This window comes from Octopus sinensis, linkage group LG1 (genome assembly GCF_006345805.1).
Source record: "Octopus sinensis linkage group LG1, ASM634580v1, whole genome shotgun sequence".
In the NCBI taxonomy this organism is placed as follows: domain Eukaryota; kingdom Metazoa; phylum Mollusca; class Cephalopoda; order Octopoda; family Octopodidae; genus Octopus; species Octopus sinensis.
The window spans coordinates 203605914-203678002 of record NC_042997.1 but is presented as its reverse complement, the minus strand read 5'-3'; the positions used below and the strand labels follow the sequence as shown (position 1 = coordinate 203678002).

At 38.2% G+C, this 72089-nt stretch overlaps 4 protein-coding genes, 1 long non-coding RNA gene and 1 other non-coding gene across 6 annotated transcripts; 5 read left to right on the top strand and 1 right to left on the bottom strand.

Annotated features, from left to right (window-relative positions):
- The first annotated feature begins 1258 nt into the window (after positions 1–1258).
- Positions 1259–2008, top strand: LOC115232350. Its single transcript, XM_029802190.1, has one exon. The coding sequence runs from the start codon at positions 1259–1261 to the stop codon at positions 2006–2008; it is 750 nt and encodes a 249-aa protein (XP_029658050.1).
- Positions 2009–18737: 16729 nt separating this feature from the next.
- LOC115209077 (serine/arginine-rich splicing factor 2) lies at positions 18738–20013 on the bottom strand. The gene has a single exon (XM_029777179.2). The coding sequence runs from the start codon at positions 19832–19834 to the stop codon at positions 18944–18946; it is 891 nt and encodes a 296-aa protein (XP_029633039.1). The 5' UTR covers positions 19835–20013; the 3' UTR covers positions 18738–18943.
- Positions 20014–31487: 11474 nt separating this feature from the next.
- Positions 31488–40337, top strand: LOC115214661 (bolA-like protein 3). Its single transcript, XM_036508440.1, has 4 exons — positions 31488–31857; positions 33917–34046; positions 38416–38504; positions 39821–40337. The coding sequence occupies exons 1-4, from the start codon at positions 31777–31779 to the stop codon at positions 39893–39895; spliced, it is 375 nt and encodes a 124-aa protein (XP_036364333.1). The 5' UTR covers positions 31488–31776; the 3' UTR covers positions 39896–40337.
- A 1013-nt stretch (positions 40338–41350) lies between these two features.
- LOC118765839 lies at positions 41351–48280 on the top strand. Its single transcript, XR_005001735.1, has 2 exons — positions 41351–41403; positions 48171–48280. It is a non-coding gene; the product is annotated as an uncharacterized LOC118765839 (long non-coding RNA).
- A 3643-nt stretch (positions 48281–51923) lies between these two features.
- On the top strand, positions 51924–51996 carry Trnar-ucg. Its single transcript has one exon. It is a non-coding gene; the product is annotated as a tRNA-Arg (tRNA).
- A 1424-nt stretch (positions 51997–53420) lies between these two features.
- On the top strand, positions 53421–60876 carry LOC115218472 (DNA-directed RNA polymerase II subunit RPB7). The gene is made up of 2 exons (XM_029788310.2): positions 53421–53729; positions 60404–60876. Exons 1-2 carry the CDS (start codon positions 53486–53488, stop codon positions 60676–60678), a joined length of 519 nt encoding a protein of 172 aa, XP_029644170.1. The 5' UTR covers positions 53421–53485; the 3' UTR covers positions 60679–60876.
- The last annotated feature ends 11213 nt before the right edge of the window (positions 60877–72089 follow it).

Below are 72089 nucleotides of genomic sequence, written 5' to 3'. Positions count from 1 at the left end.
ACCTGAAACTTCTCCAGTTCTGATAGTGACTCAGCTATTAGAGCAAGGTCATCAGCATAGAGGAGCTCCCAGGGGCATCCTGTCTTGAATTCCTCTGTTATTGCCTGGAGGACTATGATGAATAAAAGGGGGATGAGGACTGGTCATTGGTTGACCCCCTACCCCTATCCAGAATTCTTCACTATACTCGTTGCCAACCCTCACCTTATTGACAGCATCCCTGTACATGACTTGTACAGCTCTCACTAACCACTCATCTATCCATAATTTCCTCATTGACCACCAGGTAAGGGATTGGAGAACTCTATCAAAAGCTTTCTCCACGTCAATGAAGGCCAGGTACAGAGGTTTATCTTTGGCTAGGAATTTCTCCTGCATCTGTCTTACCAGAAATCTAGCATCAGTGGTGCTTTTCCCTGGCACTAACCCAAACTGCATATATATATATATGTAGTGATGCTGCTGTGTAAGGTTCAGCGCACATGCGCAGAATGGGACTACTTCCGGGTGGCCACCGGAAGTCTTCCCCATGCGCATGTGCGGGAAACTGACCCCTAAAACCACAGTCCACTCACTCACTCTCTCTGGCCCTTTCAGCCCTCGTGAACAGATGTGCATTTGGTAGTCTCTGAGAACTACGCACCGACTTAGCAGCGGACCACATCGAATCACTTCAACCAACCAACAAGAAGCAGTACAACAGATTCGGCTGTCGCTTCCCCTCAGAAATACGTACACCATCACGAGTAATAAACAACATTTGCTGTCTTTTCCCAGATAACCTGACTTCGTCTGTTATATTTAACTAAATTGAATGTGACGGGATCGGATCGGACACCCCTCCAGTGATACTGATTCCAGATCCTGTTACAATTGGTGACCCCGAGAAAAAAAAAAAAAGAACAGAAGACGCAGTGAACAGGTTTTGCCAGTGAGCACACTGAACACTCAGTTTCATTATCGTTTTCTTTTCCTTTCAGGACGGCGAAGGTGCGTACAAACAAAAGTTTTATTCATCGCACTCAGTACACTGAAAAAAAAACAAAAAAAACACACACAAAATTTTTTTCTTTTCTGTAGCTTTTGTTTTTCCTTTGTGCACACGCACACCTATTTCTTTACTACCCACGAGATGCACACACACACACACCAGTACACAAAACACATTTTTTTTTTATTTGCTTTGTCGGTTCCACGTGTTCTCCACTTCTCATTCTTACCTTCTGCCCCTTTCTGACAGGCGATTTTTTGGACAAACATGGCTGCATCAGGTTTGCCTTCATTCACAGGGGATGCGGGTCTGTGGCTTGCCCAGGTGGAGTCGCATTTTGCCGCACATGCCGTTCCCCCACAGCAGCAGTTGCATCTGCTATATTCGAGTTTGCCCTCCCGACTCGCCACATTGGTCAGGGATCTCATAATGAGTCCCCACCCTGACGCCACATACGCATCAGTCAAGGCCAAAATCCTCCGCCGCAACACGCGGTCGGAGGAGAGTCAATTTAATGAACTAATGGCCGACAAACAGTTGGGGGACAGGACTCCATCCCAGTTCCTGCGCCACCTAAGGGAGCTAAACAGGAACGCAGCAGACGCGCCACTCTTGCGGAAGATATTTTTCTCCAGGTTGCCTGCCCACGTGCAGACAATGTTGGCCACGGCACTGGAGTCTGTGTCAGTAGACCAGATTGCCACGATGGCCGATAAAATATTAGAATTTTTGGGACCATCTCCATCGCGAGGCCTGTACGCATGTACAGAGCCCCCTCCGACAGTTTCTCCGACGCAAAATTCATTAGCCGAGAAGATCGATGCGCTTACGCAGCGAATCGATGATCTGTGCCGAGCGATCGGGCGCCGACCTCGCAGTCGTAGTCGCAGTGGCTCTGTTTCCCGTAGTCGGAGTGACTCTGTTTCTCCTTCCGGCTGGTGCTGGTACCATTCAAAGTATGCCGAAAAGGCAGAACGGTGTACCCAGCCGTGCACTTTCCAGCCCTCAGGAAACTAAATCCGGAGGAGGTGAGCACGTCACCTTCTTCCTTCTTGTTTCCCAAAAATCGTGCGTTCTTTGTAAAAGATCTGGTGTCGAAGAAATTCTTCATGGTGGACACCGGCTCTTGTTGCAGAATCTGGCCCCTTCGTCTGACTGCAGACAAGCCCAAGCGCTCTTCAATTGTCTTGCATGCCATTGACTCGTCTCCCATAACCACCTTCGGTCAGATTTCGCTGCGCCTCGACAACCTTCGTCGAGATTTTCAATGGGTTTTCATCATCGCTGACATCCCGCATCCTATTCTCGGCGCTGATTTCTTGGATAGGTTTAATCTATTGGTGGACGTCAGGCGTCAGAGGCTTCTTGACAGCACGACGTCGCTCTCTATGCTGACTGGGAGTTCCACCAATGCGGTCCTTAGCCCGACATTCTTTGTTGCCACCTCTGGAGACGCTTTTCACTCTCTTTTGGCTTCATTTCCGGAGCTAGTGGACATTGCCTTTCAACCAGAAAAGCCTACCCACTTCATTTTATCACCACCACTGGGCCGCCTGTATTTTCGCGCCCACGGCGCCTTGCGCCTGACCGTCTAGGGCCGAGTTTGAGCACATGCTTCAACTTGGCCTTATACGCCCCTCCACCAGCCCATGGGTGTCTCCCCTTCATTTGGTGCGAAAGGGCGAGTCTGATTTTCGCCCGGTAGGAGACTATCGACGCCTCAATGCCATAACAATAGCCGACAGGTATCCAATCAGGACTTTACAGCAAATCTCCATGGTTGTACCATTTTTTCGAAGGTCGACCTTATACGCGCGTACCATCAAATACCGGTCAACCCAGCCGACGTTCCGAAAACTGCGATCACTACCCACTTTGGGTGTTTTGAGTTTTTGTATATGAGTTTCGGTTTGCGGAATGCTACCAGCACTTTCCAGCGTTTCATTGATGAGGTTGTCCGCAGTCTTGATTTTGTGTTTGCCTATGTCGATGATATACTCATTGCGAGCGACACACGTGAAAATCATCTCCAGCACCTTTCTCAGCTTTTTCAGGTCTTCGCGCTTATAGTATACGTATAAATCCCAACAAGTGTGTTTTCGGACACTCTTCCCTAGATTTTCTAGGCCATCATATTGATTTGAGTGGAATCAGCCCTCTGTCGTCAAAGGTCGATGCCATTCAATGCATCACACCTCCCACTTCCTTGCGCCAGCTCAGGCATTATCTAGGGATGATCAATTTCTACAGACGTTTTATCCCCGGTTGTGCAGATAAGCTACTTCCTCTCACCAGGCTATTAAAGGACACTCCTAGAAAGAACGGTCAAGTCACCCTCTCTGTTGAGGCACTCACAGCCTTTGAGTCCATTAAGAAGGAGCTGGCTTCTGTTTCTTTGCTTGCACATCCAGTTCCTGGTGCTTCTCTCTCTTTGACTGTTGATGCATCGGACACTGCAATTGGCGCTGCGTTACAACACACAGTGGATGATCTCACGCGACCTCTGGCTTTCTTTTCCCGCCAACTGCAACCAGCTGAACGACGATACAGCACCTTTGATCGTGAGCTCCTAGCGATCTATCTATCAGTTCGTCACTTCTAGCATCAACTTGAAGGGCAAGATTTTGTGATCTATACAGATCACAAGCCCCTTACGTTTGCCCTGTGTTCAAAAACGGACAAACTCTCGCCTCGTGCTTTCCGGCACCTGGATTTTATCTCTCAATTCACTAGTAACATTCGACACATACCTGGAAAAGAGAACGTTCCTGCTGACGCTCTCTCTCGCCTTCCAGTCTGCGCCCTTTCGTCTCCTGCTGCTATCGACTTAAGTGCCATCTCGCTGGAGCAGCCACCTTTGGCGTCGTTAGACTTAACTTCGCCCAAGTTCTGTTGCCAGTTTTCCTACCTACCGCTTCCGTCAGCCGAAGGCACCATTCTCTGTGGTACTTCCACTGGTTCTCCCAGGCCACTCATGCCTGAGAATCATCAACGCTCAGTGTTTGAAGCACTGCACTCCTTATCACATCCTGACATCGCTGCCACCCTTAAGCTGATCACTGCTCGGTTTTTCTGGCCGAATATGCGTCGCACTATCACTTCTTGGACACGCACCTGCTCCAAGTGTCAATGGTCCAAGATTCAACGGCACGTTCGTGCCCCGCTTGGACATTTTCCCCCTACGGAGGCCTGTTTTCGCCATGTCCACATCGATCTAGTTGGACCATGGCCTGAGTCGCGGGTTTTCTTATCTGTTAACTTGTGTCGATCGTTTCTCCCGCTGGCCGGAAGCCATTCCGATAGCAGACATTTCTGCTGAGACTGTTGCACGAGCCTTCGTTTCAAACTGGATTTCCTGTTTCGGAGTTCCGTCCAGATTGACTACTGATCGTGGACGTCAGTTTGAAGCTTCGCTATTTCGCGAATTGTCGCGCATATTAGGTGTGCATCATATTCACACGACCAGCTATCATCCAGCGTCTAATGGATTAGTTGAATGGTTCCATAGACAGCTCAAGGCCGCTCTTCGTGCCTCTTCAGATCCACAGTCCTGGATTGAATTTCTGCCAATTGTACTGCTGTCAAGGCAGACCTGGGGTTTTCTTCTGCAGAGCTACTGTATGGTACCACACTGGCATTGCCTGGTATGATGTTGGTGCCAGACACTTCCCAGCCCCATGATCCGGCGACCTATGTCGCCAGACTGCGTTCCTATTTTTCGAATCTTCCACCCATGGTTCCCAGGTAACAATCTCCACCATCCCATCTCCCACCGGATATGGACACTTGGTCGCATGTTTTTGTTCGGGACGACTCGGTCAAGGGACCACTTGTTTCTCCTTATAAAGGACCTTTCCGTGTGCTTTCTGGCACACCTAAGATTTTTACCATTGAAATAAATGGTCATTTGGAGACCGTTTCCGTGGACCGACTGAAGAAAGCATACTTTGAGACGTCTTCATCTTTTGATGACAACGTTGCCACACCCACCTATGCACCTTTACCAACACCTTCACCTGCAGACACCTTTGCCTTCACCGGGTCCTACAACACCACCTTCACCGTCAACGTTGCCCCGAGTACACCGTATGTTACAAAATCGGGCAGAACAGTGCATTGGCCCAAGAAACTCTCAAAGACAATTTATATTTGACTTTCTTTCTTTCAAATTTCTTGTTTTTTGTATCATATTATGCACCAAATCTTCTGGGGGATCGGCAAGCCATCTGTTTTTCTGCAGCACCACTACAAATTTTCTTGTTGTCATACTTCTGCACTCGAGGGGGAGCCAAGTAGTGATGCTGCTGTGTAAGGTTCAGCGCGCATGCACAGAATGGGACTACTTCCGGGTGGCCACCGGAAGTCTTCCCCATGCACATGTGCGGGAAACTGACCCCTAAAACCACAGTCCACTCACTCACTCTCTCTGGCCCTTTCAGCCCTCGTGAACAGACGTGCATTTGGTAGTCTCTGAGAACTACGCACCGACTTAGCAGCGGACCACATCAAATCACTTCAACCAACCAACAAGAAGCAGTACAACAGATTCGGCTGTCGTTTCATCTCAGAAATACGTACACCATCACGAGTAATAAACAACATTTGCTGTCTTTTCCCAGATAACCTGACTTCGTCTGTTACATTTAACTAAATTGAATGTGACAGGATCGGATCGGACACCCCGCCAGTGATACTGATTCCAGATCCTGTTACATATATAAGAAAACTGGCACTCTGTCAGTTGCAATGATGAGGATTCTAGTTGATCTAATCAGTAGAACAACCTGCTCATGAAATTAACTTGCAAGTAGTTGGGCAATCCACAAGCACATGTACCTTTAACATAGTTTCCAGGGAGATTAGGCTTGACACATTGTGACAAGGCTGGCCCTATGAAACAGAAAAACTATTCATTTTTGCCAACTGAGTTGACTGGTGCAATGTGAAATAAAGTATCTTGCTGAATGGTGTGTGCCACCAGGAATCAAACTCACAACCTTATGATTGTGAGCTGAACACTGTAACTACTAAGCCACATGGCTTACCTATAGAAGGGGCTGTAATGCAGATGTGTTTCATGAGGTCAAAGCTTGGATTATAACTCTTTCTATGCACTATTCTGCTAGATTATATATTTCACTCCTAAGCACCTACCTCATGAATGGTAAAAACTGAATATATAACTACACAGGATGAGTTTCTTTATAATGCATGTGTTGGAAAGCATTTCTTTTTTCAAAATACAGAATGGATGCTAATACAGAATCTACAAATTACTTCAAATATAGTTTTAAATCCCATAAGAACTCTCCACAAAACCAACACCTAATTGCATTTAAAGATTTAATATCATCAGGAAAATCTAAATTCAAATGCCATCCACTTTGTTATAATGAACATTTAAAACAATTAAATAACTTAATTAAACAAGCTTCTGGAATTTTAGTCCTCTCTGGTAAGACAGGAAACATAACATTAGTATTCATCATCATCATTTAGCATCCGTTTTCCATGCTGGCACAAGTTACACACTTTGGCTGTAATTGGTAAGCCAGAGAGCTGTATCAGGCTCCCGTCTGATTTTGGCTTGGTTTCTACAGCTGGGTGCCCTTCCTACTGCCAACTACTACAAGAGTATAGTGGGTGCCTTTTATCTGTCACCATCACTGGTGCTGTTTACATATCACCTTCACATGTGACTTTTACATGTCACCAGCATTGTCCATAACTACGATTTCACTTGGCCTAAAATATAATTAATTAAAAAGAAACTATATAGCAACTTCAAACTTGCTTGTCTACATTAAATATTATCAACTCAGCTAGATTTAAAATTATAAAGGACCACAAAACGATCATGTTGAAACCTTACAAACCCAAGGTAACATGTATAAATTTAAAAGTCCACAAAGAAAAACCTACAGTTAGACTAATTTGCCCATCCAAATCAGATATTAATAAAGTAAAAGATTTTAGATTGGTGCAGGCATGGTTGTGCATTTAGAAGTTTGCTTCAGAAGCACGTGGTTCCAAGTTCAGTCCCTCTGCATAGCACCTTAGGTAAGTGTCATCTACTATAGTCTTGGGCTGTCTTACAAGTGGAGTTGGTAGATGAAAGAAGCCTATTGTGTGTATATATATATACTAGCAGTATCGCCCGGCGTTGCTCAGGTTTGTAAGGGAAATAACTATAAAGCATTTTTAGAGAGTTATAGCAAAAAAATGGAAAAAAATGATGGTAAATTTTTTTTTGAGATTTAAAAAAGGTGGAGTTGCGTTTGTGGTTCGTGTTTCTGATTCTCGACCCCATGTCGAATTTATCGATTTTTTCAGAACTGGGGGAACTTTTCAAAATTCTCGCTGCGTTAGTTTTGAATTATGACATTGGGCTATGTGTGTGTCAAGTTTCATCAGAATCGGTTGAAAGCCGTGGTCAGGGTGAGGGTACAAGCAAACAGACACACAGAAACACGCACAGACAAACTGCCGTTTATATAGAGAGATATGTATATGTATATATATATATATGTATATGTATATATATATATATATGTGTGTGTGTGTGTTTATCCCCCATAGGTTAGCAGTTTGGTAAAAGAGACCAATAGAATAAGTACCAGACTTTAGAAAAAGAAATCCTTGTTTAACTAAAATTCTTCAAGGCATGCCCCAGCATGGCCACAGTCTAATGACTGAAACAGGTAAAAGATGAAAGATTATTCCTACTTTAAAATCTTTTATGCATCTTAATCTTTGGTCTGATACATCATCATTAACAGCTGTTTTCCATGCTGGCATGGGTTGGGCAGTTCAACAGGAGCTGCTGGGCTCCATGTCGGTTTTGGCATGGTTTCTATGGCTGGATGCCCTTCCTCATGGTAACCACCTTACAGAGTATACTGAGTGCTTTATATGTAGGACCAGCACCCACAAGCCTGCAAGAGACATGCCTATATGCTAGGATGATTACATCTTCATTCATACACATCAGTCTACTCTCTTGCATACTACATCTGATGCCTTGTATACCCAGTTTTTCTCTCAAATCACTTAGACTTTGTTGTATATCCACACTGACATTACCCATCCAGCGAAGCATAGTGGCTTCATTTCTTTCAAACCTTCACATGTCCTCAGCAGTCACAACCCATGTAGCATAACAGTCCATACACAGGCATCATACAATCTACCTTTCACTCTGGAGGAGAGGCCTTTTGTTACTAACAGAAGAAGCTCTCTGAACTTTGCTCAGCCTATTTTTATTGTAGCAGCTGTACTTTTAGATCAACTGCTACCACTGCAAACTTGGTCACCTAGGTAACGGAAACTGTCTGCTACTTCTAAGTACCACCCTGCTGACATTTGAGGAAGTCTATTTTTCATACATCCTGAATTGATTCTCTACCACGGGATGCTCTTCCTGTTTCCAAGCAGGGTAATATTTCCCCATAACTGAAAATGACTGGAAACAAAGAGTCTTCCTTGTATGACGATGATGCTCATCTACAACCACCATGTGATGTCTAGACACGAGTATACACAAACACAGGTAGATAAATGATAGAAAATGGTATTTGAAGTTGTTATAGAATGAGACAACTGGCACTGCTATTTTGGCTTGGCTGACTGCCCATTCAACCTGTTTTAGTGACAGCAACACGTGCACATGCAAGTATATATACTGATTGGGAGCAAGTGAGATGTTACATTTATGACTGATGTGGTGCTGGTGCCCTGTAAAAAGCTCACATGCTGGTGTCACACGAAAACACCCAGTACACTCTGTAAAGTGGTTGTCATTAGGAAAGACATCCAGCCATAGAAACCATGCCAAAACAGACAATTAGAGCCTGGTGCAGCTCTCTGGCTTGCCAACTCATGCCAGCAAGGAAAATGGGTGTTAAATATTGATGATTTCCCTCTCTTAAGACACATAGAAAAATGTGATTGTATGAACAGAGAGTGGGGGAAAAGAACAAGAGAAACATTAAAACATCTGATGTCAAATAAGTCAGCATTGAACCATCTATGCCAAAATGTCTTCCACCCATCTTAGGCATCTCATATACAAACAAAACACACACTATTACATCTGGGTGATTCACCTGCTGCAAACTGGACATAAACCATGAATGTTTGGTAAAAATCTCATCCTATTCATTTAGCATCCATTTTCCGTGCTGACATGGGTTAGACAGTTTGACAGGAGTCATACCAGGCTCCATTGTTTCTTCACTTCAGCTGGGTGTCCTTAATGTCAACAACTTTAGAGTGTACTGGGTACTTTTACATGCCACCAGCACCATAAAGTGAAAGCTTCTTGAACAATTTCTACTCTCCAATGCAACTCCTGTATGACCCTTATTTAAATTGAAGCTGCCTTCATCCATCACATACTCCCAAACTGCAGCTAATCCTTCTGTTTTTTTACTATGATCTCTACCAACTTTGCAGTGTCCTCCTATCCTCCATTTATCAACCACAACGGCTCCACAAGCAGTACTCTCATAGTGAAAGCATATCTAGGTTCTTCAAAGTAAAGACAGCTGTCCTGAGTTCTCTTCTTTTAGTCTCCAACAATGCAACTCCCCTCCTCCAGTTATGACTAGCACATATCTAAATTCCTCAACTTCACTACAAATGCTAGGCCTCAGAATCACTGGTGATACCATGTCCTCAACAACAAAGCAAAAGTCTTCATCCCAAACACTAGCCTTCTTCTTGATAAAAGAATACTTCAGCCTTTGTCAGTTACCAACTTTATACAAAGCTCAAAACCCACAATGGAATTTTATTTTTAAATAAATACAAACAAAATGGAACACTTCTTGATTTCCATGCAAGTTGTTCCCCATCCTCTGGCTTAGACACCTATTATTTCTACAGTAGCTAACTGCTGCATGGAGTTGGTTGATATCATGCCACCCCTCCCAGGCCCTTCTATTTACCACCCCAAACCTGGTACTAGCAACTTTATCCAAACATTCCTGCTTTGTAACTGCTCAAGAATGCAACTATATCTTAGGAGTACCAGCAAAGGTCATGAGTAAAGCTGCTTCCATTTAAGATAATTCTATAGAATCACTAATTAAAATTGTTCTGACTTAAGGATACCATTAGTTAATATGGCAAATAATAAAATTTAAGAAACTATTCCTGATTTATAAGACTATCGCATATTTTTAAGCAGTTTTATAAAAGTCAAAACACATAGTTTGTTACTCTTTTATTTATTTCAGTCATTTGACTGTGGCCATGCTGGAGTACCGCCTTTAGTTAAGCAAATCGACCCCAGGACTTATTCTTTGTAAGCCTAGTATGTCTTTTGCTGAACCGCTAAGTTACGAGGACGTAAACACACCAGCATCGGTTGTCAAGCAATGTTGGGAGGACAAACACAGACATACATATATACGACAGACTTCTTTCAGTTTCTGTCTACCAAATCCACTCACAAGGCTATAGTAGAAGACACTTGCCCAAGGTGCCATGCAGTGGGACTGAACCTGGAACCATGTGGTCAGTAAGCAAGCTACTTACCAGTCACTCCTACGCTATATCTTATATATTACAGCATAGTTTCATTTGTACAGAATCCCAAACGAAACTTCAAATAATTTACTTATTTACATCACTAATACCTTGGAAATAAGTGCTACTAATCCTAATAAAATCTGCCCATGATTTGGTTTATATACAGGGTGAGCCAAAAGTAGGTTACAGATACTGTGAATAATGGCAAATACAGTGGAAGACTGAAAATGCCAAGGTGTGTACAGCATGAAGAGAAGCATTTGGCACTTCACCACTACCAAGATAAATTTGAAAAAACAGATTCAATGATTAATGCACTGAAATTTGGATGTCAAGGAGTGAAGAAAATGAGATAAGTCACTGTAACATTTGTGAAGACCACACACCATATCCATACCAAATACCACACAGTAAAAGGAATTCATCTCAGCTTTTATTGAAATTGATGCAGATTTTAACTTAAAGTGTTCTGGAAAGATTTGAGGAATCGAGCATTAACAAAATTAAACTGTTCAATAAATGTAATTGTAATGAATTTGAAAATTTTTTAAGTGTATGCCTACTTTTGGCCCACCTGGTATATGCTACCCCCCATCCCTAAACAAGGGCATAACTTATGTTGGCATGAAGTCACTTGTCAGTTTCTAACCATAGGATCATGAAATGTCCTTCCTGTCTAATATTTTTTTGCGGCTTCAAGCTGTTCATGTCTTTCACCATGCAACCATTAATTTATAACTGACCCAAAGTATTTTTAGTTGCACCTAGAAACACCAACTAAAAGGCTGTAGTTTAGTCATGGCTCCAACACATTTCTCAATATTGCCCAACAAAGATTTCTGATTTTGAACTGTACTACTACCTGATGAGCCTGCTTGTTATACAATAACATGCAAAATCACAGATCTTTTATATTTCTGTTATCTGGTGAGTCATTTTCTTTTTGTGCCTTATAATTTAACTCACTGGTAAAAAATTTCCTAAAATCTTCATTGCATCTTGCGACCTTCTCAATAAAGCATCAAAATTGTAATATAGTGCAGTGTCAACTTGTTTCGTAATTATTTGTCAACTTTACATGAGATACAAACTCCCAATGAATAAAACATTTCACATTAGTCAGGAGATTGAACTATGTGGTCGACTTTTCCAAACTTAACCCCCTTGATCCACCAAATGGTTTTGCTTTCACACTTCATGTTCAATCAAGCTGCAAGCCCTAAGTATGGACAATTTTTCAATTGTTACAGCTATCCCCCTATAAACACCACCTTAAGTGAATACAAATGACCAGAAAACTATATGGATTGTTGTCAGTAAATAAGATTGTTTTTGCACATTAGAAAATATTAAATAACACGAACCAGTTCATCTTGAACTAAATTCTGAACAAAGATGGCCTCTCATAAGCACCTGTTATATATCAAATAACTCCCAATTTACCAGGCTTAATAAAAGGCATTTTGCATACCCGTTTTTAAGATGTGCACATTGGTCAACCACATCTAAATTTTCTGTAGTTTATGAAAGAACACAGGAACTGTGATGAAAATTTGCAAATTGTTATGGCTATTAAGTGAACAATTTTAAAATTAATCGGATCGGACACCATGCAAAATTTTAACAGCAGTCACGGCTCCAATGCACTGCCTAACAAAGATTTGATTCTGTACTTTACTACTCCCTACATCTTTCACAAATTATAAAACATTTGATGAGCCTGCTGTACTGTAGTCAATCCTTGTTATATAGTAACATGCAAAATCGTTAGATTTTTATATTTTCTTTCAGTCCTAGTAAAGCAAGGTTTGGAATTTAGCTGTAATTTCAGTTTAACTTTCTAGATATATTGCAGACAAAGAGGGTAACACTTTTGAAACTATTTCTTAAGACATGGCTTGAGTCCTAGTTACTTGTAACATGTTGACAGGTACACACCTTTTTTAGAATATGCCAGACTAACAAATATGCAAACTTTTAACATAATAGCAGAAGCAGGTGAGAATTTCAAGATTTGGTGGAAAACTTAATGCATAATTTACCTTACAATCAATTGTCACCTAAGCAGAAGTGATGACATTAAAAACACCTTGGCCAGAGATTTGCGAGTTACAATGCAAACAACTGACCATGACCTCATTACATCAGAGCTCCCTTTAGGATACGTCTGTATGAAGATGAAAGGGATTCTCTGGATAGATTCTATTGTCCAGTTCAGTGTCTCAGTAACTGAGCATTACAAGTCCTGTCTTCAACTTTTAACTGTCAAGCATGGAAATCTTTTAAAAACTATTTTCAAACCTTTCTTGTTTCTTCCTTCTGAACAGCAGAAACCAATTTTGCTTTGTATAAGTAGACTTGCTTGGTCACGATACCAGGTTGTATTCAACAGTTTCCCATGGTTGAGCATACTTTTCCAGAAGATTAGGGATGAACTTTATACCGATCACCATTTGCTTACAGCTACAGCACATCCAAGACATGGTGTGGATATAACACCTTTTGGTTTCCATCAAGCAAATTCACTCAAAAAGAAAATCTCCACCACACAGCCATTTATGAGTCTACAATTTTTGTTTTTCATGTTAAAACCTTGTCCTGCAACAAAATCTCAAAATTACTTCCTTTCCACCTTTTGTCAATTTTCAAAACCCATCCAAGTATGGGAAAACACAAAGTACAATATGACAAATTCAGATTGAGTCTATGATTACTGTAGTTGAATGTAGTCTGCTGCTCTCCTATGCCCATGAACCTTGCATTGCAAATATTTAGATTGTATTTGAGCACAACATGACACAATCTCTATTAAATACCAAAACAAAACTAAAAGCAGCTGGACAATTCACAACACTTGCGGAATTGGATCAACCAGGTGACAAATCCTCACTTCACACAAGGACATCAGCACCAACTTAATTTAACTCCATTTGTCATTTATCTGCAGTTGTTGCCTCAACAATCCAGGAATAGTTTATCTCACTGTCTCCAGGCACCATATAGACTAGACACCTAATTCTATATAAATCCATGTTAAACATGCACTACCATTCCAAACCTTAAAAGCAAAGAAAGCAAAAAAAGAAGTGCATTTTCTACTAGATCATACCACAAAATCCCAAAAAAAAAAATTTTTTTTAATTGCAATAACGGACAGAAATAAATAAAGCAACACCAGTTTGTAAAATACCAATTTATTAAGGACTCAAAAATTAACTTCCCTTCTCTTGATGAACCACACAAAAGGGTATTTACCTTGAAGTAAACCAGAATTGGCAATCATTCCTTGCAGCAGTATCTATGTGGCTTTTCTTCTGGCACAGTATACCCTCACGTGTGGCACTGTATGGTCGTCATATATAGTGAAGTCAGAGCTTCAAAAACAAAATCTGCCAATATACTCCTATTGGTTAACTTGAAACTCCATTCGTAACACAGCTCTTATACTATTTTGATACAATCTGTCTGAAACAGATTTTACTTCAAAATTATACAGCTATCCACTCTAACCAGAGCTGTAACTTTGATTCCAAGTTCTCAAAAGATCATTCTCATTATCTGCAGAAGGTGTAAAAGACAGACTGTGTGGTTGCAAAAAGCTTTCAGCATTAGGCATTACTGGACAATAGCATTTTCGTCGGTGCAGCAATCACTTAGTTAAATCAAAGTTGATGTAAACCAGCCAAACCCAAGACGTAATCCAAAAGTGATTATGGTAGTGGTGCAAGTGGAATTAAATGACTGGATAAAGTGAAAATATAATTACAGAAACCAAGGAAGATTTGATTAAAAGGTTGCTCACCTCCATATCAGCAAGGTTTACAGTAGTCCACAGCTGGTTAAACTGGAAGAAGCTGTTACATTACCTTCACCATAAATCACAGCTTCACTGGTTATATTTATAAAAAAAAAAAAAAAAACAACCAACTAATGTACTCATCCATACATCAAATTCTTCTTCCCCAGAAACCATACTTAATACACCATGTTCAATATGTCTGATTTGCGAAAACCTGTGCTCTTCATCTATAGTTAAATGATTTAACATATTGTTTACATTATCCTTTCTGTAACAGTTTCAGAAAAGGAAAACTAAAAACACTTCTGCATTTCGGATAGCTGATTTCTATTTCAAGGCTATTGAATGCTGTTTTTGTTGTAGACCTCTAAGATACAAAAGTCAACTTCAACTGTTGCAGCCTGCACAGCATCCTCTCCTTTCAGACTTACGTGGAACCTTGAATCATACTTTACCTTCACAATAATTTCTCAAGAATTATTCTTATAACAGTGCATCCTTCACGAAAACTAATTTTTCAATGTTTTGTCAGGTTACCATAAAGTTTATTTCAGATTGTAAAAAGTATCAATGTAAGATACAAAGGGAATGGTAGTAACAACAGTAAGAAAAGAAAAAAATAGAACCAACCACAAACAATAAACCAGTTTTCATACTACCATTGTCACACTGACATGGCTACTTTTTTACAACCCTGGCATAATTGCTGCAGTGATTGCACGTAACACTACCAGCCATGCCATCAAATGCAATCCACAATATAAAGCCTTCTCATTTGAAGCAGTTTAAACCTCAGCTGTTATATCTGTAACAGCATTTCATTTGCACTTAAAATATAGGCGCTTGTGGATGCATGCAGGATTTAACTGACAAAAATATGAACATTCACAAATTCAATTTGTGTAAACGGAAATTGTATTGCAAGTTATTCTGCATCACACAAACGTATTCAAGCTTCAAATCTGTTAGTGTTGTCATCATTAACTTTTTACCTTCGATATTTTTTTTTTTTAAACATTTTTCCAGTCTAAAATAGCTCCAAACGCAATATTTTCCATCAACCCATGCCCTATTCTATGTATCTGACCGTAATAATTGCTTAGCTGAAATAACGTTTCCCACTACATTATACCTAAAATTCAAATGCAATGATTTAGAACGTTAATAAATATTTAACCAAATGTTTTATGTAAAAATCTTGCTAATAAAACCATATTTCAGTGAAAAAAACTTCTTGTATTTCTGAGATTCTATAAACAAGTCATGCTATTTAGAGGTTCCCAGGAATAAAACCTAAAAATTAAAACTACCTAGTTGGAAGAAAAAAAAAAAAAAAAAAAAAAAAAGATGTTTAAAAAAAAAAAAACTAGAATTGGTTCTGGAATCCCTAAAATCGAAGCAAGAAACTCATTTTCATTCTGCCTCAGTGATTATTGAACTTCAAAAGCAGTGACAGCCCCAGCAGCAAAGGTTTTTACACATTAAAGCTCCAGCAAAATTTCGAGGTAATTTCCAGAACACCCAAACGTTTCATTTTAACACCAATCCCCTAAACTGCAATAAACAAAAGTTAAAAATGAAAAGCCGTTAATAAAAATGACCTTAATGGTGTTTAAGTGTTAGAATGGCATAAATAAAACTAAACACCAGTATGTTAAAATGTATTTTATGAAGAAATTACAGTTGATGGTAAACCAGACTCTACAGTTGTTTCTCTTCATCAGGATCAGGTAGGACAAGACTTACCTGTTAGACAGTCATTTTCCAGCTACATCACATCTTGAGAGTAATATATATTCAAACAGTTAAAATAACTGTCTTTAAGTCATCTGCCTTCTACAGATTACATTTCAGATTTTGTAGTTGCAAAAATTGTCACAATTTTATTTGACTAGAAAACCACAAGATGGCAGTAATTTGTGATGATTTCAGCAAAAATTAGTTTTACACTTTTGACAAGATCAACCAGAACAGCAACAACAGGTTAAGCACACAAACCTGTCCAGAATTCATCTCATAAGAGACAAACCCTATGCCGTGGTTTAGCAGCACCCGCAGATAAATTGCAGTGCATGAGGAATGGTTGTTAACAACATGAGAAAATAAAGCATGCTAATGAGAGGTCTGACACTCAGTAAGAGAGGTCAGTCCAGTGACCTTTTTTTTTTAAAGACCTGCATTGAAGGGAAAAAGAAATTCTGCAATACATACCTATGAAATAAGGATCAAAATGACTGAAGCACAGCAACGGGTTGTTTTGACCCAAGCAACAGCAGCAACACGGGTTTAAAATCATTCTGAGAGCGGGGTACGGCGGCACAGCAGCAGCAGCAGCACAGCTATCTCAGCCCAACAGCATTACAATAATTGGGAGCTCTGCAGCCACACAGGAGACTGGTGCAAGTGACAGCAGCCAGATTGTGTAGTTGCTGCTGTGTAAGGAACAGCAGACACCTCCTCCTCCTCTCCTCCTCCTCACCGACCTGCTACAAGACCAGCAGCATCAGCACTGCCAGTGACCAGCTACAGACCAGCTACACGGCAACCAACAACAGCACCGCAGCCAACCAGCAAATACCCCTGCAGCATAGACCACACCACCCATGATAATAATTTTAACGGTCTTCACAGTTGCATACAAATTTGGTAAAGAAACAATATTAAATTGACCCTAGTCACAGGGTTAAACAGATTTATGACTCGGAGGTCATTTACAAATTACAACATTTAATTTAAAATTTAGATTTAAAAATATGTTTTAAAAACATTTAGGAATTTAAATTAGGAAACAGGATAAGCAAAAACAATAACAGTGATATAAGTAGGCTGGGTAGGTGAATTAGGGACGGCCACACCGGCAGCAGGGTATATTGGCAGATTTATTATAATCATTATCATTCTCAGAACTGTATACTAAAGTCAAGAACTAATTTGAAGCAAGATGGGGAGGGAGAGGGGGATGGAAGCATGAGGCAGGGTTGTCAATTATGTCGTTGGATTCTTGAAAATAGCCCAAAATATGGAAAGTCCCTTTACAGTAAAACTGCTTGAGAACAGAAAGGATGGTCTGACAATAAGAGACAGGGGGTACCCTCGTCAAAGTTTGTCTAGTCGATGCTAAACTGTAATCGGTTTTTTAGTAATCAAAAACTTAAGACTTATATTAAATTGATACCACCAAATGAGGTTACACTTCCAACTGCAGATGCAATGAGGCATCAAAAAAAGCAGCAACAAAACGGCAGCAATCAACAGGAACCTGGAACATGCCCCGGGTCTGAGTTGACTCCGCCCTAAAACACAAGACAGAAATATTGTCATCTCAAGTAAATCTAGACAGAAGAGGGGTTTAAAATTTAGTAAGGAGGCGGTAGAAGGATGATGTCGGTTTTGCTCACAGTTCATGTTGTAGTCGACACTACTCCTTGTGGAATAATGACAGCAAGGAAAAAAAAAAAAAGATATAGAAACCACCATCATCATCAAATATCTTAACTACAACAGACACTGGCTGAAACTAAAAATCAATAATGTTCAATATGGTTTCCCAACACAACAAATTTACAGTTAACCAACCCAACTATTAAAAAATTTAATACATTTAGAGAAACCAACTTCTAGAATGATTATGATCGAAATAATTTTTCTTTTTCTTTATATATATATATATATATTTCAGAAGTCAAGACTACAAGGGGAATTGTTTTTATAGAGTTATTTTAAGTGTTTTTATTGCATGAGGTGAACATTTAGAAACTAAGCAAAAAAAATATTTTTTTAATGCATTCAAGTCACTTTTAACTTGAGTTTTAAAATGAAAAGATACAAAAACAGTTAAGTTTGTAAACCAGCCAAAAAGCTAGCATGACGACAATATCTAAACCACATAATTTTTATCAGAACGAAAATACAATTTATCGCCAGGCATGATGACATTTTATAAAAGAAATCAGTTGATTTTTTGTTTCATCTTAAACTGGTTTTTAAACCAACTGTAGTAGTAGTAATAGTAATAATAATGAAGAATGGGAGGGGGGCAGAAAATGAGGAAATACTTCCAGACGAACACATTTTTATAGGTAAAAAGCTATGGCCATGGAAATTAAGAAAGTGAAAAAAAAAATAAAGGAAATGTTTTAAAAAAAAAAAGTCAATACATTATCAGAAAGTAGTCTTACATTTGAACAGCTACACCATGCAGACAGCATCAACAGCAGCAACTCTCACCAATGTATACAGTGGTTTTTAAAAGGTGCCATTCACACTCAGCATCATCGCCAACATCTTTAAAAACCTCCATCAGTTTCAAATGTTTTAACATTCGCTGGAGATTTCTTTTTTTTTTTTTTCATTCTTTTCAAAAAAAAAAAAAAACCATCATTTTTTATATATATCTGTTCAGCTTGTGTCTTGTGATGAATGAAAAAATTGTTTAAGCCTTTTCTTTTCTTTTTTTTTCTTTTTTAAAATCATTTTCAGTCAACCACTACAATAAATTTTAACCCATTCATCTCACCTGCTGCCAAGATATCAGTGTTCTTCTGCTGTGGTTGTATTTTCTTTCTTTTCTGTGTTTTTTTTTTTTTTCTTGTGATTTTTGTCTCCAAATTACAAACATTTCAGTCTTCCTCCTCCACCTGCTGCTCGAGATCGTTATGGTCGTTACTGCCGCGGTCTGACAATGCTTCTGGAGAACAGCTCCGGCTGTGAGGGGTTCGACTTCTGCTTCTGGATTTGGAATTTTCTCGTGGTACACTGCCAGAACTGCCTCCGCCGCCGCCACCAGCATTGGCACCAGCACCACTTTCGCTTCCGTCGCGACCTTCACTGCATCGATCAGGACTTCGTCTTGGACTGACGGGGCTGCGGCTGCGAGAATGGCTCTTCCTCTCCCGGCTGGCGCTCCGACTCCTCGTGCTTCTTCGACTACTTGCACTGCTCCGCTTCTTTCCTTTACTTGATGGAGATGGACTACGACTGTAATGTTTGCTGCGGCTCGATCTGGAATATGACGCCGATCGAGATCTTGATCTACTTTTATAGGAACGACTTCTACTGCGACTTCGTGATCTTGAATACGATCTTCTTCGCCGGCGTGATGAACGAGACCGCGACCTCGATCGTGATCTCGTATATGATCGTCTTCTCGATCGATATGAGCTATAACCACCACCGCCAAAACGGCGAGGTGGGGGACCTCTCCGATATGGGTCAGCCGGTCTACCATATCTAGCCATTTGGACACGTAGTTCGCGTCCATCCATCATAGCACCGTCCATAGCATCCATTGCATCGTCAGCATCTCGTTTATCATGATAGCGTACAAAAGCGAATCCTCGGCTTTCCCTGGTAAAGCGGTCTCGTGGTATGTACACATCTCCTACGTCGCCATATTTTTCAAAAGCGCGACGCAAATCCTCTGGTGTTGTTCTGTAAGTAAGATTGTCCACTTTTAGTGAAACCATGCCTTCTAAGTCTAATTCAGAAGGCCCGCGTCGTACGTAGCTCATCTTCGTCCAATCCACCACTTGAATTGCAGTACCTTTCTCTTTGAAGAAAAAAGCCGGCAATATTTTATTTTCTCGGTCCCAGAAATGAGAAAAATGCTCGTCACCTTCGCTCGCTTCGCTTTCCAAAAACTGTGGCTTTCTTTCCGGTCAGCCTCACTTTCGACATAAAACCGTAAAATATCTTGCGCGCTAATAGTAAACAGCCAATAGAATCTTGCGCTTTAGATCACATGGATAATTATTGAGATCACGTGCGTAATTAATATTCATAGTTTTGCCTCATTTTCGTACCTTGCCACTTAACAATACAGGGAAATGGCGGATTAATGTTTCTTTATATAACCCAACACACACACATGTATATTAAGTTTTTTTTATATATATTTATATATATATCTATGTGTGTGTGTATCTCTATTTTACTAGTGAATATTTTTTCCCTGCTATATCAGGACATAGTATTCACCAAATAAATTATATTTTTAAAAACCAAATATTAATGTGAAATTTTCTCAAATGCTGAACAATAGACACAAAATTGCTGTTTTATAAATTTCAAATATTACTTATAAAAAATAGGCACTTGAACTCCTATATATATATATATATATAATTTCCTCTAAATATTCTATATGCATGCGTGTTCATATTGATGCTCTTATGAACAGCAATGTTTTTTCCCTCCTATCACATGTTAACCTTTAGCTCGTTATCTTGACATGTGATAAAACATGTAAGCTTTAATAAAACAGTAAGCTTTACCTTAATATTATCTATCCAGAAAGGACTAGTTTCTTTGAATTCTGATATTTTCCCTAAATTATATTAAAAGGAATTAAATTAACTGGGGATTTTTTTATATATAAAAAAAAACCCAGTTATACGTTGGTGCGCGGGCGTCGGGTGACAGACATCTTGTATTGTTCCTGCATTTAAACAAGAATATCATGTTTTAAATTATAGGAAAATATATTTCGTTACAAATTAAATAAAAATTTTAATAAATGAGATTCACACAATTTAATGCAAGCTGCAAAAGTTATATGATTTTTTTCAGGGTTTGAATTCGCATTCTTTTCACGTGTATATTTCTAAATAATCGTGGAAGAAGCTTTGAATTTAAAATATAATTATTATATTTAACCACGAGTAACATTAAATATATTAAACAGCGATTTAATAAAGTAGGCCGAAATTACATAAATTCGTTGATATAAATCGATATAATTCGAAAATATTAACAAACTAAAATGCCAATAAGCATTTTTATTTTAATTTACAGCTGAATGTTAAAACAGATACGTTCTATATATATATAAAGCATATCTTTCATTATACATTCCAACAATTATTTTACGTATTTTGATGTAGAGCTGGTCTTAAACAAGCATTAACAATACAAAACCAATTAGTCGAGTTGACTAAAACGTATGTGAGTTCTTCCAAACATAAGTGCTACATTTAATATCCAAAATAAGTTTGTATATGCAATAAACATTACAATATATAACGTTCGGGTACATTAGAATATAGTTTCTTGTTTAATTATTACATTACTAACGGAATAACAATATATTTTTTAAATCATGCGGAAAATTCAGCGGAGTTTTGGAATAACCACCTCTACCATACTTAGAAGGAAAAGGACACCGAAAGGAAGAGTGTTAAAATGAACTGAAATTTTCGTGAAAATAGCTTTCAGAATCGTAATTACTGTTGTATAAAACACAGGGGAATGCTGGACAAAAGAAAAATTAAGGGAAATGAATAAGTTTTTTAACCCTTTCCCATGGTGTATAGGACTTCGAGGGACAGCTATTCAAAAACTCTGCCGAAAACCCTTGATCAGAGAGCCTACGCGCGAACAGTATATTTTTACCATGTCCCAAAATTAAATTCTTAGTAATTAATATTCCCACCTAGATTACTACGATAATTCAGCAAAGTGTGGTGCCATGAGGAGCCCACCTTTTTTTGTTATAACCATGTATTTTTGAAGTGCAACATCTGTAATTTAGTCGGTATTTATTTATTATATTAGGATTGACCAGATACGTTAAAATAATTGTTATACAGATTCGGTAAAATTTTGTAATAAGGACTTGGTGATGTCCCATATTCCCATACCTTATGGGAAAGACTAGTTTTCCCTCGTTTTTTAGTATCCACTTGTTTCAGGAGACGGAAATTACGATCCTGAAAAAAAAATTACAAAAATTTCTATTTCCTTTTTTCTTTTTTTCCTTAGACTTTCTTCGCCCACGTCCTCTATTCATTTCCTAAGAAATAAGGATATGAAAAACATTTTACGGTATCAAATTTAATATGACCTCAACGATGACTAAAAATATTAAAAATTGTAATTACGTTTATGTATATGGTTTGTTGTCGTTATTAATCTAAGTGAGCAACATAGTCATACTCTAGTACCTTATCCTCTGAAATAGGTACTAATAATGGAAGCAATACTGATATGCTGGTAAAACAGTATAATGCCAAAATAAACAGACACGCATGTTCAAGTCACTAACATAGGTAAACATAAGTGATGACTCGTCATTTCTAACGGTCAAAATTCAAATTCTGACATTAATATCTCGACTTATCAACATCAGTTCACTCTGAAGGTGAAGGTTATAGATTTGGAATTTTACAGTATTAAGCATATAGCATATGAAAAATAGGAGAGAAAAGACACTTGGTTACAAAAAAGATATAGCTAAAACCCAGTCATGTTTTCAGTACATTTGTTTGAAAGAAAAATTCTTCCACAGGTAGATATTGTGGTTAAGAAATTTGCTCCCCAACCACAGGGTTTCGGGTTCAGTCCCACTGCATAGAACCTTTGGTAAGTGTCGTAATGCCGCATGGGCAAAATCCTTAGAGTGAGAGGTAAAGCCACCATTTCTATGCATGTATAAAAAGTTTTGCACTGGTAGGCCATGACAGTTCCTGACTGTTACACCTAGAGTACTGACGTGGTGTACATTTATCAGATTTTCATTCTGGATACATCAGAGACCACAAACCCATGTCTCATCACCAGTGATGATGAGCTCTGGGTCATGCTTTGTGCAGTCCAGCATGTCCTGACTGATTTCCATGCAGAGTTGCTGTTGAGCGTAGCAGTCTTCGACCAGTGGGAGAAGTCCGAAACGTGGTCTTTTGCTATTTGTAAGACCCACAGAAGAGAAAGCAGGTCAACCCCCCACACCGAGAGCATCAACGGATGGATGAATGCACATCCAGGCTCAGCGGTTGCGTAGGAAGTCGGGGACAAGAAGCAAGAAGAAAGAGTGAAAGAGTACAACGGGTTGCCACCACCCCATGCTGGAGGTTTAGATGTTTTCACTCAATAAACACACACAACGCTCAGTCTGGGAATCGAAACCGCAAGTCCACTGCCCTAACCATTGGGCCATTGCGCCTCCACTTACTTCTGCTGTTCTGCCAGCACCTTGAAGATGAATTTCACTGACACTCTCTACATGCACAAATCCTCTATTAAAATGGAATACACTGATCCTGTGTTTATTCCTATTGTGTGAGCAATTTCCTGGACTGTTACATGATGGTCTTCCAGGACAATTTTCTAAATCTTGTCAATTAGCTCCTCATTTTGTCTTGTGGACGACCTGCCTGAACATGCCTCACTTTAAACTGAAGTGTGGTCATGTTTGATGTGGTTGTACAACTCTTTGATCTGAGTTTTGTCCATGGCATCTTTGCCAAAGGCCTGCTTAATCTTCTGGATTGCTTGAGCTTAAGTATCACCGAGCTTTTGGCAAAACTTGATGCAGTATCTCTGCTCGAAGCATTTGGAGAAAACTAAAATCCTTTGAGCATGCACTACATGACTATACACTAGACATAACAGCTGAGAACTGACACGGCCAACCCAGTGGTGGATGCAGGGATGTTATCCTAGTTGCCTGGGCAACACCATTTCTAGCTGAGCCAAAACCAAAAAAATCAGGACCAAGGCTTAAGAAGGATTAAATTTTGAAAATACAAGCTTGAACTTAATGATGATTTTGTTGTTTCCATTAATTTGGATTATAAAGTGTCCATGTTATTAAGTTATGATACACAAGTGTAGTTCGCCACTATTTTCCATAGGTAAATCAATATTCCCTGTATTGTTGCAAATAACATATAATAACCAAAGTACTAATAAGTAGGAAGGTAGACAATCCACAAATGTCTTCAGGAAGATGGCCCTGCTCAATCTGTAGAAAAGGTGTAGGTAGAAACTCTATAAGATGTACCCAGTGTAAGCTATGGACACATAAGAGGTGCAGCAATGTCAAAGGTAGGCTAACTGGGAAGATAGTTTTTGTATGTGGCAGATGCTCGGGAGCATTAACCTCCGAAAATCTGCAGAAAACAACTTCTGTCACTTTCCAGGGGGAAAAACTAGAAGTAGTTAATAGCTTCCGTTATCTAGGTGACCAAGTCAGTAGTGGGGGTGGGTGCGCTGAAAGTGTAACTGCTAGAATAAGAATAGCCTGGGCAAAGTTTAGGAAGCTCTTACCTCTGCTGGTGACTAAAGGCCTCTCGCTCAGAGTAAAAGGCAGACTGTATGATGCATGTGTACGAACAGCCATGCTACATGGCAGTGAGACAGGGGCCGTGACTGCTGAGGACATGCGTAAGCTCGTGAGGAATGAAGCCAGTATGCTCCGTTGGATGTGTAATGTCAGTGTACATACTCGACAGAGCGTTAGTACCTTGAGAGAAATGTTGTACCTAAATAGCATCAGTTGTGGTGTGCAAGAGAGACGATTGCACTGGTATGGTCATGTGGCGAGAATGGATGAAGATAGGTGTGTGAGAAAGTGCCAATCCCCAGCAGTTGAGGGAACCCATGGAAGAGGTAGACCCAGGAAAACCTGGGACGAGGTGGTGAAGCACGACCTTTGAACTTTAGGCCTCACTGAGGAAATGACCAGCGACCGAGACCTTTGGAAATATGCTGTACGTGAGAAGACCAGGTAGGACAAGGGAGCTCAGCCCACTTATGCATGCCTTTCCTCCCTTGGACACAAAGACCTGTTGAGGCAAGCGAAGTCAATATAGAACCTCATCCGACGACAGGCACCCAGGATTATTCAGAAAGTGGAATGATGTCACATGTGGCATGTCACTGTAACTTTTTATTACATGTTGCGAAGACATGTCGGGGCAAACGAAATCGAAATCGAATTGAACCAGCCAGGACCCCTGGTCTGGTGGTACGTAAAAAGCACTATCCGACTCGTGGCCGATGCCAGTGCCCCCTCGACTGGCTTCTGTGCCGGTGGCACGTAAAATACACCAATCCGACCATGGCCGTTGCCAGCCTCGCCTGGCACCTGTGCAGGTGGCACATAAAAAGCACCCACTACACTCACGGAGTGGTTGGCATTAGGAAGGGCATCCAGCCGTAGAAACACTGCCAAATCTGACTGGGCCTGATGAAGCCTTCCGGCTTCACAGACCCCAGTTAAACCGTCCAACCCATGCTAGCATGGAAAACGGACGCTAAATGATGATGATGATGATGATGATGAAGAAAATGGAGAAACAATTTAGTTGGTTAATCAGCTTTAGGATATTAGAATGTTAACTTATTTATTTAACAAAATGAGAACCATAATAACATACATATGTACATTAAAATTCAATACATATAAGATAAGAATATATATATAGTAAATTTTAAAAAGTTAAGAACAAACACAAAAAAAACAACGTGAGGATGTGGTACATGTAAAGTATTAGCAGACGCTCAGGGAAGGAAACAAAGGTAGTTTTATGTTTCGAGCAAAGCTCTTCTTCAGAAACAGAGGAATAAAAAATCACCAATGATTCACATGTGGTTACATTTTGAAAAAAATGTTAATAAAAAATGGACAGTATTCTAACTTTGTTGTAGCAGACCATTTGCATATGAGACTGAAACTACTGGAAATGAAAAAACATGTTATTATATTTGCAATAGTACAGGGAATATTGATTTACCTATGGAAAGTAGTGGCAAACTACACTTGTGTATCATAACTTAATAACATGGTCACTTTATAATCCAAATTAATAGAATCAACAAAACCATCATTAAAAATATATATATATATATACATACACATACGTGTGTGTGTGTATATGTGCATGTGAATGTATTTATATCTCCTTGCATTGACATTGCATGACAGTTGTCATCATCATACTAGTGGTGTCTTTCTTTCCAATCTTCAATGAAAACATGTCCAGCCATGGCAAAATATTATCTTGCTTGGAAACAAGTGAGGTTGGTGACAGGAAAGACAATCCAAGTGGGGAAAATCTGCCTCATATAAGCATGGAAATTATATATATATATATATCATCATCATCATCATTGTATTAATGTCTACATTTCCATGCCTACATGAGGCAGATTTTCTACTATTGGAGGGCCCTTCCTGTCACCAACTTTCACCTGTTTCCAAGCAATACATACATATAGATACATACACACGCATACTACTACTACTACTGTGAAGGCACGTGGCTTTGTAGTTAGGGTATTCAGCTCACAACTGTAATGGCATGTGTTCAGTTCCTGGTGGTGCATTGTGCCTTTGTACAAGACACCTTATTTCATGTTGCTCCAGGCCACTCAGCTGGCAAAAATGAGTAAGTACCTGTATTTCAAAAGGACCACCCTTGTCACACTCTGTGTCATGCCGAATCTCCCTGAGAACTACATTAAGGGTACATGTGTCTATGGAGTGCTCAGCCACTTGCACATTTATTTCATGAGCAGGCTGTTCTGTTGATCGGAACAATTAGAACACTCATCATCATAACCGACAGTAGTAGTTTAGCATCAGCATCATCATCATCATCGTGTCCAAAGTATTCATAAATCAGAAAAGACAGGCACTCATATATTAGGTAATAGAGATGGTATATTGTTTATACAAAATTGTAAATTTAGCTTTATAACAGCCAATCCATGTTGCCAAATGGTTTCATGTAAAAAAGCATTCCAAGAGTGGAAAGTTAGTTTAACAATCATTAGATATGACTGAGTAGAAGCTTGGGCTCTTTTATGCTGGAGGTTTGAAAATACATCTGGTTTATGAATTTCAGTGATGTTGAAAAAAAAAACTAAATCCAAGACACCCAACCTTACCCAAGTCCCCTCCAATTCCACAATCACATATATGAAAAAGTGGAGTATCTGTTGGCACCCAAATGCTGACACACAGAACAATGACAAAAAGGACCAATCTAAATTATATAACTCTGATGAGACTAAAGACCAGCCTTGTGTTTTTTTCAGCTGCAAGACTTTTGAATATCATCCATATCGTTAGACTGAATCCATGAGAGCAATATATATTTCATCGAATATTTTTAAATTGAAAAATAAGAATAAAATCTTATTTGTTTTATGAAATTGAGCTCAGGAGCCAGACAAATTTTGTTGTGGAACAGATTCAGCCAGTGTGTTCTATATTTGACTTACCTAAGCTAAATGGATGGCATGGCAGTGTAAGCTTTCTCTCAAGTATTGGTCTTCTCAAGAACAGTATCTGTTCATTTGGACAATTTCTGTTCTCATTGTAAAGGCTTTTAATAAGATTATAAATGTATACCATGTGGGTAAGTTTTTGTAACCTATCTCTATACACAAAATTTGTTAACATCTTATAATCCTTCCTTTGTTTATTGTCAATAAATTTGTTACAATGTACATTGATCTTTTGACCAATTACTTTGACCTACATTACAAAGAGTGTTTGGGAGAATATTTATTTCTATCTGGCCAGCAAGAATCCTGATTCCACTCCCAAATTTGGTTTCTGATATACAACAGGGATTCAAGCCTCTTCTCTTTATCTCATCAAAGACATACATCATCCCGAAAGAGTCCAGAAGCTGGCTACCTGCATGGTTCTTGGTCTCAAGCATTTGTCTTATGAAGAAAGGCTGAAGATGCTTGACCTTTATTCTCTCGAAAAACAACAACGCCATGGTGATCTCATTCTTGCTCACAACATCATAAGTGGAAAGTGTAACCTCTCGAAAGAGCTGTTCTTCACTCCTGCTCCAGAGCGTGGGTTGCGAAAAGCTCCGAAAAGCTCTATCTATGACGATTTCATCTCAATCGAAGGAGAGGGGCTTTCTCCGTCCAGGTTGCGGATCCGTGGAATAAGCTGCTGGACAAGATAGTGAAGATGCCGACGACCACATGGTTCAAAGTCTCTCTTGACCAGAAATGGCCTGAACTCTTTGTATGACCACCCTTCCTGTACATAACTCCGTGTTCCCCTACATGGCCTTGCTTTTGCTTTTTGAGCCAATAAAAATTGAATTGAATTGTGTCAAATTCCAGTTGTGCTCTATGTTATGGATCTTTATCTCCTCTTCTTTAATATACCTCCTGACACTTCTGAACCAATATGTAGTAGATGGAGCTTTCAATTACCATAGTCTTACACCTTTTCATTTGTCTAGTTCTTACTCTGACAACACTAATCACTAAACAATTGAGAAGTGTTTTCTTCACTATAAAAAGACTTAATAGTCACAACCAGCAATTTATCTCATTTCCTGATGAGCACCAAGTCTTTTCTGACTTGTGTATACATCTAATTGATAAGTGGTCAGGTGACTGACTGGTTAATGCTGCAATTGGTTAAGCCGTTTGTATCACAGAACTCCAAAAGTTTTGAGTTCCCCTCATTTCTTTACTTCTCACAAGGGGCTACACACAGAGGGGACAAACAAGGACAGACAAAAGGATTAGGTCAATTATATCGAGCCCAGTGTACTTATTTAATCGATCCTGAAAGGATGAAAGGCAAAGTTGACCTCGGCGGAATTTGAACTCAGAACATAGCAGCAGACGAAATACCTATTTCTTTACTACCCACAAGGGGCTAAACACAGAGAGGACAAACAAGGACAGACAAATGGATTAAGTTGATTACATCGACCCCAGTGCGTAACTGGTACTTAATTTATCGACCCCGAAAGGATGAAAGGCAAAGTCGACCTCGGTGGAATTTGAACTCAGAACATAGTGGCAGACGAAATACTGCTAAGCATTTCGCCCGGCATGCTAACATTTCTGGCAGCTCGCCCCTCATTTCTTGTACCATACCTATAGCTTCTATCCACACAGGAGCAGATGTTATAGTATTGTCCAACATGTACATGGAAGATGCCATTGTGTATAATGAGATTTCTTTCCTTTGATATTGATGTGGTTTGCAAAAAAAAAAACTTATAGAAACACTCCTTTTGTACATCTATTAGTACTGATTTTGATGCATATATGCAGGTACTACTTTTACTGTCATGCTACCGATAACTAATCTACAACACAAATGTTTTAATGCCATTTCCCTGTTCAAGCAGAGAAAATGGCATTTTCTAAGTTATTCTAATTTATACATCTCGCACCTTCCTAACCTTTGTGATCTCATTCCTTCCTATATTGTCTTTAATTATGTTTTTACCTTCCTCTGCTTACTCCTACATTCATTTTCATCATTCCTTTTATCCAGTCATTTTAATTCTTCCTTAGCAAATAACCCAACCATGTTATCCCATTTCTCTTCCCAACATCCATCACTTTCTCTATTGGTACCATGAATCTCTGTGATTCATCGTTTGTCTTTCTTTCTCTCAGTGATATTCTACTCATCCATTGAATGATAACCATTCCCATTCTATCCAGACTCCTCTGCTGCTCCACATGTCTTCACCAATTTCTTACTCCTATAAATCGTTGTACACCATCCACCCCACATGTGGCGTACACCTTCCCTCAAGCTCCGCATTAACATACTACTCAGTTTCCAGGGCTTCTTCTGTTTACATCAAACTCCACCATTATTGATCCCAACCTTCCTTCTTTCAAAATATCATCAAGGCAACATATTTTTCACCTTCTATTATCATGCCATTTCAAAGATCCAACTTTTATTTATGTATGTATGTATGTCCAAAAAAAATGTGCACACCATATAAATTAACACAGAATTTTGATGGAAGGTTTAGATTTAGCTCACTTTAAATCATGGTATTTGTATCACAAGAACAAGAGCAGTTTCAGGTGGGTTGGTATCAAAATAGCTAAACCTACTTCATATAAGATCTACCTTTCTTCTAAACACTCATATCATGCCTTACTTCAAACCTAAAACTAAAATCTTTGCCCAATGTCTTTTCATCACTGCATCCATTGAACAATGGTTCTCAACCAGGGTCCATATAAGATTTTTTGGGATCGATGCAAGCAAAATTGTAAATTGGGGATCCACATTGATATTTTAAGGGCCCTTGAAAACTTTTGCTTTAGATATTTATTGCAAAAAACAACTAGGTTTCTGGCCGCTGATACGTGTTCTCTGAGAGAGTGCTGTGGTAAATCTATACAAGTGAATGCATGAAAATCAAAATAGGAATTCTGAAAGAACTATCTATAAAACTTCAAATGACTTTGAGGGTCCACCAGAATAAAATTGTTATCAAAGGGATCCATAGGTAGAAAAAAAGAAAAAACCGCTTGAGAACCACTGAATTAGAATATTTTTCTAGGTTATATTTCTCCAACATTAATTACATCTTAACAGTTTTGAGTAATTTTTAAATCTCTGATAAAGGATGGTCCAAAATGACTATGCACAACTTCTTATTAAACTAACAAATAACAAATGAAGTTATTACATTTAGTGAGCAGAATGATGGCAGGTTGGCTTACTATCTTTGTGTTAATATGTATAGAACTGAATTCATTTTACTAGGTGCAGTGAAGTGCAGCAGTGATACAATTCTGTATATTACGAAATGTTTCATTAATACTGCAACGATTAAAGAAGCCTGCAAAGATTCAACATAGAATTCTGAAGTAGATATCATAGAGCATCTAGCCTAACTTTGTTTATCCTTTCATAAACAATGACTTCTTTCTTTCTTCTTTTTTTTTTTTTACATTTTTTAAGAGGCTTACTGAGAAGAGGAAGGAGAGCACCTACAACTCATAATAGAGCCTCCTCGACTGTTGGGCTGGATGAAGTTATCCTCTTACTATTAGAGATCTGATATAAAGCTTACAACAGAGTACACCAACAGCCAAGCGGTGGTATTCAACAGGGCGATGGATTAAGTCTCCCAAAGAAGGAATCCAGAATCGTAAAGATCAGCTTCAGTTGTGAAAAACCCAACCGCAAAAGAATGCCAATTATGACAATCCTGTCGTTCTTCTAGAGTTGTATAGCCCGAACTACACGAATGATGAATGTCTTTTCCACCTTCAAGACAGTAAAGGGATATAACTGAATACTGCCATGATTTCTTCAAACGGTACCCGTAGTGAGCAATATACTGTGAAGTATAGAATCAATTAAATTAATCATAGTACATTACTGGTACTTATTTTGTCGTCTCTAAATAGATGAAATGAAATATCGGTGACGTTTTAAACACAGAGACGTGAGTCGACGAAAGAGTCGATACCACAAATCAAGAAGATATGTGCAGATAACGATTTCTAATGGAAGCACAAGGCCACATATATTTTGGCGAGAGGCTTCAGCGGATTACTTGACTGATACTGATTTTATCGCTACTTGAATGATTTGAACTCAAACAGAAGTAAATACCACGAAATTATTTTATCCGAGTCTGCACCGATTATGTCATGTTTCTATAATGTGACATCTTAGTTTTCTGTTGCTACTTATCCCTAATTTAGCTCTGATCGAACATATTTATGATCAAAGGTGTTCCAGGCGTGACCATTTGTCTTATTGAATATCAGAAACCACATTTTTCAATTCTTTATTTACGACTATAAATAGTAATTTTAGAGAAATTTGGCTGCTATGTCTAACAGATTAGCAACCTCTTGAGATATTTTTTCTTGGGTTAACAGGTTTTTGGTGAACACCGATTTACCGTTGATGTTATTTCGTCAGTTTCATTCTTGCAACATGTTTCCCAGAATTTCTCAAATTTCTCGATTGTTTTTCTCACCCACTCAGGTTAGAAATACTGTTTATTTATATATGTATATGGTTAATTGCAAAAGAAATAGCTAAAAATTAATTTTAAAGGATTAATTGATATTTTTAGTCACCGAAAAACTGACTTTTCAGTTATATAATTGCTTGACAAAAGCTTTTTTTTTTGCGAGGAAAAAATGTGATCATTTCAGTAGTTTATTTTCAGTTTAGCAATGAATGGAATTGGTATCTCATTAAATATATTTAGCATTTCATTTATGAATTCATGTCAGAACAAGGAACATTGATTGGGAGACATATTTCAATATTTCGAAACTATAAATGCCCCCTTATCTTATATATTTATAACATTTGATAAATATTTTATTGCGTCAGGGGAGAGTTATTCTGTTTTCAATACTCGTTGAAGAGGTTGCAAGAAGCAACGAAAATTTTAGGAAAAATAAATAAGTGGAAGTCGATCCCGTGTGTGTTTTAATTAATAAGGCATTAAATCAAAATGACTCTCCTCAAACACAATAAAATATGCTTCAATATACGAATTCACATAAAAAATCTTACAAACCAAATGCAAAAACGAAGTTTGATAAATAAATAAACAGGTTAATGTTTTTCTTATCACATTGTGTTGTACCCTTCCCCTACTTTGATATCTGGAACCTAGCCAAAGTGAAACAAGTGGAAGAAGGTCGAAATATTTTGACTTGTACATTTGAAGGTGATATTTTTGGGGAAGATTATCTTAGGGAATTTCTCTTAGTTTGTATTAATGTTTTTGTATTTCATTTCATTAATTTCGTTTAAATGTGAATTTTTAAAAACCCTTTCCGACATTTCTATTGTGGCTTTTTAAAAAAAAAATATCTGGGTCCAAATTTTTATGTTTTAAGCATTATTAGATTGAGGATCTACAATACTTTTTTTTTTAATTAAAAATATTAAATCAGCTGTAGTACTTTTATGTGGAGGTATTCCATCCTCATGGGGGAAAGAAATGGGTATAGAATCATGTTTGCACCCTCATTTTTTAAGTATTCTTGTGTTTCATACAACGGGAATTACGAGTCAGAAAGAAGTACTTCAGTTTCTTTTGTGTTATTCTGACCTTGTCCATTATATAACATCTACATCTCATTTTTTATCAAGTCAACATTTTACCTTCAAAAGGAAACTGTGGGTTCGACCAACTAGAAATAGCAGCCAAATCTTCAACTCTTACCCTGCATTCTTAAAACACATTAGACAACCTAGTTCTAGATGCCTCTAAAAATAGGCGAGATAGCCTGAACACCTTTTGTTATAGCTCAGGTTCATCATGAATACTTGGAACTAAACAACAACTGCTATCACTTGCGTAAGCCAATTAGTCTGAGTTTGGTAATATGTCAGTAATTGGAGAATGTTGGTGTTTGATCTTCACTATCTGGCAGATCATGATGTTGGTGGTAATTTAAATATGAGAGGTGCACATTTTCACAGGTGTGTAGAAGGGAAGGGAAAGAGAGAGAGAGAGCTTATTTCTACTTTTTCTCTTATCTTTCAGTCAGAACTGAAGGCAGTGTTCATGATTCATAGCTCACTACAGGGCTTCTGGGACTGGTGGGAAGGAGGATGGTATTTACACATCATGTACTGGGTCCAAATGCTGGCAGCAAAGTGGATTCTTCTAAAGGCATACCATGACCAATTAATAATGGTAAATTCACTCCACAATCCAAGCAGATCTTGGTGGAATTTGAACTCATTACAAAGAGCTGCAACAAATACCAACATCAACTGCCCTGAATTGGTACTTTATTGTTGCCCGCCAAAAGGATGAAAAGCAGAGTTGATCTCATTTAAGGCTGAAATACTTCCTGACCCCTTAGAAATCAGCTATTTCAGGGTTAATATAGACCATAGGAGGAATGTTCACCATAAAATAACACATTAATGGTAACAAGGTATAACATTTATTTTACATGTTGGTAATACTCATAAAAACAACGATATGTTGTTTAATGTCAATGGTTGTGAAACGCTTAGTAAAACTCTAGGCAGTATTTTGATAAATTCTTTGCTAAACATTCTTTTGTAGATTTTAAGAACTCCCCATTCCATAAGATATTTCTGTACCAAAACTTACACAGATGGTGAGAAAATCATAATTAATATTCTCAAACAGAAGTTTCCACTTGCTTCACAGATTGAAGTTGCTGACATATCAGGTGTGTTTCTTTCTTTTATGATAACTTAAAGTCTGTAGATATTAAAGACAACCTCATACCTAATAATCATACTTCTTTTCTAGCGCATTCTTCCCAGATGAAACCTTAATAGCTTTTAAACAAAAGGAAAGATACAAAGATGATGATGATCACGAATTCTATTTTTGTCTTGATCCTCTGTAATTACTTACCTTTGGAAATTAGTGAGGGTTGGTAACAGAAAGGATATCCATCCATTAAAAATCTGCCTCAACAAATTCCATTTGATCCATGCAAACATGGAAAAGTGGATGTTAAATAATGATGATGGAAATTAACTTATTTAAGATGCTCAAGCAGGAATAATAAAGTTTTAGTTCTTAAAAATCTGCAGTGCACCTAGATGCCACTGCAATGCTCTGTTTTAAGTACCACTGAAATAAACAACCATACAAATAGGGACAACTGTCGCAACTGTAAGTTACTGAGACCCCATAAGAAGAAACAAATGACTGTCCTGTGATTTCCTAGCCCTCATACTTTCTAAATGATGACTTTGAGTTCAGTTCCACTGTGTGGTACATTTAGGCAAGTGTCTTCTACTATAGTTCTGGGTCAACAAATACTTTGAGTAGAATTGGTTGATGGAAACTGTGTGAAGCTTATTAGATGTGTGTGTGTGTCTGTGTATTTGTCTCTCTCTACTTGGTAAGCTACATGGTTTTCTTTGTGTGTCTGTAACTTAGTAGTTTGGCAAAAAAAGATCAATACAATAAGTGCCAGGCTTAAGATAAGTATTCTGGTAAATTTGATCAACTAAAAAACTTTTCAACATGTTGGCCAAGCATGGCCACAGTCCAGTAATTGAAATAAGCAAATCATTAAAAAAGAATAATAATATCATTGGTTAAAGGTTTTATAGCATTTACAAAGGCATAAGTAAGGGAGTGTCTGTGTAACATGGGCTGAACATATGCCTATAAGATATTTCGGTTTGAAAGCACCAGTTTATCAGTTTCCTTGCTTTTAACTCCAACATTATTCGGAAGGTGTCAAGCTGGTCAAAATGCTACCATGCCGGACAAAATACATAGCAGTATTTCATCTGTCTTTATGTTCAGAGTTCAAATGTTGCTGGGGTTGATAAAATAAATATCAGTTGAACAATGGGACTGATGTAATTGACTAGCTCCCCGATCCCCTTAAATTTCAGATCTTGTACCTATAGTAAAAAGGATTATTCAGAAAGTGAAATGATGTCACATGTGGTCTGTCACTGTAACTTTTTATTACGTAACTTTGTTCTTCTGCTGTATTATGAGATTATCTCCTTCTCATCTACTCATGTCATTAATGTTTGTTGTTTGAACATAAGGTGGACAATGACAGAGCTTCTGTGTGGTCACTCCACCTGCTAGAAATAGTAGCCAGATATTCCTAAAATCACATTGGTATCTTTTATCTTTTACTTGTTTCAGTCATTGGACAGTAGCCATGCTGGGACACTGCCTTGATGGGTTTCATCAAACGAATTAACCACAGCATATGTTTTTAACTCTGGTATTATTCTTTTTTGCTGATCCATTAGGTTACAAGGACATAAACCAGCACCATTTGTTAAATGGTGAGGACTAAGACACACACACACACACACACCTTGCAAAGTACTTTGTGTCCCTGTTGGAAAGGTGCCACATAAAAAACACCCAGATACTCTGTAAAGTAGTTGGTGTTAGGTGTTAGGAAGGGCGTTCAGCTGTAGAAGCCATGTCAAAACAATGGAACCTGGTATGGCTCCCAGTCTTGCCAGTTCCTATCAAACTGTCCAATGATGATGTTACCAAACACATGGTTGTAGGTTCAGTCCCACTGCGTGGCACCTTGAGCAAGTGTCTTCTACTATAGCCTCAGGCCAACCAAAGCTTTGTGAGTGGATTTGGGAGACGGAAACTAAAAGAAGCTTGTAATATATATTTATATATGCGCGCGTGTGTGTGTGTGTGTTTGTTCCCCCCACCATCGCTTGACAACCAATGGTGGTGTGTTTACATCCCCATTACTTAGTGGTTTGGCAAAAGAGACGGATAGAAAAAGTACTAGTTTACAAAGAATAAGTCCTAGGGTTGATTTGCTTGACTAAAGGCATTGCTCCAACATGGCCACAGTCAGATAACAAACAAATAAAAGAATATATATATATATATACTGTATATGTACACAACAAGTTTTCAGATGCAGTAATATAGTGTGGAGTGTGCTATCTCTGCTGAAAAAATAGGGGTACTCATGATTTGTATGCTTTTGATCATAAATCTGGACTCAGTTGTTAGGTCTGACCTGGGGTCAAACAACAACACAAATGCCATATCCTGTAGGTTTTTCTTTGAGGGACATAATGACCATAATTTTCAATATAGGCAGAATGGTCAAAAACTTTGGAGTAGAGATTATTTGACTGAATCTACCTCAGAACTTGACTGCTATTTTTATTTATCAACTCTTGAAGGATGAAAAGTAAAGTTGAATTTAGATGGATTTGAACTGAAGACCAGTACCACAAAGCATTTCATCTGATTCTCTAACCCTTTAGCATTTAATCCAGCCATATCCAGCTGAAATATTCTACCTGCTTTATGTTCAAACTAACCAGATCTGGCTTCTTACACCTACCCTACAGTGTCATTCAAAAATAACGAGTCACATAGAAATCTCAAAGTTACAAGATGATGCCTGATTAATTTAAAACATTTGGCAGAATAATCTGAATGCTAAAGGGCTAATGATTCTACTAATCAACCCCCATTTCGTTAAACTTGATAATATTTAGTTCAGTTATATTTGAATTATGAAATTAGGTTTGTATAAAATGAATTAAATTGTGGAGACTTTGGCATATAGAAATTGCTGCTTGCATGAGTCCGGTGATATTTCTTGAGGCAGATTTTCTAAGGCTGGCTGCTCTTTCTGGTACCAACTCTCACCTTGTTTCCAATCAAAATAATATTTCCCCATGGCTGGACTTGTTTTTATTTAAGATTTAAAACAAATGACACTGTGATGGTGATACTCATTTACAGCTATCACATGGAGACACAACTTACAAACACTTATGTACACACACACACACACGCACATAAATATACACCACACAAATTTCTTTATTTCTATTTCCATCTATCAAACCTACTCACAAGGTTTTAGTCGGCCTGATGCTATTGAAGACACTTCCTCTAGGTACCATACCATGAGACTAAATAAAAAATCCTGTGGTTGGAAAACAAGCTTTTTAATGACACAGGTATAACGGCACCTCTCTCTCTCTCTCTCTCTCTCTCTATATATATATATATATATCCATGCTAGCATGGAAAACGGACGCTAAATGATGATATATATATATATATATATATATATATATGTGTGTGTGTGTGTGTGTGTATTATGTTTATATATGTGTGTGTGTGTGTGTATTATGTTTATATATGTGTGTGTGTGTGTGTATTATGTTTATATATGTGTGTGTGTGTGTGTATTATGTTTATATATATGTGTGTGCGTGTATTATGTATATATATGTGTGTGTGTATTATGTTTATATACAAATGTGTATGTGTAAATATATGTCTGTATATTTACATTTGCCCTTTATGAAAATTGGAAACAACAATGTGGCTTTTGTCATTTTTAGTCAATAAATCACCCACTCATTTTGTGCTTTTGAAGCCATGTAGAATAAGAGATATCTTATTTAAAAGCACCAGTGACTAGAATGGCATTCACCTGTAAAGCAATGCCTCAGTTAAAAGTTCATTTACCTGTGCTAGCTACCGTGGAAAATAAATGTAGAATGAAGAAACAAATTCTGAAGACATTTGCAGTTCTCCCAAACAGGTAAAATTGATATGATTAATGTTTAGCTTGAAGTTCTGTGGTTCTTGGATGTCTTTAACCCTTTCGAAACCAATTCGGCTGAAACTGGCTCTGGCTCTGTAGTACAAATGTCTTGTTTTCATAAGTTTTGAATTAAAATCTTCCACCAAACCTTAGTCGCAATTTATGTTTTTTACACTAGCTTAATGATAACTGAGTTGTTTTACTAAATTTTTGTTATATTTTTAAATGATTGAAAGAAACACAAAGCATTTCAAAATAAATATGGTAACGAAAGAGTTAATAGAATTCACTTTGTTGCAAGCATTGGGATCACATCTCAAGCCTGCAGATAATGTCTTCCCTTCTATAAGTCACAGAGGACTTGAAATATCGTTGTGAGTGTGGCTTTTCCTTCTCTGACTAAACCATAGAAAGCTAAAAAAATAAGTGAGATGTTGTTACTTGTGTGTGTTTAAATTTCCAGAAAGTTGTCATAACTAAATGATTTTTTTTTCAGGTGGTTGTGGTGCAATGTATGAAATTTTTGTTGAAAGTGAAGACTTCCAAGGGAAAAATATGCTTACACAACACCGTATGGTAAATAAGGTAAAAGACATTGGAAATATTTTCTTTTATATACATACTATAAAGGAATTTTACAAGATTATTGACACACTAGCGAGCTGGCAGAAACGTTAGAACACTGGGTGAAATGCGTAGCTGTATTTCGTTTGCCGTTATGTTCTGAGTTAAAATTCCGCCGGGGTCGACTTTGCCTTTCATCATTTCGGGGTTGATTAAATAAGTACCAGTTACGCACTGGGGTCAATATAATCGACTTAATCCGTTTGTCTGTTCTTGTTTGTCCTGTCTGTGTTTAACCCTTTGTGGGCAATAAAGAAATTAGATTATTGACAATAATCATCATCCTTCTTTCCGAGTATTTCTCTTTTTGTTTGTAGTACTTTGTTTATGTCGATGGCTGACAAGGTTACTTTTTTGCATGGAACAATTTACCCACAGAGGTCACATCTGACAGTTGGTAGAGATCTTGGTTAAAGTAGTCCTTGAAGAGGTTAAAACCAACAGCATTGCGGCCATCACTGTACATTGCCTTAGAAGGGCATGTCATGTCAACCCAAACCTTGTACATCAAACTCAGCAGTGGCAAGACATCATGTGGCTGCCCCGTGCAATGCTGCAAGACCATCTGAAAGAGACAATGAAGAGCATCAACATTGTCAATAATCTTATGCTAATTAGTGATTGATTTGACAGTGTGTGTGTGTGTGGATGTATTGCATGGATACATATATGGCAATATGAAGGGCAACCAGCTGTAGAAACCATACCAAAACTGACAATAAAGCTCAGTATAGTCCTCCAGCTCCTTGGATCCTGTTGTCGAAGATTCAAAGATGATAATTTACTAAGTTTTTTGTCTCTTTTGTTCCTCACTACTTTGTATTTCCATCACTGCATTTTCCAGCTATTCCTGAAGAGAGAGAGAGAGAGAGAGCAGGTTTTTACATTCACTAATATATTCACAATAACTCTTAATTACAATTGAAAATTATTACTAACATAAGGACAAGAAGAATGAGTGTATATTATTTGCTGTACAGGTGCAATCATGGCAGTGTGGTTGAGAAGCTTGCTTCCCAACTATGCACTCTTAGGTTCAGTTCTATTGCACAGCACCTTGGTCATGTGTCTTAGTATAGTCCCAGGTTGACCAAAGCCTTGTGAATGGATTTGGTAGATGGAAATTGGAAAAAGCCTATTATGTGTGTCTGTATGTATGTGTGTGTTCTTCATAGAAAGTTAGTAAATTAGGAATTGAGAGAAAGTTCTTAGAGTTTCCATACAGAGTAATGACTGTTTTCTACTTTTTATTTCTTTTTTCTTTTTTCTTTTTTTAGGCTTTGGCAGATGAAATAAAAGACATGCATGGTTTACGTATCAGCACACAAGTTCCTGATATCTCAGAATCGTAATATACCTAGCAAAAAGCATTAAATATTTAAAAACAAAACATTTGTTTTATCGAAAATTATATCCAGTCTGCTAGTAATGAGAAGAGAAATGGTGCTAAAAGAATTAGCACACTGAAATGGACAAAAGACAAATACAAAGAATTGCTGAAGGTTTCTCCATTGTTTAGATGTAAATAGATAATGGTGATGATTAATATGTGCGGCAAATTTTTTGATATGTTGGTGCAGTATTAAGTCCATATGCAACAGAGTCTGCAGTATTAAGTTCACATACAACTGAATCTACACTCCAGGTTTGATTCCTTGTAGGAATCTGTTTTTGGCACAAATTGCCTTGGGAAAAGTATGAATGTCACAAAATTACAATTTCTTCTGTATAAAATTGATTTGCAATGTTTATAAGTGATATTTAATATTAAAAAATATCTAGAAATTATTTTAAGAAATTTTTAATAAAATTATGTATTTATTTCTTTAATTGTTGTTGTGGAAGACAAGATCTGCTGAGATTATGTTGAATGACTATGAACAATCTACACATCCATACTTTTGTCTAGATCAGTGGTTCTCAACTATTTTTTAACCTATGCCCCACCCCCCTGGTTCCTGTTTTATTTGTGTGGACCCCCAAGCCATTGAATGTTTAAAGAATCCTATAGTACTTTTATAATTAAATATTATTGAGAATTGTATAAAGAAATTAGAATATTTGGTGTATTGTAGAAATATAACCAATGAATTTTAATAGCAAAATCTTATACCCCCCCCCCCTCCGGGCCATAAAGACCCTGGTTGAGACTCACTAGTCTAGATGTTAACCACAGTAATATGGATTTTTTGTTTTTTTAAAAGAAACAACTCTTTTGAAAGCCAATCATATATCCCTGGCTATCCAGAAATCAGGTGGGATTCATCAGTTGCTGCCATCATTTTAATGTCCACTTTTCCATGCTTGTGTGGGTCAGATATGTTTCCATGGAAGATTGCAAACAAACGGCACTGCTTGTATGATAATGATATTTGACTAATTAAATCACCTTTCTCTTGACAAGAGTACCTGACAGACTGAAATACCATGCGACGTTCAACAATAGATTTTTGGAAAAATTTAATTTTAACGCAGGATGAGTTGTTAAAGGTGGGAAGCTGGCAGAATTGTTAGCATACCAACCAAAATGCGCAGTGATATTTTGTCAATCCTTACATTCTGAGTTCAAATTCTACTGAGTCCAATATCACCTTTCATCCTTTTGAGGTTGATAAAATAAGTACCAGTTGAGCACTCAGGTCAGTGTATCATTATCATCATTGTTTAACTTTCGTCTTCCATGCTAGCATGGGAGGGACGGTACCAAAAGAACTGGCCAGGCTGAAGCCTGCACCAGACTTCTGCGACTGTTTTGGCTGGATTTTTATAGCTGGATGTCCTTCCTAACACCAACCACTCAGCAGAGTGGATTTAGTGCTTTTTACGTGGCACAAGCACAGGCGAGGTCAGTTTTGGCAAGGTTTTTACAGCTGGATATCCTTCCAAACACCAACCACTTTACAGTGTGGATTGGGTGCTTTTAAGTGGCACCTGCACTGACAGGGTCACCAACCCTCACCTGTATGCAACTAAGGTAATATTTCCCCAAGGTGAAGCATATCTTCACAGAAGATTGAAGACAAAAGACACTGCTTGTGAGATGGTGACATTTGTTTACGACTATCACACAATCACAAGACAAGGATACTGCTAGGTAAGAGTATAAAAAAAATGTAACAAAAACTGTACCCCACTGTTGAGGCAGAAAAGGCTCATCACACTAGTATGATCTCAAGCTCAAATTCATGGCCTTCACATTAGACTGATTGGTGTAGAGAACATGTTGAGGCCTTTGTCCTGCAGTGGACTGAACATAGGCAATCTAATCCTATTCAATGCATAAAAGTTGCAGGAAATCTGATTGCTAATTTTTGTAAAGTGTTAGGATGAACTAGGGAACATATTGTCCACCACTCATGGATAAAAATGATCACTCAGCCATGCTCCACACAATTTCTCTCAAAAGCTTTAATAATCTAAGGTTATGGTAGAAGACACTTGGGCTAGATGCCATGCTGTGGATTTGAACTTGAAACTCCGTAGTTGTGACACAAACTTACCACAAAGCCATGCTTGCACCCATTATACATTTTTTCAGTACCACTTGCAGTTGGAAATATGTACCAGATCATGTATATGGAAGTGTGCATGCATATATATGGATAGGTATGTTACTATCTCCTTGTCTTGCCATTGTGTGATAGTTGTAAACAAATGTCACCATCTCACAAGCAGTGTCTTTTTGTTTTCAATCTTCACCTTGGGAAAATATTTATTTCTTTATTGCCCACAGGGGGCTGAACATAGAGGGGACAAACAAAGGGATTAAATTGATGACATCGACCCCAGTGCGTAACTGGTACTTATTTAATCGACCCTGAAAGGATAAAAGGCAAAGTCGACCTCGGTGGAATTTGAACTCAAAAACGTAATGGTGGACGAAATACTGCTAAGCATTTCACCCATTATGCTAACGATTCTGCCAGCTTGCTGCCTTGGGGAAATATTAACTAACTTACATACAGGTGAGGGTTGGTGACAAGGAGATCTAACCATAGAGAAACTACCACAACAAACTCCATCTCTATCCACCCTATGCAAACATGGAAAAGTGGATGTTAAAATGATGAGGATGTTGATTATATATGTGTGTGTGTGTATATATATATATATATATATATACATAGGTGCAAGAATAGCTGTGGTAAGTAGCTGGCTTGCCAACCACATGGTTCTGGGTTCAGTCCCACTGCATGGCACCTTGGGCAAGTGTCTTCTACTATTGCCTCGGGCCAACCAAAGCCTTGTGAGTTGATTTGGTAGATGGAAACTGAAAGAAGCATATCATATATCATCGTTGTTGTTTAACATCCACATTCCATGCTGGCATGGGTTGGATGCTTTGATTGAGGACTGGCAAGCGGGAAGGCTGCACCTGGCTCCAATCCGATCTGGCAAAGTTTCTACAGCTGGATGCCCTTCCTAGCACCAACCACTCTGAAAGTGTTCTGGGTGCTTTTTACGTGCCACCAGCACGAGGACCAGTCAATCAGTATATATATATATATATATATATATATATGAATGCTGTCTATGATAGACAGGCATTCTGTCACAAGAGCTCTATATTTCTCTTCCAGTGTACACCTGAAGCTAATGTTAAATGTGGCCTTTCAAGAGGCCTTCAAAACTGAAGACATTTTCATTTCTTATAAATACAACTTGTGCCTTAATGAAAGAAATCAATATTATGGATACAAGACAGAGCATCATTAAAAATGACAAGGTTTTCTTTCATTTGTTTTTACATGTTTTTCCATGCTAGCATGTGTTAGACAAATGTGTCCATGAATTCATCATCATCATCATCATCATCGTTTAATGTGCACTTTCCATGCTTGCATGGGTTGGATGATTTGACTGAGGACTGGCAAACCAGAAGGCTGCACCTGGCTCCAATCCAATCTGGCATAGTTTCTACAGCTGCTTGTTTTATAACCAGATACCTTTCCTTTTGTTAACATGTACCTGTTTTCAAGTAAAGGAATTTTTATTTCACACATTTGAAGGCAAAAACCAGTGGATGGTTTGTTAACATAAATAAATGCAAACACCTGCACAATACACATATATATATGTACATGTATGTGTGTGTGTGTGTGTATGTATATATATATATATATATTTATTTCTCCACATGAATGACTATGAACTATCTACAGATCCGTACTTTTGTCTAGACCCCCCCGGTTTCTGTTTTATTTGTGTGGACCCCCAAGCCATTGAATGTTTAAAAAATCCAATTGTACTTTTATAATTAAATATTATTGAGAATTGTATAAAGAAATTAGAATATTTGGTGTATTGTAGAAATATAACCAATGAATTTTAATAGCAAGATCTTATATGCCCTCCCCACCACTCCGGGCCATAAAGACCCTGGTTGAGACTCACTAGTCTAGATGTTAACCACAGTAATATGGATTTTTTGTTTTTTTAAAAGAAACAACTCTTTTGAAAACCAATCATATATCCCTGCCTATCCAGAAATCAGGTGGGATTCATCAGTTGCTGCCATCATTTTAATGTCCACTTTTCCATGCTTGTGTGGGTCAGATATGTTTCCATGGAAGATTGCAAACAAATGGCACTGCTTGTATGATAATGATATTTGACTAATTAAATCACCTTTCTCTTGACAAGAGTACCTGACAGACTGAAATACCTTGAAATACCATGTGACGTTCAACAATAGATTTTTGGAAAAATTTAATTTTAACGCAGGATGAGTTGTTAAAGGTGGGAAGCTGGCAGAATTGTTAGCATACCAACCAAAATGCGCAGTGGTATTTTGTCAATCCTTACATTCTGAGTTCAAATTCTACTGAGTCCAATATCACCTTTCATCCTTTTGAGGTTGATAAAATAAGTACCAGTTGAGCACTCAGGTCAGTGTATCATTATCATCATTGTTTAACGTTCGTCTTCCATGCTAGCATGGGAGGGATGGTACCAAAAGAACTGGCCAGGCTGAAGCCTGCACCAGACTTCTGCAACTGTTTTGGCTGGATTTTTATAGCTGGATGCCCTGCCTAACACCAAGCACTCAGCAGAGTGGATTTAGTGCTTTTTACGTGGCACAAGCACAGGCGAGGTCAGTTTTGGCAAGGTTTTTACAGCTGGATATCCTTCCAAACACCAACCACTTTACAGTGTGGATTGGGTGCTTTTAAGTGGCACCTGCACTGACAGGGTCACCAACCCTCACCTGTATGCAACTAAGGTAATATTTCCCCAAGGTGAAGCATATCTTCACAGAAGATTGAAGACAAAAGACACTGCTTGTGAGATGGTGACATTTGTTTACGACTATCACACAATCACAAGACAAGGATACTGCTAGGTAAGAGTATAAAAAAAATGTAACAAAAACTGTACCCCACTGTTGAGGCAGAAAAGGCTCATCACACTAGTATGATCTCAAGCTCAAATTCATGGCCTTCACATTAGACTGATTGGTGTAGAGAACATGTTGAGGCCTTTGTCCTGCAGTGGACTGAACATAGGCAATCTAATCCTATTCAATGCATAAAAGTTGCAGGAAATCTGATTGCTAATTTTTGTAAAGTGTTAGGATGAACTAGGGAACATATTGTCCACCACTCATGGATAAAAATGATCACTCAGCCATGCTCCACACAATTTCTCTCAAAAGCTTTAATAATCTAAGGTTATGGTAGAAGACACTTGGGCTAGATGCCATGCTGTGGAGTTGAACTTGAAACTCCGTAGTTGTGACACAAACTTACCACAAAGCCATGCTTGCACCCATTATACATTTTTCAGTACCACTTGCAGTTGGAAATATGTACCAGATCATGTATATGGAAGTGTGCATGCATATATATGGATAGGTATGTTACTATCTCCTTGTCTTGCCATTGTGTGATAGTTGTAAACAAATGTCACCATCTCACAAGCAGTGTCCTTTTGTTTTCAATCTTCACCTTGGGAAAATATTTATTTCTTTATTGCCCACAGGGGGCTGAACATAGAGGGGACAAACAAAGGGATTAAATTGATGACATCGACCCCAGTGCATAACTGGTACTTATTTAATCGACCCTGAAAGGATAAAAGGCAAAGTCGACCTCGGCAGAATTTGAACTCAAAACGTAATGGTGGATGAAATACTGCTAAGCATTTCACCCATTATGCTAACGATTCTGCCAGCACGCTGCCTTGGGGCAATATTAACTACTTACATACAGGTGAAAGTTGGTGACAAGGAGATCTAACCATAGAGAAACTACCACAACAAACTCTATCTCTATCCACCCTATGCAAACATGGAAAAGTGGATGTTAAAATGATGAGGATGTTGATTATATATGTGTGTGTGTGTATATATATATATATATATATATATATATATATATATATAATATATATATACACATAGGTGCAAGAGTAGCTGTGGTAAGTAGCTGGCTTACCAACCACATGGTTCTGGGTTCAGTCCCATTGTATGGCACCTTGGGCAAGTGTCTTCTACTATAGCCTTGGGCCAACCAAAGCCTTGTGAGTGGATTTGGTAGATGGAAACTGAAAGAAGCATATCATATATCATCGTTGTTGTTTAACATCCACTTTCCATGCTGGCATGGGTTGGATGCTTTGATTGAGGGCTGGAAAGTGAGAAGGCTGCACCTGGCTCCAATCCGATCTGGCAAAGTTTCTACAGCTGGATGCCCTTCCTAACACCAACCACTCTGAAAGTGTTCTGGGTGCTTTTTACGTGCCACCAGCACGAGGACCAGTCAAGCAGTATATATATATATATATGAATGCTGTCTACGATAGACAGGCATTCTGTCACAAGAGCTCTATATTTCTCTTCCAGTGTACACCTGAAGCTAATGTTAAATGTGGCCTTTCAAGAGGCCTTCAAAACTGAAGACATTTTCATTTCTTATAAATACAACTTGTGCCTTAATGAAAGAAATCAATATTATGGATACAAGACAGAGCATCATTAAAAATGACAAGGTTTTCTTTCATTTGTTTTTACATGTTTTTCCATGCTAGCATGTGTTAGACAAATGTGTCCATGAATTCATCATCATCATCGTTTAATGTGCACTTTCCATGCTTGCATGGGTTGGATGATTTGACTGAGGACTGGCAAACCAGAAGGCTGCACCTTGCTCCAATCCAATCTGGCAGAGTTTCTACAGCTGGATGCCATGCCAACCACTCTGGGAGTGTAGTGTGTGATTTTACGTGCCACCGGCACGAGGGCCAGTCAGGCAATACTGGCAATGGCCTTGCTCAAATGGTGTTTTCTATGTGCCACCTGCACACGAGCCAGTCCAGTGGCACTGGTAATGACCTTGCTCAAATATTTTTTTATGTGCTACCAGCAAAAGTACCAGTAAGGCGATGCTGGTAACGATCACGCGTGAATGGTGCTTTTTATGTCAGCTGCTTGTTTTATAACCAGATACCTTTCCTTTTGTTAACCTGAACCTGCTTTTCAAGTAAAGGAATTTTTATTTCACACATTTGAAGGCAAAAACCAGTGGATGGTTTGTTAACATAAACAAATGCAAACACCTGCACAATACACATATATATATATCTACATGTATGTGTGTGTGTGTGTATGTATATATATATATATATTTATTTCTCCACATGAATGACTATGAACTATCTACAGATCCGTACTTTTGTCTAGATCAGTGGTTCTCAACTATTTTTTAACCTATGGGCCCCACCCCCCAGTTTCTGTTTTATTTGTGTGGACCCCCAAGCCATTGAATGTTTAAAAAATCCAATTGTACTTTTATAATTAAATATTATTGAGAATTGTATAAAGAAATTAGAATATTTGGTGTATGTAGAAATATAACCAATGAATTTTAATAGCAAGATCTATATGCCCTCCCCACCACTCCGGGCCATAAAGACCCTGGTTGAGACTCACTAGTCTAGATGTTAACCACAGTAATATGGATTTTTTGTTTTTTTAAAAGAAACAACTCTTTTGAAAAACAATCATATATCCTGCCTATCCAGAAATCAGGTGGGATTCATCAGTTGCTGCCATCATTTTAATGTCCACTTTTCCATGCTTGTGTGGGTCAGATATGTTTCCATGGAAGATTGCAAACAAATGGCACTGCTTGTATGATAATGATATTTGACTAATTAAATCACCTTTCTCTTGACAAGAGTACCTGACAGACTGAAATACCTTGAAATACCATGCGACGTTCAACAATAGATTTTTGGAAAAATTTAATTTTAACGCAGGATGAGTTGTTAAAGGTGGGAAGCTGGCAGAATTGTTAGCATGCCAGCCAAAATGCGCAGAGGTATTTCGTCAATCCTTACATTTTGAGTTCAAATTCTACTGAGTCCAATATCACCTTTCATCCTTTTGAGGTTGATAAAATAAGTACCAGTTGAGCACTCAGGTCAGTGTATCATTATCATCATTGTTTAACGTTCGTCTTCCATGCTAGCATGAGAGGGACGGTACCAAAAGAACCAGCCATCCGAAGCCTGCACCAGACTTCTGCAACTGTTTTGGCAGGATTTTTATAGCTGGATGTCCTTCCTAACACCAACCACTCAGCAGAGTGGATTTAGTGCTTTTTATGTGGCACAAGCACAGGCAAGGTTTTTACAGCTGGATGCCCTTCCAAACACCAACCACTTTACAGTGTGGATTGGGTGCTTTTAAGTGGCACCTGCTCTGTCAGGGTCACCAAGTATTGCAAGACAAAAGATAATCAACTTAAATACTGCTAGGTAAGAGTATATGGAAATGTGCATGGGGTGGATAAAGATGGAGTCTGTTGAAGTAGTTTCTCTACAATTAGATCTCCTTGTCACCAACCCTCACCTGTATGCAACTAAACATTTGTTTACAACTATCACACAATCGCAAGACAAGGATACTGCTAGGTAAGTGTATAAAAAAAATGTAACAAAAACTGTACCCAGTTGATGATTTGTTGTTGAGGAATGACAACTTCACCATTTGTAGCTATATATTTTATAGAGTGTAAGCATAAACAAATGCAAACATCTGCACAATACACATATGTATATATACATGTATGTGTGTGTGTGTATGTATATATATATATATTTATTTCTCCACATGAAAATTTTTCTACATCATCTGTGTGAATTGTTTACTTCTCATGAAATTTTTTTTTTTCCAATGTTGTCCACGTGAATTGTGTATATCCTCGTCCACTTGTATGTTGTTGTCAACACTGTAATATTCTTGTCACCATTATTATGTTGTGGTGGTATTCCGTGTCTTATTATCCTAGACTCGTCTATCATGCTATCACTTATAGCTCCACAAGACAATGACTTTGAAACGTCTACCTTGATGGTAACTCAAACTCATATATATATATCACGTAACTAACACTGACCAATTGAGGACTAACACAATGATTCTACTACTATTGACCTCCTACAACAACTGATTGTCTGACTTTGTAGTGACTGTGTCATACCACTTTGTCATGTGGGGAGGGAGAACTATTTTCACTACAACATATCCTTATAGAAAGCTCAATGAGGTAACTCTTTATATTGATAGACTCCTCACTTGAACATCTGCTGTAATTAGAAACTTAGTAACAGGCATCAAAAGATGATTCTATCAAGGAACAGAATGACCAACAGGGCAGCCCATGAGCAAGGTTCAAGCCAGTAGTGGCTTTATCAATAAATTAAGTGTATAATGAAGGATCCCTTCCATTCCATATCTGATGAGAGAAAGAGGAAAGTAATTTGACTCAACACTCCATTCAATCAAGAGGTTTCAATTTGTGTTGCTAGAAGCTTCCTGATGCTAGTTAAAAAGTATTTCCCAAGCACCCATAGATATGAGCTATTTAATTTAACTCAAGGTTAGTAACTCATGCTTTGATAATATTGCTTCCAACATTGAAGGTTTCAAGACACAAACAGCCACATGGTCTCCATCCTACACTTCAATCCATAAGTGTTGAGATCCTACTAAGTGCCCACTTGGGGCTTTTATTTGCTTTAGTCTGAAGAACACTCTCACATCATTTGATGACATCTCAAGACATTTACAGGCATGACAGCCAATGATTTTGAATGGAATATATACACAAACACATGCACTCTTTCAAGTGTAGGAACCAGGAAACCTCCACCTCCCTGTTCCACTTCATCTGGAGAATCTGGGACCATCTAAACAACTTCCCCAACATCACATGGAGCATCCTTGATAAAGTCTCTCTTTGCATACCTGGAGTTTGTGATTGCCTACTCTGACTTCACGAGAAACTACACAAACTCTTCCAGCATGTAGTATCCACCAATAGTTGCCACCAGAAATATGCTCTGTTAATGAACTTCAGGCTTTCAGCTAACCTAAATATACCACCCCAGGCCTAGCTGTGCCCTACACAATGGCTGAAAATACAATACCTGTTGCCCATAGAGATTATAGCCTACTCAGGTTGGTTACACGAACTCATTTGTAACCTGACACCATTAAATGGGATACCCTCCACATGATAACTGTTATCACTAAAATACAATACCTTACAGAATAATTATTAATTGATGCCAAAATCTTGCCTCACCTACATGTAGGAGTGGCTGTGTGGTAAGTAGCTTGCTTACGAAGCACATGGTTCCGTGTTCAGTCCCACTGTGTGGCACTTTGGGCAAGTGTCTGCTATAGCCTCGAACTGACCAAAGCCTTGAGTGGATTTGGTAGACAGAAACTGAAAGAAGCCCGTCGTATATATGTATATATATATATATGTGTGTGTGTGTATATGTTTGTGTGTCTGTGTTTGTCCCCGCAACGTCGCTTGACAACCGATGCTGGTGTGTTTACGTCCCCGTAACTTGGCGGTTTGGTGAATGACACCGATAGAATAATACTAGGCTTACAAAGAATAAAGTCTGCCCTTATTGCAGACACCATTGAACCATGGCTTGACCTCACCAGTGTTATGCCTTAGTCCAAGGTCGCAAAATTTTCTGGCATTGTTATAGATATTCTGCAAAGTTGTTTTGAAACCCTCTTTAAGCATAGTTACAAAACGAAAACAAAGTTGACATAAAGGAAATAAAAGAACAAATTACACACACACACACACAAACCCCCCCTCGGTATTACAAGCAGAGGCAAGACTCTATGGTTAAGCTTGCTTTGCAACCATTTAGCTTTGGTTTCAGTCCCCACAGTTGGCACCTTAGACAACATTCTTCGACTAAGGTTCCAGACTAACCAATGTCTTGTAAGTGAATTTGGTAAAAGAAAACTGGAACCACGTCGTGTGTGTGTGTCCTGTTGTCTCGTCCTCGCTTGATAACCGGTGTTGGCTTTACGTCACCGTATTCTAGCAGTTCAGAAAAAGAGAGCGATAAAATAAGTACCAGACTTTTAAAAAACACAAGAACTGGTGTCGCAGTCCAGTGACTGAAACAATTAAAAGATATGTCTATGGGTCAGTGGCGTTGTTGGATTTTGACCACCTACTCCCTTACATATTTCTTCGATTACAGCGGAAACGTATAAGTGGCTGCCCTGTGCGGTCGGTACACCCCACGTTTCACCAATGTTACGGATAAAATCGATCTTCGATTTAACCGAGTCGATCGATCTATATTTAAAAATTAAAAGTCAGCTTTGCAATGTTTGTGGGTGAAATCATTGCGATCAGCTTCTGCCTTTCCCCTATTGTATCTTTAGCTTCTGGCCTTATGTCACCACAAGCCTATGGTTTTGCTCTCATGTAAATTCTGCATTTTTTACTAAATAATAGTCTATATAAAGTATCTTATACAAATTCTCAACTTTCTCAGAGAACAAGACAGTCTTTATTTATATTAAATTCTGTTTAATGTCAAATTATATATAAATTACAAATCAACACACATATAAATGCTGTGCAAGAAGAAATAATAGCAATTTTTAAGGTTTAACAAATAGAGCAAATTACTGAGGGAAGTTCCTCCCATGTTCGTATTTGCGTTCTATAATGAAATCTCGCGGGAATCTCGGAAAGCTACCGAACGATCGGAATTTTATGTAGAATTATTTCAAAACAGAAGAGAAATAAATTAATAATCGTAAATATACTCTAATTAATAAAAGTTACAACTTCATTTTTATTTCCAATGCGTTTTAAAAATGCTGAACAACACCTGATAAATCGTTACGGAAAAATCTTATATGAACAAAATATAAAGTAATATAGGTCAGTATTCGGCATAAATAAGATGACTTTGTGCAAAATGACAGCATATTATATGACTCGCAGGAAACAATAAAAAATTTACGAAACAATTAAAAATAAGGGCAAAAAAATTCATTTTCTACAATATATTAGTAATAATTTCCGAAGTCTTTGACAGGGTGGCCGCGTGGCCTAATGGATAAGGCGTCTGACTTCGAATCAGAAGATTGCGAGTTCGAGTCTCGTCGTGGTCGCAGCTCTTTTTGTTCTTTTTTGCTTTGGTTATTTTATTTGTTATATTTATTTGAAAATGAAATATTCTGTTCGTAATCATTAGTCATACTATGTATGCATATATATATATCCATTTCATATATATATGAGATGTATGTATATATATATGTGTGAGTGTGTGCCTTTAAAATCTCTATATGATCTATGTCTAATAATTAGATATTCTATTATAATTCGGATATAATAATGGTATGTCAAATTTACAACTTAACTCAGAATACAGAAATGACAAGCATTGGATGAACGGTACCCGACGAATTTTTCTACAATTCATTGACAACAATTCATCTACAGCAATTTATTTACGGATACAATTTATCTACAACCAAACACACACACACACAGATAAATTGTTGGAGACGAGTTCACCAAGAAAGGAAACGATCTTTCACCATGATATTTGTAGGGTCTCATAGTTCGTTATCGTCGTCTTGCCTTTCCTCCTTTCGAGGTGTCGATAAGTTAATTACCAGGGAAATACTGAGGTCTATGTAATCGACTAATTCCCTCCCACAAGAAATTCTGGCCTTGTGCCTTTTGTAGAAAGGACTATTATTATTATTTTTTACGCCCGTTTTCCATGCTGGCATAGGTTGGGCGGTTCAAGAGGTTGTAAAGACACACCGTGCACCAATGTTTCAAATTTGGTATGGTTTCTATTTTACAGAGCGTGCTTAATGTTTTTTTTTTTTTTTCGTGACACAGGCAGGAGTTAGGTCGTTTTGCAGATTGCAGGGCGTGCAAAAGTAGATTTAAAAGCATGATAGAAGAAATCATCATCGTTTAACGTCTGTTTTTCATGCTGGCATGGGTTGGACTGAAGACTGGCAAGCCAGGAGGCTGCACCAAGCTCCAATCTGATCAGGACAGGTTTCTACAGCTGGATGCCCTTCCTAACCCCAACCAATCTGAGTGTGTAGTGGGTGCTTTTTACGTGACACGGCACTGGCATCGACCACGCTAAGATGATAGTGAAAAGAGTTAAGTGTTGGTAGAGGAATAATGGAGGAAACAGATCGAAGAAGAAGACGAACAGTAATGTCATGGATTATAATTATTAAAGAATTGATGACGAAGGTAGGTCAATTAGGCAAATTTAATTTCGGTATGATTTAACTCGGAACGTAAAGAGTTTGCACAAATACTGCAAATGTTTCATGCCAAAATATACTAAGACATCAACAAAAGTTGAGCCAAAGAGAGATTACATATGAAGGAACAGGGAGAACAGGAGAGTTGTGGTTATGCTTTATTTTATATAAAGAAATGGCAAGCATGAGAATCAAGATCAGGTCAAGGATTCCAGACCGGGTTAGAGACGGAAGCACAAAGAATGAAACGTTTAGCTCAAAGCTATTCAGAGTCAGTACGCACGTTTTAGTGACGTAGATAGCATATTTATACAATAGCGGGTTTTTCTCCATTTGAGTTATTAACTTACCTGGCAGTATGTTTTACCATGTGTCATTAGAACATGAAATTCTACTTCATCCTCGATATTTTGGCCCCAATCTACTAAACATTGTACGAAAGAAATTATTTACAGAAGTGGAAGGAACCTGTACGGGGAAATATGGATTTGTTATTGCTGTCACATCGATCGATAACATTGGTGCCGGACTGATTCAACCGAGCAGAGGTTTTGTTGTTTATCCTGTTAAATACAAAGCGATCGTCTTCAGACCATTCAAAGGTAGTTTGGTATATTCAGTATAATTTCTAATGGAAGTTTGATAATATTGTTTGTTTAAATAGAAATGCATTTAATTATATGTTTAAACAGGTTTATATGAATTAACACTGAAAGCTTCCATGTGGTATCAATTATAAATATTATGAGTATTTATTATCAATTCAGTTCACACTTACTGCTTAAAAAAACGGTTAATATAGGGCGTAACAAATATCAGAAAATCAAAAAAAAATGTGTGTAATAGGTGTAAAACAACTTCCTATGAACGAATATGAAAAAAAAAATTCGCGCACGCGAAAGGGGGGTGGGGGAGAGGCCTCGGAAAATTCACATCGGGAAGTTCCGAAAGCGTCTGAGGAGCTGACCCGGGCACCAAAACAAAAACAAAATAGTGTAATATGTGTAAAACAACTTGCTCTAAACGAATATGACAAAAAAAAATGCGCTCTCGCGAAAGAGGGGTGGGGAGAGGCCTCGGAATATTTATATCGGGAATTTCCGAAAGCGTCTGAACCGGGCACAAAAACAAAAACAAAAACAGCGTAATAGGTGTAAAACAACTTGCTCTAAACGACTATCATGAAAAAAATGCGCGCTCGTGAAAGGGGGGTGGGGGAGAGGCTTCGGAAATTTCACATCTTCAGTCCACGGCCTTTAAACTAAGAAAAAATAGTGTAATTGGTGTAAAACTACTTGTTCTAAACGAGTATCAAGAACACACACTCACACATGAATCATAAACTCCGTATTTCGCAAAAAAAAAAAATAAAGAGAAGAAATTCTGGAAATTTTTTTTTTGCGAAATACGGAGTTTATGATTCATGTGTGAGTGTGTGTTCTTGATACTCGTTTAGACAAGTAGTTTTACACCAATTACACTATTTTTTCTTAGTTTAAAGGCCGTGGACTGAAGATGTGAAATTTCCGAAGCCTCTCCCCCACCCCCCTTTCGCGAGCGCGCACTTTTTTCATGATAGTCGTTTAGAGCAAGTTGTTTTACACCTATTACGCTGTTTTTGTTTTTGTTTTTGTGCCCGGTTCAGACGCTTTCGGAAATTCCCGATATAAATATTCCGAGGCCTCTCCCCACCCCTCTTTCGCGAGAGCGCATTTTTTTTTGTCATATTCGTTTAGAGCAAGTTGTTTTACACATATTACACTATTTTGTTTTTGTTTTGGTGCCCGGGTCAGCTCCTCAGACGCTTTCGGAACTTCCCGATGTGATTTTCCGAGGCCTCTCCCCCACCCCCCTTTCGCGTGCGCGAATTTTTTTTTTCATATTCGTTCATAGGAAGTTGTTTTACACCTATTACACACATTTTTTTTTTGATTTTCTGATATTTGTTACGCCCTATATTAACCAAAAAAACTGCTTAAAAGAACGTGAAATAGCTAGAACCCATCTGCACAGCTGCTCGGCCTACGAAAAACAATAGCCACATTCACTCAAATCACACTGGACAATAATCCTAGATATACAAATCGCACATTTCCTTGAAAAAATTTGGGGGGGGGGATTACTATCCTTTTTAGATGTCAGAGATTACGAATATGCAAGAAGTTCTTTTTAATTTCACCCCCACCACCAATTTAAAATTTTGATTTTGTTTATTTTAAAGAGATTGTAGTGAATTGACAAACAAATGCAAATCGAAATTAAATACAGACGAAAACATTAGTGAAAAGAATTTGCGTTTTACTTGTGTTTGCCTTAAATAATCGTAAATAATAATTAAATGTAAATTAAATATACACCATTTTTTGAGAAACAAACTATGTGTTTAATAATTAATGTTATAAAGTTTAATAAGGGGCTCAAATTTCATCCCCTCCCCCAATTTTGAATTTTGAACTTTTCATTTATTTACATTAGACGGATTTGTGTCCTCATCTTGTTACCACAACGTTTCAGCTGATTTACTTTCCAGCTATCAATCAGGTGTCCTGGTAGAATTTTGACCCCAACCCTGGGTTCTCATTCCTAAGGTATTTTTGGCATAACTACAGATTCCCGCCCCTCCCCAATTTGGATGATCATAACTTTCAGAAAAATGGATATTTTGAGGACTCAAATGGACTTTTGAGGACCGTTCCCCACTCGGGGGTGTTTCGGAACAAGTCGTCCATATTAGTTTCTTTTTCTCCGTTTAAGCATCCGTAGATTTCTAGTCCTTTCTCTCTCTCTCACTCACTCACACACACACACACACATATGTAATTACACAAGTTCAAACGGGGAATTATTCTATTCAATGTCTCTCTCTTTGATTGGCTGTTGTTCGCGTCGTCTCGCGTAAGTTCATATATTTTGTCGTGTTTGCTCATGTATACCTGTATATATTTTTGTCAGAAAGGTTCCTAATAATATCTGTTTGACCTAGAGCGAATCTTGCTTGAAAATTTGCCCTTTAAGGGCCAATTTTCATATTAGCTCCACCAACCAAAAAGCCAGACCAACCACACAACATTAGTGCCACCAAGTACAGAGACACCATCACCATCACCAACACAAGCATCTAACCCAGAAGAAAAAAAGGGAAAAAACTAACCCCATCCCCATCAACCCATACATCACATCCCAACAACCACCAACAGAAGCAACATCAACAACAACACACAAATTGATCCCAATACCCTTCCCCTCGCTTCTTCTGATCCCTCCAACATGTCGTTGGATGAAGGCGATACAGAAGAATGGCAAATGACTACATGGGGTGGGGAGAAGAAAAAGGGGAAAGAAGAAAAGACAGGCAATCAATCAAATCAAGGAGAGTCATTGCTCCTGAAAACGCACACATTACCACCAACAATACAAACATACAAGCACCAAATGGCCTCACAATGTTGACAGCAATAAGCACAAACAATTCAGTCCTAATATAATACATTGGGTCAAAGACCAACATAACAGGAGACTATGTCAAAACAAGCAATCACCCACACACAACACCACCACCATAACACATAAAAATCCTACACATGACACAAAACATACACAACACACTGAAATCTCTCTACCCAAATGCAGTAGGGAGATTTCAAAATTACTTATCAAAAAGAAAAAAGAAATATACAAAAACCTTCTGAGAGAAGAACAACCAACTTTCGAACAGTGACTCTCTCTCTCTCATTCTTTTCTTTTTCCTTTTGTGTCTAAAGCACAACTTTCGATAGGAACATGCTTAGAATAGGTTGTATAAAAGTGCAAGGCTACCTGTTAAATGAAATCAAGTCACAGAATGTGCATATCATAGCCATCAGTAAGACCAGACATCACAAACCACGGGCTCTCCGCACATGTTCGGCGGACAATTTGACATTTATTTTTCTCCGTGTCTGCTGAGAATGGGTGGAGGTGGTACTGCAGTGCTTTTTCAGAAGATTATGGACCTCAAAAAGCAATATCCCTAGATCCAGAGGGTAGGCTGGTCATCTTGGATGTCAATGGCAGTAATGGGTGTGCTTTTCAACTGATAACAGTTTATGCACCATCCTTAACAGGTCAGCCGAATTTCTTTTGATGTTTAGAGGTTTTTCTGAGAATGTCTTGACCTTTACTTTTAGTGGGGGATTGGAACGCTACCTTGGACATGCATCTAGACTACATGGGTAGAGATAGGAGAGGAATTAAATGACTCAAAGATCTGCTCAGACATTTCCAAATGTGCTGTGTGGACATGGAGCAACCGCATCGGATTGTCCAGATCATATTTAGAGTATTCTGTAGCATAGTGGATAGGGATAGTGTAGATTGTCCACAATTTCATATAGTCAGCTACACAGATCACAAATATGTGACTTGTACGCTTGACTTAGATAAGAATCAGGGTCCTGGTTTACTGGAAACTGAATGCATTGTTCACAGCACACCAGGTTTACAGAGACCGGATTAGCACATTAGTTAAGAGGGCATTGATGGGCACCATCGTCAACAATAGATAGTGGTATACCCTAAAAAAAGCAATAAAAGCAGAATCGGTTAGGTATAGTAAGCCTTTAGCAATAGATCGAAATAGAATAGACGGAGACCTAGTTAAGAAATTAGAGGAGAAATTAGAAGTGGCATCATGTCCAACGTGCTGGTGGCGAGGTTGGCCCTTGACCAATACTTCAACGCCTAATATAAAGGATGTGATGTCAGAGCTAGGATGCATGCTCTGAGAAATGAAGGAATTGGAGCTGCCCGACTGTTCAGGACAACTGGTGGGTCAGAATGCAAGGTGGTCCTTAGTGCCTATCTGCATGGCCTGCCACAACTCTTGGCAAGAGAGGTGAAGTTTCGTGAAAGACCTATCACAGCTGTGGATGTACAGGATGCGATGGCAGGCTGCACAGGAGACAAGTTGCCAGGCTTAGACGGTCTCCTCTATGAGCTTTATTGTCATTTGCCTGACTTGTTTGGAGGTGTCTTGGCAGTACTCTACTACAACTGGCAGCAGAACAGCTGAGTCTATCGTGAATATTGCCCCGCCACCTTCCTTTAACCAGGAAGGCAAGGCAGTTTTCATTGTACTGGTGGCTATGGTGAAAGAATGTGTATGGTGGACTCATGTGAAAGAATGTGTATGGTGGACTCATGTGAAAGGTTTAGAGACAAACACTTTCCTCTCTGGCCAATCGCTCATCAACCTTTTCAAGTACCACTTGAAAAGGAAGGTGAGAATAGAGAGGGAAGTTTTGATTTGTGAAAATTTCAATAAAAGGTGGGGTGATGTAGCAAAGATGGTACGCGTGAATGATGAAACCATTTCAAGCATGATCCTGTAAATCCAAAAGAGAGAGAGAGAGAGAGAGAGCGCTTTGCTCTTGTGTTTTTTCCCTGCCTGAGGTTACCATGGTCTTTTTCATAGGCTTTCCCCCCCCCCCCAAATAAACCTAATCTGTTTTACATTTTTACCCTGCCTTATTTTGCTGTTTATACATTCCAAATGCTTTTGATTGCATTTTTTCTTCCTTTCTTTCGAGAAGAAAAGTTCTACATTGTATTATCCCCTCTATGTTTGGCTCTGCGTGGCTAATAAAGAAAAATATCTGCCTACCTGCCTGCCTATTTTATTGAAAATTTTGAAAATGTGGTTTCTTGTATATTTGGAATTTCTGTCATTGAAAACATAGGAACCTGCTGAAAAAAGAAATCAGAAATGTCTGTTTTGTGTGTGTGCGTGTCAGGTCCACCGAAGAAACGGGGTGAAATTTGAAAAATTTAAAATTTGCGGGGAGGGGAGGTTGAGGTGGGCATTTTAAATTTGGAAAAGGTGATTTTAAACAAAATTTTGAAAAAAAGTTCAATTTAAATTGGTGGGGTGGGGGAAGGGGCAGGATGAAATTTGAAAAGGTGTTTTTTTTTGTATATTCGACATCTAAAATGTAGGAATCTGAAAAAATCGTTTTAAAAAAATGCATTTTCCCAGGAGAGGTGCAATTCTGCATTAGCCTCCAATTCTTGGAAAGCCATGAGCACATTACATTCCTGCTTTCTTTCCTAAAACAAAAATACTATTATTTTCTTTAACTGCAAACCGGCTTCTGATCCAGTAGACTTATTTTCAAAAGCATTTCTGTTCTAATTATCTCATCTGTTTGACTTTACAAACATTATATCCAGTATCACAAGGTGCCCTTTATTAAAGTAGAGATAAGATGAGAGAAATTTGGCTGCTATTTCTAGTACCTTTGAGTCCCTAGAATAATCAAGAGAAGGTAATTATTATAATCGGACAAAGTTGAGAAATTTCTCGTCAATGGAGTTTAGCTAAGAAACATTAACAGATAAAATACATAAACATAGAAACAAAATGCTCCATTCATTCACTTAACTAATGAATTAACAGTTTTGCATATGTGAATACTCATACTGTTTTATTGTATATTTTTAAAGACACAAAACAGCTGCATCCCTTAGAATTTTGTAGATCTTCAGAGATTCTCCTAAGTTTAGTAAGTGTACATAAGACCTTATGAGCCAAATGAAAACTAACCCGTGATTACTTAAAATTATTCAACTGACTTAATTACCAAATTATAAATATATTTTATAAACGATGAAGCACCATACTTAAGAATGTATGAAAACATTTGGGGAGTCCAACCTGTTTCTATGTGATCCTGTTTGTTTTGTACTAGAGATTTTGTACTTACAGATTCAACAACTTAACCAAAATGTTTATACATTAGTTTAAAAGATTGTTTAGCGTTTTTCCACAGTTGTTTTATGAATAGATTTGACTATAACAACAGACTGGTGCCCCTCGACTGTTTTCTTATAATTTTCAGAAAAATGTGTGTTTTTCTTACATGAAATTTTGCAGGAATACATTTTCATGGGTTTAGATTACAATCATGTTGATAAAATTTAGAAGAAAATTTTAGTGGGTTGAAGAATCCGATTGTTCTTTTTCTCATCCATCCTGATTTTGTTACCTTTGTTGCTACCAATATCTGTTACTTGAGCATCCTCATAAAAGCACACATAGGTTGTAGCAGATGAGAATCGTCTGTCATAGGTGTCAGAATTCCATTACTAAAGTAAACACCTAGGTTATACATTATTGTAAATTTATTCAGAATATTTTATATTTTTAAAATATATTGTAATTTTTTCAAACCATAATGAGAAAAATTTTAAATTTAATAACTCTTTTTTTTTCTTGTTTTTTCTCTCCCATCACATTTAGGAGAGGTGTTTGATGCAGTTGTAACCCAAGTAAATAAAGTTGGCTTATTTACTGATATTGGACCTTTGTCATGTTTTATCTCCCGACATTCTATTCCTGCTGATATGGAATTCGATCCTAATTCAAATCCGCACTGCTATAAAACCAAAGACGAAGATGTTGTTATCCAACAGGAAGATGAAATACGTATCAAAATTGTTGGTACAAGAGTAGATGCAAAAGATATTTTTGCTATTGGAACACTTATGGACGATTTCCTTGGTTTAGTTAGTTAAATGTAACAACCAAGACTATTTAAGAATCAGACACTACAAAACTATGCCATTTCTTCATGTGTTTTTACTACATCTTGACTGCATTATTTTGATTTCAAACACTTTGTTATGAAATCTCAAATCATATTTTATAATTCAAAAATACATTAAATAAATTATCCAGGTTACTTTTTTTAAAAATATTATTTGAAAGAAATATCAATTGCATTCATTTTAATATATTATTGTTTCTGTATTCAGTTGTTTTTAATGTATTTGTGTGTGTTTATCTCATGATAATTGTAAATGGTTGTCACTGTCATTCATTTCCACAGGGGGTAAAAGGAAAAGATCCAAAAAAACCAAATAAGCAAATGCAAGTAAAGCAGGGAGATATGTAACTCCTGAAAGCCCCTTACACAATCAAACCAGCAACGACGCCACAAAAACATACACTGCTAACAGCAATAGACACAGAAAATACAAAACTAATGAGCTACATCGCATCTCACACAAACATTTGTGAAGATGATTTTAAACTAAACAACCATCCACACACTACACCACCGACACACATAAAAATAGTACATGTCACACAAACGCAGCACCACACACTCAAAACCCTCTTTCCAAATGTGTTCGGTGGGTTCCAAAAATATTTGTCAAAAAAACTTTTTAAAAACCTCCTCCAAGATATTTTAAAAGAGGAGGAAACTACTAAAACTTTCGAAACGAGTAAGTAACCTCTCTTTAACTGTTGTGTGTGAAACACAAATTTTCGACCATGAATTATGCTTAAATTAGGTTGGCATCAGCTTGGAAGTAAGGTTATCTTCTAAATGATATCAAGTCACTGAACATTGATATAGTAGCTATCAGTGAAACCAGACTCAATAACCCGCAGGTCCTCGCGTCCATGTTTGGCGGACAATTTGACATTTATTTTTCTCTCTGCCTGCCAAACATGGGTGGTGGTGGTACCGCAGTGCTTTTTCGGAAGAGTCTAAACGTAAAAGTAAGACCAATATTTCTAGACCCGGAGGGTAGGCTGGTTGTCTTGGACGTGGATGGCAGTAATGAGTGTGCTTTCCGTCTGATGGCAGTGTATGCACCGTCCTTAACGGGTTGCGCGGATTTCTTCAGATGTCTAGAGGTTTTCCTGGGAACGTCTCGACCTTTACTGTTAGTAGGGGACTGGAACGCTAACTTGGACACGCATCTAGACTATGTGGGTATGGATAGGAATAGAAGAGGATGTAAGTGCCTCAAAGACCTGCTCAGACGTTTCCATTTGTCTGACAAGTTCCGACTTGACTATCCGAATGTGCCAATGTGGACTTGGACAAACTGCGTCGGATCGTTGAGATCGTATCTAGATAGAGTTCTATGTAGGACAGAGGATAGAGATAGTGTAGGATGTCCACAATTTAAAATAGTCAGCTACACAGATCACAAATTTGAGAGTCAATACATACAGAAGCGCCAACAGGGGACATCCCTGATGGACCGAACGTGATGTCAAACGGTTTTGATAGGTGACCGTTCACCCAAATTACCGATCCGATGCTGCTATACAAGGTAGCAAGCCAACCGTGGAAGATGGGACCAAAGCCAGCCACCCTGAGGACGGCCGCCAGGTACTGATGGTCGACCCTATCAAAGGCTTTAGATTAATCCAAATTGATCAGTGCCCCACCCATGTCAGGATCCTTAACTATCCTGTTCACAATGTAGCGCATCAGATGGAGGTTGTCATGGATGGTTCTGCTTGGTACGGCGCGTGTTTGTGCTTTGTGCCTCCGGAAGGTGGTGACACTGAGGGGTATTCCACGGGAACTGGGTTGCGGGACAAGTGTGTTGGCATATGCGGACGATGTCACCGTCATAGTGTCGAGCCAAAAGCACATCGAGATGCTAGGTGAGACACTAAAAGAATATGAAACGGTGACGGGAGCAAAATTTAACCTGGAAAAGTCGGTGGGTTTGTTACTTGGCACCTGGAGAAGCAAGCCCATACCGTCCAACAGTGACTCCGTAGTGGGACGTTGTACGGACAGACCGGTTAAACTGCTTGAGGTCTGGTTCAGTCCGGACCTCCAAATGGATAAGAACTGGGATGAGATCAAGAGTAGAGTGGTCACTCTCAGCCAAACATGGACTGAGAGAAAGCTATCTCTAAAAGGTCGGGCAGAGGTGGATAATGCGTATATCGCATCAGACATCGATTACCACCTGACCGTTGTGCCTTGTTCTGATGCCACCATCACGAAACTTGAACACATACTTTTTCACTTTCTGTGGAAGGGTAGTGTTCCGATGGGGAGGTGATCCATTTGCTGTCAACATCCCTTAAATGTAAGAACTGGGGATGCCGTGGTTAATGATGCGCAGACATGCGCTGAGACTGCGGCATCTCTGGAACTTCATTGATGACTGAACAGGTGAGGCACGCCTTCCCTCAGCTTGTCTCACTCACTGAATGCGAACATGGATTAAAAAGAGACCGAAACTGGGCGATTGGCACCACAAGTGTCGCCAAGCTCTACAGCAGCTCTGCTGTCCAGGATCAAACTTGTGCAACTTCCAAACATCCAATGCGTTCTATAGAGGATTAGTGGAGGGGAGGTCCGACAACACTCTTGGGGCAAACCTGGGTGTCGACGAGAAATTCCTAACCCGTCTTTTCAGGACGACGTTTGGGCCGGGGTGTACGGATAACTTCCAGAGATCCCTGGCTTGGCAATGCTATCGGGATGCACTACCAGTTTGAGAGAAGATCTACAGACATGGTTTGAAAACCACTGGACCGACCTGCTCGAGATGTGGTCAGAGCGATGAAACCGTTCTGCATGCACTCGTGCAGTGTCCAGATATTTCAAAGCTGTGGACTGTTGTCGTGTGTGGGATGGGCCCACTTATCAGCCGAGTCTATTGTGAATATTGTTCCGCCACCTTCCTTTAAACAAGAAGGAAAAACAGTTTTTGTAACATTGATAGCTATGGCGAAAGAATGCGTATGGTGGATATGTTTGAAAGGCTTACAAACAAACATTTTCCTCTCTGGTTAGTCTCTTGTCAACTTTTTCAAGTACCACTTGAAAAGGAGGATGAGAATAGAGAGGAAATGTTATCGAATGAAAGTTTCAATAAAAAATGGGTAACTGTGGCAAGTATGAAAGACGACACCATTTTAAGCATAAATCTATAACAAAAAGAGAAAACGAGAGAAAAGGTACCTACTCTTATGTACATTTTGAACTGCCTGAGGTGACCTTGGTCTAATTTGTAGGTTTTTCTCTCCAAGGCTATACCTAAACTGTGAACAATATCGATTCCCCTTTTTTTGGGAGGGGGGAACTTTATATATTTCTTTTTTTTGTACACCACACAGCCCAACTATCCCTATTGATCGAACTTTTTCTTTGTGTGTTCCACCCATCCCACCGCGAAAAGAAAAACTCTACATTGTATTTCGTCTACACTCTGTGTTTAGCCCTGTGTGGCCATAATAAAAAGATATCTATCTATATCTATATATAGGCATAAGCATGGCTGGGAAACTGAGAAGAGATAAAAGAAATTGATCAGCAGGTAAGGATTTGCCAGAGTGGGCTGAGTGCTTTTTATGTGGCACCAACACAGGCGAGGTCAGTTTTGGTATGGTTTTTGCAGCTGGATGTCCTTTCAAATGCCAACCACTTTACAGTGTAGACTGGATGCTTTTTAAGTTGCTTCTGCACTGGCAGGGTTACCAAGTAACTTTGCAAGGCAAGAAATCTTTGAGAGGTGAGGGGGCATTGGAGGAGGTGATCATATGTTCGATGATAAAAGGTTAGAGTGCAACAGAGAGACAGAAACATGTTTTGCTGTAGAGGAGGTACATGGCTACCTAGAGACAGAAAGTTAACAGGAAAGAGGTGTGCTGCTGTAAAGGCTACCTAGCCAGAGGTAAGAACAAGAGGAGGGAGAGGGAGTGATCAGAAATGAGGATAGAAAGGGGTTATATTGTTGCTATTATGCTAAAGTGTCGCAAGTCCAAAACATTGCTTTTTCAGAAACTGAAAAAAAATAGTTTCACCATTCCATAGCAAAACCATTGTACTACATTTTGACAATTTTTGATATCTTGGCATCTGAAGCAGCTGGAGATAGAATTGTGTGACCAAAAGAACTGGCTATTGCAAGCAAAAAATAAATATTGAAAAGAGAGAGACTTTCAAGAATCGCATGAAGCTTATTGGGGTCATAGTGTTATAAGGGATTGTAATATATTTCTAATTCATTTATCTCTTTATCAACTACTATATGTAAGACTAGAAGACTGTGTCTATTTTGAATAAAGGACAAGAGTGAGTTGACAGCTAAGGGCTAAGTATGGTCATAAATGTTATCATATGTACCCCTTTTCTTCAGAGAGGAAAGAAGACATTAGGAGCAGTCAGTTGGATATAAGTAACTGTCTATAAAAAAAAGGCTGGGTAAGGGAAGACTTTAAATCATGATGTTAATTAATATCTGAGGTGTGGGTACAGGAGGTGGTCAAACTGCATAAGGAGTACACAACCACCATATATATATATATATATATTGGGTATGTAATCAATAGATATATATATAAATATATTGGTTAGGTAACCAAATGCGGCTCAGCAGCAATTACAAGGGGATGATAATCAACCATAATCCAGTATATGATGTATAAAATATATTGATAATTGTTTTTAAATTTGGGTGATGAGGCTAATCAATTACACCAATCCCAGTACTTAATTGGTACTTTATTTTATCGACTACAGAAAAAGGGTGAAGTTGACTTCAACAAGGTTTGAACTCGGAATGTAAAGAATTGGAACAAATAACACAAAGCATTTTTCTGAAGCTTTAGCGATTCTGCCAGCCTGCCATCTTATTATATTGATAAATGATCCTTTTTACTATGAGCACAAGGCCCAAAATTTTGTGGGATGGCGGCTAGTTGATTACATCAGCACAACTGGTCAAATGGTACTTATTTCATTGATCCTAAAGAACTCAGAAAATAAAGACAGATGAAATGCTGCCAAGCACTTAGTCTGGTGTGCTAAAGATTCTCCAGCGCATCACCTTATATATTATACTGATAAATGATTAAAACATTCTAGAAAATAAGAAAGACTTATTACTTTGAGACGTTTTTCTTAATAAATGTAGGCGAAGAAAAATTTTAGTAGTTTTTAAAGAATTATAATATATAGACGCAGGCGTGGTAAGAGGATTGCTTCTCAATCACATGTTTCCAGGTTCAGTCCCACTGCGTGGCACCATGGGCAAGTGTCTTCTACTACAGCCTCAGGCTGACCAAAGCATTGGGATTGGATTTGGTAGACGAAAACTGAAAGAAGTCAATCGTATGTATATGTGTGTGTGTGTGTGAGTGCTTGTTCTCCCACCATCGCTTGACAATCGATGTTGGTATGTTTACTTCCCGTTACTTAGCGGTTCGGCAAAACTCACCGATAGAATAAGCTCTAGGCTTACAAAGAATAAGTCCTGGAGTCGATTTGTTCGACTGAAGGCAGTGCTCCAACATGGCCGAAAAATGTAAAAGAATAAAAGACAATTTACAAAAATATGGATTTTTGTAAATATTCGGGGATTCTACGCATGCAGTGTAAATAAAAACTGGGATCATTAAAATTAATTAAACTGATGTGATTACTCATTAGATAATATACTTTTTAAACAATAAAGCGCTATAGTTTAAAGTTTTGGTAGACATTCCGGAATATCAGAATGTCAATTCTATGAGACCGCTGTGTAACAGTTAAGTAGTCGACGACAGTGGGAGGAGGGGGTGTCACGTGATTTCAGGAGCAGACGACATCGTTGTAACCTGTGAAATTCTTTGAACGTCTTTGAATTCTCTGAGAAGAAAAGTTGCAGAAAAATAACACTGGTAAATATTTTATACTTCTTTTAAAATTTTTATTTCGTTTTCAATTTTAAGCAAATACTGTTTTGTTCACAATAAAAAAGAAAAGAAAAAAATAAGTATTTAATATACCATCTCTAAACAAGCACATCATAATTACAATGATTTGGACCATATTATTGAATGTTTGTGTGAAATGTTTTTTTAATTAATGAAACTACAATATATAAGAAACTAATTTGGAAAAGCGTTGTTGGAGATTTGCAGGGAAAAGAAAAAAGAAAAATAACATAAAAAAGGTAAATTAATAACAGTTAAATTATAATTATTCTGTTGTGTCTGGGGAGAGTCATTCTCTTTTGGTGCCTCATAATTTAAGACACCAGTAAAATTTCCACTTATTTCTTTTAATTTTTCTAAAATTTTCGTTGCGTCTTGCAACCTTTTCAAAAGTTTTGACTCAAAACTAGAGATAAGTGGAAAGTTTGCCGGTGAGTTTGTTAAATTATAAGGCACCAAAAGAGAATGACTCTCCCCAGACACAACAGAATACGCTTCAACACACGAACTCACATAAAGAATGTTGCAAACCAAATCCAAAAGCGAAATATAATTATTGTATTGAGCCAAAAGTTTTGCAATATTTTGGTAACTCCAAGGAAGCGAGCTGCCAGAAACATTAGCAGTATTTCGTCTGTCATTATGTTCTGGGTTCAAATTCCGCCGAAATCGACTTTGCCTTTCATCCTTTCGGGGTCGATTAAATAAGTAGCAGTTACACACTGGGGTCGAGCTAATCGACTGGCTCCTCACCACTAAAAATTTCGGGCCCCGTGCCTAGAGTAGAAAAGAATATTTTGGTAACTTATTTCCTTTTGTGGCATGTTATAACAAACGCATATCAGCCTTCAAAATAGAGGCCATCATGAGGTACCGTCTGAAGCCATCTTTCTGCAGTGTTCTTTGATCTCTCGGTGATACCAGTTTTTGTCCTTCGAGGCAAAGAACTCCTCTACTGAAGCTTCCACCTCCTCTGGATTGACGAAGCATCGCGAACGTAGGAAGTGAGCCATGGATCAAGGAAAGAACTGATAAACCATGAAACACAGTTACTGTCTGACCACACAGTTACTTTCTGACCGTGAACCCCAGTTACTTTCTGACGATATTTTTAGAATGGATATTAAAAAAAAAAAAGAAAAAAAAAGAGTGAAATAACGTAATTATGTAGCTTTAAAAACATACCGAATTAAAATTGATTTTAAAACAACCAAAAGATGTTTTTGAAAAGTTCCGTGAAGAATTTTACTTTTTTTGTTTTTATTAGCAAATATTTTTTGTTTTAATAAACATGATGTTGCTGTATTTACATCTACGTTACTTAGCAGTTCGGCAAAACTGACCGATAGAATAATCACTAGGCTTACAAAGAATAAGTCTTGGGATCGATTTGTTCGACTAAAGGCAGTGCTCCAACATGGCAGCAGCCAAATGACTGAAACAAGTAAAAGAATAGACAATTTACAAAAATATGGATTTTTGTAAATATTTGGAGATTCTACGCATGCAGTGTAAATAAAAAACTGTGATCATTAAGAATTATTAAACTGATGTGATTACTCATTAGATAATATACTTTTTAAACAATAAAGCGCTATAGTTTAAAGTTTTGGTAGACATTCCGGAATATCAGAATGTCAATTCTATGAGACGGCTGTGTAACAGTTAAGTAGCCGTCGACAGTGGGAGGAGGGGGTGTCACGTGATTTCAAGAGCAGACGACATCGTTGTAACCTGTGAAATTCTTTGAACGTCTTTGAATTCTCTGAGAAGAAAAGTTGCAGAAAAATAACACTGGTAAATATTTTATACTTCTTTTAAAATTTTTATTTCGTTTTCAATTTTAAGCAAATACTGTTTTGTTCACAATAAAAAAGAAAAGAAAAAAATAAGTATTTAATATACCATCTCTAAACAAGCACAGCATATTTACAATGATTTGGACCATATTATTGAATGTTTGTGTGAAATGTTTTTTTAATTAATGAAACTACAAATATAAGAAACTAATTTGGAAAAGCGTTGTTGGAGATTTGCAGGGAAAAGAAAAAGAAAAATAACATAAAAAAGGTAAATTAATAACAGTTAAATTATAATTATTCTGTTGTGTCTGGGGAGAGTCATTCTCTTTTGGTGCCTCATAATTTAAGACACCAGTAAAATTTCCACTTATTTCTTTTAATTTTTCTAAAATTTTCGTTGCGTCTTGCAACCTTTTCAAAAGTTTTGACTCAAAACTAGAAATAAATGGAAAGTTTGCCGGTGAGTGTGTTAAATTATGAGGCACCAAAAGAGAATGACTCTCCCCAGACACAACAGAATACGCTTCAACATACGAATTCACATAAAGAATCTTGCAAACCAAATCCAAAAGCGAAATATAATTATTGTATTGAGCCAAAAGTTTTGCAATATTTTGGTAACTTCAAGGCGGTATTTCGTCTGCCGTTACGTTCTGGGTTCAAATTCCGCCGAGGTTGACTTTGCCTTTCATCCTTTCGGGGTCGATTAAATAAGTATCAGTTGAGCACTGGGGTCGATATAATAGACTTAATCCGTCTGTCTGTCCTTGTTTGTCTCCTCTGTGTGTAGCCCTGTTAGGGCAGTAAAGAAATAAGACACGTTCACAGAATCCACATCATGCTACACAAATAGGCACACGTACGCCTGCGCATACATACACGTCTCTCCCTGTGACTCTCTCTCTCTTTAGCATTCTTCTGTCCCTATAAATATAAACTCTCAAAACTAGGATACAGACCTTGAGCAGAGAGATGAGGTCGTGAAGAGCGACGAAACGACTTTATCGAACGAAGCTGAGTGATTTATTGACCGAACGATTAATCTAACAATTGATTAGTTGATTGTGGAAATGTTTAACTAGCAGGCTAATAACAACATCGAAAATATTAAAACAGAGCCAGTGCATTTGTTTATTATTCAATAAAATTGCTTCTCACATTTTATGTTTAGGTTCAGTAAGTGGACCATTGCCCATGGCTCTTGCTGTTCATTACAGACTGGCAAAATTGATATAGTCGTTGGTTATGTTGAATTCCTGTAGCACTACAATATGTGACTAGGAAAGGACAGGAGGCTATCTACCCAGAATGAGGTGCGAGCTTCGACTGCGGAGTAACGAGCCAGCAACTGTGTAGGGATGATGCGCCAGGGAGACTGGTTAAGATGGAGATCAAGCGGTGACACTGGAGGGGGGGAGTCCCATCGGATAAAATTCCTAATTCAGGCAGTTTACAATGTCTTTCTAAACCCATTCAACTTGTTCTGCTAGGAAAATTTGGAATCACCAGCTTGTTCCTTGTGCCCAAAGATAGGAATCCTGGAGCACAGTTTCAGTTGCTGTCCCGGAAGCTCTGAGAGAGGAAGACACCATCGAATGTATAAGTAGCCATTGCAAACACCTCCGTCAAACAAAGAAATTTATCAACTTAGTCAGAGATGGCGCAGAGAGGACGTCAGCTGCTAGGAAAGCAAAAGACACGGAGCCGAAAGTCGACATTGAAAACTTGGCTATGTAAATCAATAAAACTGAATATTATATTTAATTTGACGTTCTGACATTTTGTATATTTTCACTGGCTGTACTATGGCTGAAAGGTTAGGTGAAAAAGTTTTTTTTTTTCTGATGCGTATAGAAGATATGGTGATTCCGTTTGAGGTAATCCCTGATCTAGTATAACTATGACTAGAGGTGTTCTAACAGTGACTAAGGTATATAGGTTTTCATTACTCAATGCGTCGTAGCAGTTTTTTGAAAACGGTAGAGTGTAATTTAAAGAGAACTCTGACTAATTTCTAGTTAGAAGCGATCACGTAGAACAGTCTCGTATTTATAGTGTAAGGGAGGTAATTAACAGTTGAGTAGTCTCCCTTCTTACAATATATATTTCTTTACTACCCACAAGGGGCCAAACACAGAGAGGACAAACAAGGACAGACAAAGGGATTAAGTCAATTACATCGACCCCCAGTGCGCAACTGGTACCTAATTTATCGACCCCGAAAGGATGAAAGGCAAAGTCGACCTCGGCGGAATTTGAACTCAGAACGTAACGGCAAACGAAATACGGCTACGCATTTCGCCCGGCGTGCTAACGTTTCTGTCAGCTCGCCGCCTTCTTACAATATAGAAGTGTCTGACCGAATGGAATAAAATCCTGAAGTATTAGGACATTGCAGTGCACTTTCTCTTTCAACTTGTGGCGTTTGAGACGTTTGGAGGGACTGGGCCACTGACAACGAAGTTCTTATTATCGTTGGCAGCTCGCCTCACCCAGGTGTCAGGTGATGCCCGTAAGAGTGCTTGGCATTTCCAACGCTTTACCCTCACCATCACTCGTAGTAATGCTGGGAGCGTGAGGGCTTACTCTAGTAGGTTCCGTTGAACCTCGTGGTGTGTGACCAATTGAAGCACTTGGTACTGCATTGATATTTTTTCTCTTTTCTTTGTACTATATATGTATCGTATACATACATGTTATATGAATAAAAAACAAAACGTATACTTGCGGTTAGCGCATCTCTGCCCAAACAGCAGTGAGTAGTAGGAACATGTAAATTGTTTTAGCATTTCACCCGGATTTTCCTTTAGTATTGACAAAAACTTTTGACTAAGTCCTTAATTTATTTCCATAGTTTCTGTTTTCACACTAACCAACCGAGATATTTGCTTATTTCTTACTGAAATCCACTGTTAGTTTGATTTAAAACCGTTACTGTAAAAAAAAAAAAAAAAAAAAAACCCACTTTAGATTTCCCGAAAAATTATATAACTATATAGTATTTAACTATGATATTATGTTTGATTTCGAGTTCACTTAGTCGCTGTGTTATTGTTCTTCATAAATCTTTTCTGATTTTCGTTAATAACGCAAAATAATGCTGAAGATTTCTTTTGTATATTCATCTAAATCAACGGGTACTACTTAAGAAGAGTGGTCCCGGTACGCGCACTCACGTATTCGCGCATCCGCGCTAGCTAGTCGTGACTAGTCGATCCTACAACGACTACCTAGCAAAGTAAATAAAACACAATAAATAGTTTTTTTAAACAAAGTAAATAAAACACAAAAACACAAAGTAAATAATTTTTTTAAACAAAGTAAATAAAACAAAAACACAAAATAAGGATTGACTAGTCACGATTAGCTAGTGCGGATGCGCGAGTACGCGAGTGCGCGCACCGGGACCACTCTTCTTAAGTAGTACCAATCAGCGATATAACATGTACTTAGTCTGGTTCAGATTAACATATCCACTGAAACATTTATGTTGTAATATAAAGATTATTAGTCCAGCATAAACATAACACGGGATGAGGAAGATTTGATTACAATTTAAGGGAAACATTCTTTTATAGCCAGATATTTGGATCTTTACAAAAAATTATTTTAAAAATCTGTCGGTCAAAAGGTAAAGATACAGATATTGTTTTTTATCG

Excerpts from the sequence above, each read along its gene's own strand:
- LOC115232350 (XM_029802190.1), top strand. The coding sequence starts at position 1,259 with ATGGCTGCATCAGGTTTGCCTTCATTCACAGGGGATGCGGGTCTGTGG.
- LOC115218472 (XM_029788310.2), top strand. The coding sequence starts at position 53,486 with ATGTTTTACCATGTGTCATTAGAACATGAAATTCTACTTCATCCTCGA. Across the intron at positions 53,730-60,403 it reads CGTCTTCAGACCATTCAAAG|GAGAGGTGTTTGATGCAGTT; the intron begins GTAGTTTGGTAT and ends CATCACATTTAG.
- LOC115209077 (XM_029777179.2), bottom strand. The coding sequence starts at position 19,834 with ATGAGCTACGTACGACGCGGGCCTTCTGAATTAGACTTAGAAGGCATG.
- LOC115214661 (XM_036508440.1), top strand. The coding sequence starts at position 31,777 with ATGTTATTTCGTCAGTTTCATTCTTGCAACATGTTTCCCAGAATTTCT. Across the intron at positions 34,047-38,415 it reads TGAAGTTGCTGACATATCAG|GTGGTTGTGGTGCAATGTAT; the intron begins GTGTGTTTCTTT and ends TTTTTTTTTCAG. Across the intron at positions 38,505-39,820 it reads AACACCGTATGGTAAATAAG|GCTTTGGCAGATGAAATAAA; the intron begins GTAAAAGACATT and ends TTCTTTTTTTAG.